This window comes from Ranitomeya variabilis, chromosome 3 (genome assembly GCF_051348905.1).
Source record: "Ranitomeya variabilis isolate aRanVar5 chromosome 3, aRanVar5.hap1, whole genome shotgun sequence".
Classification (NCBI taxonomy): domain Eukaryota; kingdom Metazoa; phylum Chordata; class Amphibia; order Anura; family Dendrobatidae; genus Ranitomeya; species Ranitomeya variabilis.
This window is the reverse complement of record NC_135234.1, coordinates 370,683,510-370,755,598: the sequence shown is the minus strand read 5'-3', so window position 1 is coordinate 370,755,598 and position 72,089 is coordinate 370,683,510.

Genomic DNA, 72,089 nt, shown 5'->3' with positions numbered 1-72,089 from the left:
GCACAGATAAACAAATCGCTGGTCAGTAAGATGTATTATTAGCAAATGTGAGTTTCTGTTCTCAGAAATTTGTAGAATGGTGGCTCAGTGGTTAGCACTGTAGCCTAGAAGCACTGGGAACCTGGGTACAAATCCCATCAAGGACAACATCTGCAAGGATTTTTTATCTTCTTCCCATGTTCGTGTGGGTTTCCTTCAGGTGTTCTAATTTCTAGTTGCCAAAGACATACCGACAGAGAATTTAGATTGTCAGCCCCAATGGAGACAGTGATGATGATGTCTGTAAAATGTTGAGGATAGAGATGAGCGAACCCGAACTGTAAAGTTTGGGGTTCGTACCAGACATCTAGTGTTCGCAGCTGAACTCCGAACACAGACTTCTGCTGAAAGTCCAATTTTCAGTTTGGGAGTCTGGGTGGTCGGGGGGCGTTGGTGGACTTGAGAGAGAGATTTTGCAGCTTCAAAGTTTGGGTCCCCATTGATTTCAATGGAGTTCAGGTTCAGGTTGAAGTTCGGTTACAGTTCTGGTACCTGAACCAAACTTTGGACTAAAGTTTGGTCAGGTACCAGAACCTGAACTTCAATGTGTATGCTTATCCCTAGTTAAGGAATATTAATGGTGCTATATAAGCAGATAAATAAATAAAATCTGAATATCTTTAAACCTGATTAAAAGATCTGTCTTTCTCTAAATATTAGTCATAATGAAAATCCTTTTCTGGCTTTTTTTTTTTTTAATTCAAAAGTAGAGCCCGTACTGCACCCCTCAGGTGGGGTCTGGAGAGGTAGTGTCGGTGGTGACAGTAAAGAGTCCCCAAGTAGCAGAGGCGGTGGTTCCACCGATGGTGGATTTCCCATTGGTACCATCCAACATGAGCATAGATTTGGTCCGTATGGATGATAGAGGATCAGGCGAGGTCTGTTTTGATGGGCCTTTCGGGGCATACTTAAAACAAGAGGTGAGAGAAAAAATATGGAAGGACTAGTATGTTGAAATCTTTTCATTGTTATCATTGGAATAATTTAACCTGGATTGTGTTAAACCTGATGAGAGCAAGAACGAGGAAGAAGAGCAGTGGAGATAGCACTTGATTCCTCAGAGGTTTGCTAATTTGCTTCAGGCATTTGTCATATTAGATAGCGTCATAGGGGAAAAGGCACCCGAGAACTGCTCAACTCTGTTTTGCTACTTGGATGGCATAGAGAAAGTGTACCATACGTATGGTGGTGTTGGATGGCTGCACTATGATGAATAGTTCAGACAGAGGGAGGCAGTCTGTCAGAATTTACGGTGGGATGACAAGGAGATTAGTCTATGAATGCAGCATATGACAGCACCACGAGCAGCCTCACAATCCTTTCCAGGGTCTGCCAGAGGTTCTGCCAATTCAGGGGAATCTTCGGCAAGCACCCGAAGTGTGTTTGCGTTTTAATGAGAGTACAATTGTGGTTCATTATGAACGTTTAAGCACTAATGTTCTGGTTGTGGAGGGAACCACAGCTTCTCAAAATGCTTTAAGAAAGGAATGGGAAAATCTGGGGAGGTTGCAAGTAAAAGGAAAGATGTCCGTGAGAATAGATGGGATGCAGCATTATCGAAATAAATATCCAGACAGAGACTGCTAGTTTTTTAAATGATAATTTTCATTATTATTTGAGATGTCCCCAAGAAATAACCCAACAATTTCCGTATGATCCATCACTTATTGTACCCAGAGGGGTCGTCGGTAAATGATGGGATCAATCTGGAGTTGGTTTCTGTCTCGTATGTGTCCTTCGATAGAGCAATGGAATGAGTCTGGCAGCTTGGGAGAGGGGCCTTGTTGGGCAATATGGACATTGAAGCTGCGTTTCGTTTACTACCGGTTCACCCAGTGAGTATTTATTTTCAAGGCTGTTTGTGGGACCGGAGCTAATATATATACTGTTCTTTACCCATGGGTTGTGCGATTTCATGTGCATATTTTGAGATGTTTAGCTCCTTTTTGGAATGGGTGGTTAAGGAAAAGTTAGGTGTAGATTCAATTTTACATTATTTAGACGATTTTTCATCTATCTGCCCGGCTGGGTCCCCAGTGAGTGCGGTGCTTTGAGCACAATGGAACAGGTAGCAGGGAGGTTTGTGATCCCATTGGTTCCAGAAAAAATAGAAGGCCCAAGAACCACCTTATGTTTTTTGTCTATTGAAATAGATACCATGTTAATGGAATGGTGCCTCCCAGAAGGCAAAGTAGAGGACTTGAAGGCAGTAATAAAAGAGGCGTTGCAAGCAAAAAAGATCTACTTGGATCAAGTATAATCCTTATTGGGTAAGTTTCCATGCAAACATGGACAAGCCACTGGATATTTTAATAATACACATAGGGGGAAACAATATAGGCGTTAGGACATCAAGAGACTTAATCCGTAACATCAAATTCAATTGTTTGCGACTCATGTCCTCACACCCCGGTATGGTGATAGTATGGTCTGATTTTGTCGCCCGGCTTGCATGGAAGCATGGTTGGTCTACTGAGCACTTGAAAAAGGCACATATCAATGTTAAATGGGAAGTAGCTCACTTCCTGGCCAGAAATGAGGCTATTGTATTAAGGCATCAGGAGTTGGAAACTCCATCCAGGGAGCATTTGAGACGGGATAGGGTCCATTTTGCACCGATATTTGAGTGCTGGGTTTAAGGGATGGCCTAGAAAAAGCAATCAAAGTGTGGAGGGACATGCATTCATAAGGTTTCATGCATGCCTGTCATGGCTGGAAGAGGTCTTTAGAAAGCCAATTGGTGGAATAGAAAAGGGGGAGTAGGTGACCCATTTTGATGGGGTCAATATCCTTCCCTTCTCCTTTTTATAAGTGGTGAGATAAATACTCGGTGTCCCCACTGAGCCAAGGTCTCAGGGGAACAATTTTATTGGGGGGTGCCATTCAGCAGTAAGGCCCCGAATGCGGTTGGGGGTCGGAGAGGAGAAGCTGATGGCGCTAAGTTTTATTGGTTCAGCTTCCATAGACCCTTTCCTTATGCTACGTTTAATATGTTAATGTTATTTAATAATGACTGCTGGGATATTTTATCCAAAAACCTTGCAGTGTCTGACTTTATTGATGGATTAGGTCGAACGTGAAAAATAAAAGGGAGGATATGCTAAATGGGAGGTTGGGTTATGGTTGGATCAGGCTGAAGTAAGCCATTCCTTAGTCATGTGTCCAGTTTTTCTAGAAGAAGTGACTGAGAAGAGGGAGAAGGCACCAGAACAATTCAAGACATTCAGTATAGTTTACACCTGAAATGGCATAAATTCTAGCAAAATGTACTCCAGCTCAAAGATGGCATACATTTTAGGCTGTGGTGTATCGCAGTCCATACTGATTTCAATCTTACTGCAGCTGAAATTCCAGTTTTGATGAATTTACTGCAGAATTTTGGCTTTCTTTTGCCTTTTTTCAGAGGATATGAATGATAACACCAAAATTTTTTCTACACTCATGGTTAATGGTTGGGTGAAGCAATTAATTTTCAATCTACTGTGTATTCTCTTTCTAAATCATAATGACAACCCTAAACATCCAAATGACCTTGATCAAAAGTTCACATACCCTGGTGATTTTGGCCTGATAATATGCACAGAAGTTGACAGAAATGGGTTTGAATTGCTACTAAAGGTAACATCTTCACCTGTGACCGGTTTGCTTGTAATCAGTGTGTGTGCATAAAAGCTGAGTGAGTTTCTGGGATCCAGAGAGATTCTTGCATCTTTCATCCAGCCACTGACATTTCTGGATTTTGAGTCTTGGGGAAAGCAAAATAATTGTCAACGGATCTATGGGAAAAGGTAGTTGAACTGTATAAAACAGGAAAGGGATACAAAAAGATATCCTAGGAATTGATAATGCCGGTCAGCATCATTCAAACTGTGATTAACAAATGGAAAATCAGGGGCTCTGTATAAACTAAATCACCGTCAGGTAGACCAACAAAAATGTCATCCACAAATGCCAGAAAAATTGTTTGGGATGTAAAGAAAAACCCAGAAACAACATCAGCTGAAATACAGTACTCTGAAAACTAGTGGTGTGGCTGTTTCAAGATGCACAATAATTTACAGGAACTGGAGTCTTTTTGCCAAGAAGAGTGGGCAGCTTTACCATCTGTGAAAATAAAGAACCTCATCCACAACTACCACAAAAGACTTTAAGCTATCATTAATGTTAGAGGGGGCAATACACGGTAGTAAGAAATGGGGTATGTGAACTTTTGATCAGGGTCATTTGGATGTTTTGGGTTGTCATTCTGAATTAAAAAGAAAAAACACAGTAGTTTGACAAAAAATGGCTTCACCCAACCACTAACCATGAGTGGAGAAAAAGTTTTGGTGTTATCATTCATATTCTCTGAAAAAAGGCCAAGAAAGCAAAAATTCTGCCAGGGTATGTAAACTTTTGAGCACAACTGTACATAACAGAATTGAACACTCCAGGAATTAACACTATGTAATATTGTAGTAGCATCGTACGTACTGAAGAGGCAGTGACTAGTGTTGAGCGATACCTTCCGATATCGGAAAGTATCGGTATCGGAAAGTATCGGCCGATACCGTCAAAATATCGGATCTAATCCGATACCGATACCCGATCCCAATGCAAGTCAATGGGACGAAAATATCGGAATTAAAATAAACCCTTTATAAACTTGTAGGTTAATTCTACATGAAGGAAAACAACTAAGAATAATGTAGGCTGTATTGGGGGACGTGGCGGAGACATTAACCCCTTCCCGACATGTGACAGTATAGTACGTCACATGTCGGGACCCCCGCTTTGATGTGCGCTCCGGCGGTGAGCGCACATCAAAGTCGCGACATGTCAGCTGTTTTTTACAGCTGACATGTGCGCGCAATAGCGGCGGGTGAAATCGCGATCACCCGCCGCTATTAACTAGTTAAATGCCGCTGTCAAACGCAGACAGCGGCATTTAACTACCGCATCCGGCCGTGCGGCCGGATATGAGCGCATCGCCGACCCCCGTCACATGATCGGGGGTCGGCGATGCTTGCACATTGTAACCATAGAGGTCCTGGAGACCTCTATGGTTACTGATCGCCAGTGGCTGTGAGCGCCACCCTGTGGTCGGCGCTCACAGCACACCTGCATTTTAGCTACATAACAGCGATCTGATGATCGCTGTTATGTAGCAGAGCCGATACGGCTGTGCCTGCTTCTAGCCTCCCATGGAGGCTATAGAAGCATGGTAAAAGTTTTAAAAAAAAGTAAAAAAAAATGTGAAAAAAATAAAAAAAATATAAAAGTTTAAATCACCCCCCTTTCGCCCCAATCAAAATAAATCAATAAAAAAAAAAACCCAACCTACACATATTTGGTATCGCCGCGTTCAGAATCGCCCAATCTATCAATAAAAAAAAAGCATTAACCTGATCGCTAAACGGCGTAATGAGAAAAAAAATCGAAACGCCAGATTTACGTTTTTTTGGTCGCCACGACATTGCATTAAAATGCAATAACGGGCGATCAAAAGAACGTATCTGCACCAAAATGCTATCATTAAAAATGCCAGCTCGGCACGCAAAAAATAAGCCCTCACCTGACCCCAGATCACGAAAAATGGAGACGCTACGAGTATCGGAAAATGGCGCAATTTTGTTTTGTTTTGTTTTTTGCAAAGTTTGGAATTTTTTTTCACCACTTAGGTGAAAAATAACCTAGTCATGTTAGGTGTCTATGAACTCTTACTGACCTGGAGAATCATAATGGCAGGTCAGTTTTAGCATTTAGTGAACCTAGCAAAATAGGCAAGCAAAAAACAAGTGTGGGATTGCACTTTTTTTGCAATTTCACTGCACTTGGAATTTTTTTCCTGTTTTCTAGTACATGACATGGTAAAACCAATGATGTCGTTCAAAAGTACAACTCGTCCCGCAAAAAATAAGCCCTTACATGGCCAAATTGACGGAAAAATAAAAAAGTTATGGCTCTGGGAAGGAGGGGAGCGAAAAACGAAAACGGAAAAACGGAAAAAGCTCCGGGGGTGAAGGGGTTAAAGGCACAGAGGTTTAGCCCAATCTAATAGAATAGCAGGATTTTTTTTTTTTTTTTATGACGTTCGGCGTTAGAAAGATTTTGACTATGTTAATTTTTTTTTTTTTTTTGTCAGATATTGATGTTTCACTACTTCCACGCCCTTCACCTTCTTTTTTACTTCTCCCACACTTTCTTCTTCATTATCCTCATCATCAGCTTCTTTGACATCAACTTCTTCACCTTATTCATCTTCTTCTTCATCTTCTACCTATTATTTTTTGGGTTACATTGTTCATATTCTTTTTATTTTACTATTATCTTCATCATATTCTACTTCTTCATCATATTCTTATTTGTGTCAGGCATTCCCGTAGTTGTTATCTATAAAAGTTTGAAGATTACACCTTCCGTTCTGCCTGTCACAAAACAGTTACATTTGTCCGCGTTCAGTTTGGTCTGCAGCATCAGGCTTTATCCAGGGGCACCACGAGGAGGAACGGACTCACCCCCATACACTGCTTAGTCTTCTTCTGCTTATAATTTAGATAATATTTTTTGCTCTGATATTTAGTGTTATGCTTAATGTTCTTCTGCTCTTTGTTCTGCAGCCTCTTGTTCTTCTGCTTCTCGGTCTTCCAGGTCGTCGTCGTCTCCAGGGTTGTCGTCTCCGGGGTCATCGTCATCGGGGTGGTCTTCAGGGTCGTCGTCTCTGGGGTCGTTGTCATCGGGGTGGTCTTCAGGGTCATCGTCTCCAGGGTCGTCGTCATCACGGTGGTTGTCGTCTCTGGTGTCGTCGTCATCTTAGGGGTGGTCTTCCGGGTCATCGTGTTTAGTCTCTTGAACTTGGAAATGTAGCAGAAGGTACAAGAAGGCTGAGAAAATGCCGAGAACCAGCTGATGGAACCGGAACTCGGATGGCTACCCGAAGGTCCAAGAGCCAATGGAACTACCGAGGACCAGCTGACGTTACTGGAACCCGGTTACTAAGCAGGAGGTACCCGTGCCTGAAAGCACTACCAAGGACCACCTGACGTTGGTGGAACTCGGATACCCAGAGGGAGGCACCTAAGCCAAAGGCTCTGCCCGGAACCAGCTGACGGTACTGGAACCAGGATGGGGAGCAGAAGGTACAAGAGCAAAAGACACGGCCGAGAACCAGCTGACGGTGCTGGAACCCGGATGGGTAGCCGAAGGTCCAAGAGCCAATGGAACTACCGAGGACCAGCTGACGTTACTGGAACCCGGTTACTAAGCAGGAGGTACCCGTGCCTGAAAGCACTACCAAGGACCACCTGACGTTGGTGGAACTCGGATACCCAGAGGGAGGCACCTAAGCCAAAGGCTCTGCCCGGAACCAGCTGACGGTACTGGAACCAGGATGGGGAGCAGAAGGTACAAGAGCAAGTGTCTGCGTGGCTTTTGCAGGACACGATGCCGGCTGCACAGCAGGGGAACAGCTGGCGGTGCTGAACCCCACTGACACATTGGCTGGTGTTTTTCTCTGTGCAGCTAGCAGTACCGGGCCCCAACTGGCGGTGTTAGAGCCCGGGGTCAGCAGGAGGAGGAGATGGAGCAGAGTGTAGGCCGAAGCCTGCAATGGCGGCAGCTTTGGGTCTGTTGTGCCTGCGTGGCAGTTGCAGGACACGTTGCCGGCTGCACAGCAGGGGAACAGCTGGCGGTGCTGAACCCCACTGACACATTGGCTGGTGTTTGGCTCTGTGCAGCTAGCAGTACCGGGCCCCAACTGGCGGTGTTGGAGCCCGGGCTCTGCAGGGGGAGCAGAGTGTAGGCCGAAGCCTACTTGAACTAATTTCAAAGGTAACCTTTAACCCCCCCTCAGGGGTTACAAAGTAGAAGAGCCACAGCTTATGCAGCAGTAGTGCTGCACAAGTCAAAGGTTGCTCTTTTAATTTTGCTCCTTGCACACGCTGAATGAAACACGTATAACATTTAGCCCTTTATACAGTCAAACTGTGTTGGAGGCGCGAGTTCCCTTTGTAATGAGACGCAGCACAGATGTCAAGAATCCCACCTTGGTGCTGGGTGCAGCCTCCTGAGCGTTGTTATTTGCTGTACAGGAGTCTGCGCTGTCGTGTTATCCCCTGGCCTAGCGCTGTTAGCGCTGCCCATCTTCTGACATCATTTAATGTCGGCCGGTGCGGTTCACGATGACCATGAATCCCAGCCCCGCAGTGTCTTAACATTGTTAAAACACTGCGGGGCTGGGATTCATGGCCTGGCGCAGCACATATGTTCGCCTCTCACACTCGGGTCCTTACACCCGCTTCAGACTGTGCGGCGTCAGCTGATCCCTTATCGCATGCCACGGCCATGAAGCCGCACAGTCTGAAGAAGGCGGAAGGAGATGAGGGACAGGCGAAGTGATGCACTGCTCATGCCCATCAATCACACCCTCGCAGTCCCAAGAAATAAGACACCGAGGGGCGTTGTGTGGGTCAGGGCGGCCGCAGAGGCGCAGGCAGCCAAACAATGATGCCAGAAGACGGGCAGCGCTACCAAGGGGGTTGCAGCGTGTCATTACAAAGGAAAGTCACACCACCGGGACGGTTAAATGGTCACACAGAGGACACATTTTAGACGTGTTTTCAGTTCCACATGTGCGAGGAGAATACGTTTATGAGCCACCTTGCACACATGCAGCATTACCGCTGTACAAGGTGGCCTTAAAAACGTACAAACACCTGGGGGAGGGGGGACAGGTTCCCTTCAATTTCAGTTCTTGTGTCTGCGTGGCTTTTGCAGGACACGATGCCGGCTGCACAGCAGGGGAACAGCTGGCGGTGCTGAACCCCACTGACACATTGGCTGGTGTTTTTCTCTGTGCAGCTAGCAGTACCGGGCCCCAACTGGCGGTGTTAGAGCCCGGGGTCAGCAGGAGGAGGAGATGGAGCAGAGTGTAGGCCGAAGCCTGCACTGGCGGCAGCTTTGGGTCTGTTGTGCCTGCGTGGCAGTTGCAGGACACGTTGCCGTCTGCACAGCAGGGGAACAGCTGGCGGTGCTGAACCCCACTGACACATTGGCTGGTGTTTGGCTCTGTGCAGCTAGCAGTACCGGGCCCCAACTGGCGGTGTTGGAGCCCGGGCTCTGCAGGGGGAGCAGAGTGTAGGCCGAAGCCTACTTGAACCAATTTCAAAGGTAACCTTTAACCCCCCCTCAGGGGTTACAAAGTAGAAGAGCCACAGCTTATGCAGCAGTAGTGCTGCACAAGTCAAAGGTTGCTCTTTTAATTTTGCTCCTTGCACACGCTGAATGAAACACGTATAACATTTAGCCCTTTATACAGTCAAACTGTGTTGGAGGCGCGAGTTCCCTTTGTAATGAGACGCAGCACAGATGTCAAGAATCCCACCTTGGTGCTGGGTGCAGCCTCCTGAGCGTTGTTATTTGCTGTACAGGAGTCTGCGCTGTCGTGTTATCCCCTGGCCTAGCGCTGTTAGCGCTGCCCATCTTCTGACATCATTTAATGTCGGCCGGTGCGGTTCGCGATGACCATGAATCCCAGCCCCGCAGTGTCTTAACATTGTTAAAACACTGCGGGGCTGGGATTCATGGCCTGGCGCAGCACATATGTTCGCCTCTCACACTCGGGTCCTTACACCCGCTTCAGACTGTGCGGCGTCAGCTGATCCCTTATCGCATGCCACGGCCATGAAGCCGCACAGTCTGAAGAAGGCGGAAGGAGATGAGGGACAGGCGAAGAGATGCACCGTTCATGCCCGTCAATCACACCCTCGCAGTCAAAATAAATAAGACACCGAGGGGCGTTGTGTGGGGCAAGGCGGCCGCAGAGGCGCACCCAGCCAAACAATGATGCCAGAAGACGGGCAGCGTTACCAAGGAGCTTGTTGCGTGTCAATACAAAGGAAAATCACACCTGAGGGACGTTTTAATGGTCACAGAGGACACATTTTAGACGTGTTCAGTTCCACGAGTGCAAGGAGAATACGTTTCTGAGCCACCTTGCACACATGCAGCATTACTGCTGTACAAGGTGGCTGTAAAACATAGAAACACCTGGGGGAGGGGGGACAGGTTCCCTTCAATTTCAGTTCTTGTGTCTGCGTGGCGGTCGCAGGACACGTTGCCGGCTACACAGCAGGGGAACAGCTGGCGGTGCTGAACCCCACTGACACATTGGCTGGTGTTTTTCTCTGTGCAGCTAGCACATCTGGGCCAAAACTGGCGGTGTTAGAGCCCAGGGTCAGCAGGAGGAGCAGGGGGAGCGGAGTGTAGGCCGAAGCCTGCACCGGAGCAAGTTGAAAGGAAACCTTTAACCCCCCCCCCAGGCGTTTGTAGCTGAAAGAGCCATTGTGTACAGCACTAATGCTGGAAAAGGTAAACTTAGCTCTTTTAATTGTGGTCCTTGCACATGCTGAACCTAACACTTATGAAATGTGTCCCCTCACAGCGTTAAACCGTCCGGTAGGTGGAACTTTCCTTTGTCGTGTGACGCAGCACAGCCATCATTTTTACCCCCTTGGCGCCGTGCGCCGCCTCCTCAGCGTTGTTTGAATCTGTCCCGGAGTCTGCGCTGTTAGGTTAGCCCTTGGCCATGCACACATTTTGCGCTGCCCGTCTTCTGACATCATTTGGTGTCAGGCTGGCTGCACCTGTGCGGGTGCGCTGGCCGAGATCCCGCCTCGCAGTGTCATCTAATGTAATCCCACCGCGGGCCTGGGATCTGTGGCCATGCGCAGTGCATATCCTCGCCTCTCACTCCCCTCCCTACGGCTTCTTCAGACTGTGCGGTGTCACGGCCGTGGCATGCTATTAGGGATCAGCTGACACCGCACAGTCTGAAGAAGCCGTAGGGAGGGGAGTGAGAGGCGAGGATATGCACTGCGCATGGCCACGGATCCCAGGCCTGCGGTGGGATTACATTAGACGACACTGCGAGGCGGGATCTCGGCCAGCGCACCCGCACAGGCGCAGCCAGCCTGACACCAAATGATGTCAGAAGACGGGCAGCGCAAAATGTGTGCATGGCCAAGGGCTAACCTAACAGCGCAGGCTCCGGGACAGATTCAAACAACGCTGAGGAGGCGGTGCACGGCGCCAAGGGGGTAAAAATGATGGCTGTGCTGCGTCACACGACAAAGGAAAGTTCCACCTACCGGACGGTTTAACGCTGTGAGGGGACACATTTCATAAGTGTTAGGTTCAGCATGTGCAAGGAGCACCACGAAAAGAGGCACTTTTTCCCTTTGCATCATTACTGCTGCACAAGGTGGCTCCTTCAGTAACAAACGCCTGGGGGGGGGGGACAGGTTCCCTTAAATTTAACTTGTTGTGCCTGCGTGGCGGTCGCAGTACACGTTGCCGTATACACAGCAGGGGAACAGCTGGCGGTGCTGAAACCCACTAACACATTGGCGAGGTGTTTGGCTCTGTGCGTACAGCACTTCTGGAAGGCAACTGGCGGTGTTGGAGCCCAGGGACAGGTGGAGGAGGAGGAGGTAGGAGGAGGTAGGAGGGATTGCCACACACACAGCTGGGGAACAGCTGACGTTACTGAACCCCAATAACAGAGGAGGGACTGTTGACTGTGCGTACAGCACTTCTGGATGGCAACTGGCGGTGTTGGAGCCCAGGGACAGGTGGAGGAGGAGGAGGTAGGAGGAGGTAGGAGGGATTGCCACACACACAGCAGGGGAACAGCTGACGTTACTGAACCCCAATAACAGAGGAGGGACTGTTGACTGTGCGTACAGCACTTCTGGACGGCAACTGGCGGTGTTGGAGCCCAGGGACAGGTGGAGGAGGAGGAGGTAGGAGGAGGTAGGAGGGATTGCCACACACACAGCTGGGGAACAGCTGACGTTACTGAACCCCAATAACAGAGGAGGGACTGTTGACTGTGCGTACAGCACTTCTGGACGGCAACTGGCGGTGTTGGAGTCCAGGGACAGGTGGAGGAGGAGGAGGTAGGAGGAGGTAGGAGGGATTGCCACACACACAGCAGGGGAACAGCTGACGTTACTGAACCCCAATAACAGAGGAGGGACTGTTGACTGTGCGTACAGCACTTCTGGACGGCAACTGGCGGTGTTGGAGCCCAGGGACAGGTGGAGGAGGAGGAGGTAGGAGGAGGTAGGAGGGATTGCCACACACACAGCAGGGGAACAGCTGACGTTACTGAACCCCAATAACAGAGGAGGGACTGTTGACTGTGCGTACAGCACTTCTGGACGGCAACTGGCGGTGTTGGAGCCCAGGGACAGGTGGAGGAGGAGGAGGTAGGAGGAGGTAGGAGGGATTGCCACACACACAGCTGGGGAACAGCTGACGTTACTGAACCCCAATAACAGAGGAGGGACTGTTGACTGTGCGTACAGCACTTCTGGACGGCAACTGGCGGTGTTGGAGCCCAGGGACAGGTGGTTGAGGAGGAGGTAGGAGGAGGTAGGAGGGATTGCCACACACACAGCTGGGGAACAGCTGACGTTACTGAACCCCAATAACAGAGGAGGGACTGTTGACTGTGCGTACAGCACTTCTGGACGGCAACTGGCGGTGTTGGAGCCCAGGGACAGGTGGAGGAGGAGGAGGTAGGAGGAGGTAGGAGGGATTGCCACACACACAGCAGGGGAACAGCTGACGTTACTGAACCCCAATAACAGAGGAGGGACTGTTGACTGTGCGTACAGCACTTCTGGACGGCAACTGGCGGTGTTGGAGCCCAGGGACAGGTGGAGGAGGAGGAGGTAGGAGGAGGTAGGAGGGATTGCCACACACACAGCAGGGGAACAGCTGACGTTACTGAACCCCAATAACAGAGGAGGGACTGTTGACTGTGCGTACATCACTTCTAGACGGCAACTGGCGGTTTTGGAGCCCAGGGACAGGTGGAGGAGGAGGAGGTAGGAGGAGGTAGGAGGGATTGCCACACACACAGCTGGGGAACAGCTGACGTTACTGAACCCCAATAACAGAGGAGGGACTGTTGACCGTGCGTACAGCACTTCTGGACGGCAACTGGCGGTGTTGGAGCCCAGGGACAGGTGGAGGAGGTAGGAGGAGGTAGGAGGAATTGCCACACACACAGCAGGGGAACAGCTGACGTTACTGAACCCAAATAACAGAGGAGGGACTGTTGACTGTGCGTACAGCACTTCTGGACGGCAACTGGCGGTGTTGGAGCCCAGGGACAGGTGGAGGAGGAGGAGGTAGGAGGAGGTAGGAGGGATTGCCACACACACAGCAGGGGAACAGCTGACGTTACTGAATCCCAATAACAGAGGAGGGACTGTTGACTGTGCGTACAGCACTTCTGGACGGCAACTGGCGGTGTTGGAGCCCAGGGACAGGTGGAGGAGGAGGAGGTAGGAGGAGGTAGGAGGGATTGCCACACACACAGCTGGGGAACAGCTGACGTTACTGAACCCCAATAACAGAGGAGGGACTGTTGACTGTGCGTACAGCACTTCTGGACGGCAACTGGCGGTGTTGGAGCCCAGGGACAGGTGGAGGAGGAGGAGGTAGGAGGAGGTAGGAGGGATTGCCACACACACAGCTGGGGAACAGCTGACGTTACTGAACCCCAATAACAGAGGAGGGACTGTTGACTGTGCGTACAGCACTTCTGGACGGCAACTGGCGGTGTTGGAGCCCAGGGACAGGTGGAGGAGGAGGAGGTAGGAGGAGGTAGGAGGGATTGCCACACACACAGCAGGGGAACAGCTGACGTTACTGAACCCCAATAACAGAGGAGGGACTGTTGACTGTGCGTACAGCACTTCTGGATGGCAACTGGCGGTGTTGGAGCCCAGGGACAGGTGGAGGAGGAGGAGGTAGGAGGAGGTAGGAGGGATTGCCACACACACAGCAGGGGAACAGCTGACGTTACTGAACCCCAATAACAGAGGAGGGACTGTTGACTGTGCGTACAGCACTTCTGGACGGCAACTGGCGGTGTTGGAGCCCAGGGACAGGTGGAGGAGGAGGAGGTAGGAGGAGGTAGGAGGGATTGCCACACACACAGCTGGGGAACAGCTGACGTTACTGAACCCCAATAACAGAGGAGGGACTGTTGACTGTGCGTACAGCACTTCTGGACGGCAACTGGTGGTGTTGGAGCCCAGGGACAGGTGGAGGAGGAGGAGGTAGGAGGAGGTAGGAGGGATTGCCACACACACAGCAGGGGAACAGCTGACGTTACTGAACCCCAATAACAGAGGAGGGACTGTTGACTGTGCGTACAGCACTTCTGGACAGCAACTGGCGGTGTTGGAGCCCAGGGACAGGTGGAGGAGGAGGAGGTAGGAGGAGGTAGGAGGGATTGCCACACACACAGCTGGGGAACAGCTGACGTTACTGAACCCCAATAACAGAGGAGGGACTGTTGACTGTGCGTACAGCACTTCTGGACGGCAACTGGCGGTGTTGGAGCCCAGGGACAGGTGGAGGAGGAGGAGGTAGGAGGAGGTAGGAGGGATTGCCACACACACAGCAGGGGAACAGCTGACGTTACTGAACCCCAATAACAGAGGAGTGTTGTGAATTGGATTTTGGGCTCCCCCGGTGGCCACTGGTGGAATTGAACTGGTGTGCATCATCCTCTCTGTTCACCTGTGTCCATCAGGATGTGGGAGTCGCTATTTAGCCTTGCTCCTCTGTCACTTCCATGCCGGTCAACATTGTAATCAGAAGCCTTTCTGTGCATGTTCCTGCTGCTAGACAACTCCCAGCTAAGTTGGACTTAGTCCTTGTTTGTTTTTGCATTTTGTTCCAGTTCACAGCTGTAGTTTCGTTTCTGTGTCTGGAAAGCTCTTGTGATCTGAAATTGCCACTCTGATGTTATGAGTTAATACTAGAGTCTTAAAGTAATTTCAGGATGGTATTTTGATAGGGTTTTCAGCTGACCATGAAAGTGCCCTTTCTGTCTTCCTGCTATCTAGTAAGCGGACCTCAATTTTGCTAAACCTATTTTCATACTACGTTTGTCATTTCATCTAAAATCACCGCCAATATTTGTGGGGGCCTCTGTCTGCCTTTCGGGGAAATTTCTCTAGAGGTGAGCCAGGACTATATTTTCCTCTGCCAGGATTAGTTAGTCCTCCGGCCGGCGCTGGGCGTCTAGGGATAAAACGCAGGCTACGCTACCCGGCTACTGTTAGTTGTGCGGCAGGTTTAGTTCATGGTCAGTTTAGTTTCCATCCTTCCAAGAGCTAGTTCGTATGTTTGCTGGGCTATGTTCTCTTGCCATTGAGAACCATAACAGTTTGACCGGCCTAAAAGGGTTAAATTAATTGACAGAGAAAGGAGAGAAAAGAGAAGTCTGCTGAAGATTTTTTTTTTTTTTTTTTCTCAGTTCTGAGTGTGCTTGTAATTGAATCTCTTGCAAGTCTGCCTATATTGCAGCCTTTCTCTCTCTCTCTCCTTCTAATCCTGGAATGGCTCTGTGTTCACCTGTTTAAAATGGATATTCAGAGTTTAGCTGCAGGTTTGAATAATCTCACCACGAAAGTTCAAAACTTACAAGATTTTGTTGTTCATGTTCCTATATCTGAACCTAGAATTCCTTTGCCTGAATTTTTCTCGGGGAATAGATCTTGCTTTCAAAATTTCAAAAATAATTGCAAGTTGTTTTTGTCCCTGAAATCTCGCTCTGCTGGAGATCCTGCTCAGCAGGTCAGGATTGTGATTTCTTTGCTCCGGGGCGACCCTCAGGATTGGGCTTTTGCATTGGCTCCAGGGGATCCTGCGTTGCTCAATATGGATGCGTTTTTTCTGGCCTTGGGGTTGCTTTATGAGGAACCTCAGTTAGAACTTCAGGCGGAAAAGGCCTTGATGTCCCTATCTCAGGGGCAAGACGAAGCTGAAATATACTGCCAGAAATTCCGTAAATGGGCTGTGCTTACTCAGTGGAATGAGTGCGCCCTGGCGGCGAATTTCAGAGAGGGTCTCTCTGATGCCATTAAGGATGTTATGGTGGGGTTCCCTGTGCCTGCGGGTCTGAATGAGTCCATGACAATGGCTATCCAGATCGATAGGCGCCTGCGGGAGCGCAAACCTGTGCACCATTTGGCGGTGTCTACTGAGAAGACGCCAGAGAATATGCAATGTGATAGAATTCTGTCCAGAAGTGAACGGCAGAATTTTAGACGAAAAAATGGGTTGTGCTTCTATTGCGGTGATTCAACTCATGTTATATCAGCATGCTCTAAGCGTACTAAGAAGCTTGATAAGTCTGTTTCAATTGGCACTTTACAGTCTAAGTTTATTCTATCTGTGACCCTGATTTGTTCTTTATCATCTATTACCACGGATGCCTATGTCGACTCTGGCGCCGCTTTGAGTCTTATGGATTGGTCCTTTGCCAAACGCTGTGGGTATGATTTGGAGCCTCTTGAAACTCCTATACCCCTGAAGGGGATTGACTCCACCCCATTGGCTAGCAATAAACCACAATACTGGACACAAGTAACTATGCGGATTAATCCGGATCACCAGGAGATTATTCGCTTTCTTGTGCTGTATAACCTACATTATGTGTTGGTGCTTGGATTGCCATGGCTGCAATCTCATAACCCAGTCCTTGACTGGAAAGCTATGTCTGTGTTAAGCTGGGGATGTAAGGGGACGCATGGGGACGTACCTGTGGTTTCCATTTTATCATCTATTCCCTCTGAGATTCCTGAATTCTTGACTGAATATCGTGACGTTTTTGAAGAACCTAAGCTTGGTTCATTACCTCCGCACCGGGAGTGCGATTGTGCCATAGATTTGATTCCGGGTAGTAAATACCCTAAGGGTCGTTTATTTAATCTGTCTGTGCCTGAACATGCTGCTATGCGAGAATATATAAAGGAGTCCTTGGAAAAGGGACATATTCGTCCTTCGTCATCTCCCTTAGGAGCCGGTTTTTTCTTTGTGGCTAAGAAAGATGGCTGTTTGAGGCCGTGCATTGATTATCGGCTTTTGAATAAAATCACGGTTAAATATCAATATCCGTTGCCACTGCTGACGGATTTGTTTGCTCGCATAAAGGGGGCCAAGTGGTTCTCTAAGATAGATCTTCGTGGGGCGTATAATTTGGTGCGAATTAAGCAGGGGGATGAGTGGAAAACCACATTTAATACGCCCGAGGGCCACTTTGAGTATTTGGTGATGCCTTTTGGTCTTTCAAATGCCCCTTCAGTCTTTCAGTCCTTTATGCATGACATTTTCCGTGATTATTTGGATAAATTTATGATTGTGTATCTGGATGATATTTTGATTTTTTTCGGATGACTGGGACTCTCATGTCCAGCAGGTCAGGAGGGTTTTTCAGGTTTTGCGGTCTAATTCCTTGTGTGTGAAGGGTTCTAAGTGCGTTTTTGGGGTTCAAAAGATTTCCTTTTTGGGATATATTTTTTCCCCCTCTTCCATCGAGATGGATCCTGTCAAGGTTCAGGCTATTTGTGATTGGACGCAACCCTCTTCTCTTAAGAGTCTTCAGAAATTTTTGGGCTTTGCTAACTTTTATCGTCGATTTATTGCTGGTTTTTCTGATGTTGTTAAACCATTGACTGATTTGACTAAGAAGGGTGCTGATGTTGCTGATTGGTCCCCTGCTGCTGTGGAGGCCTTTCGGGAGCTTAAGCGCCGCTTTTCTTCCGCCCCTGTGTTGCGTCAGCCTGATGTTGCTCTTCCTTATCAGGTTGAGGTCGACGCTTCTGAAATCGGAGCTGGGGCGGTTTTGTCGCAGAGAAGTTCCGATTGCTCCGTGATGAGACCTTGTGCTTTTTTCTCGCGTAAATTTTCGCCCGCCGAGCGGAATTATGATGTTGGGAATCGGGAGCTTTTGGCCATGAAGTGGGCTTTTGAGGAGTGGCGTCATTGGCTTGAGGGGGCTAGACATCAGGTGGTGGTATTGACTGACCACAAAAATCTAATTTATCTTGAGTCCGCCAGACGCCTGAATCCTAGACAGGCGCGCTGGTCGTTGTTTTTCTCTCGGTTTAATTTTGTGGTGTCCTACCTGCCGGGTTCTAAGAATGTTAAGGCGGATGCCCTTTCTAGGAGTTTTGAGCCTGACTCCCCTGGTAATTCTGAACCTACAGGTATCCTTAAGGATGGAGTGATATTGTCTGCCGTTTCTCCAGACCTGCGGCGGGCCTTGCAGGAGTTTCAGGAGGATAGACCTGATCGTTGCCCACCTGGTAGACTGTTTGTTCCTGATGATTGGACCAGTAAAGTCATTTCTGAGGTTCATTCTTCTGCGTTGGCAGGTCATCCTGGAATCTTTGGTACCAGGGATTTGGTGGCAAGGTCCTTCTGGTGGCCTTCCCTGTCTCGAGATGTGCGAGGCTTCGTGCAGTCTTGTGACGTTTGTGCTCGGGCCAAGCCTTGTTGTTCTCGGGCTAGTGGATTGTTGTTGCCCTTGCCTATCCCGAAGAGGCCCTGGACGCACATCTCGATGGATTTTATTTCGGATCTTCCTGTTTCTCAGAAGATGTCTGTCATCTGGGTGGTGTGTGATCGTTTCTCTAAGATGGTCCATTTGGTTCCCCTGCCTAAGTTGCCTTCTTCTTCCGAGTTGGTTCCTCTGTTTTTTCAAAATGTGGTCCGTTTGCATGGTATTCCGGAGAATATCGTTTCTGACAGAGGTACCCAATTCGTGTCTAGATTTTGGCGAGCATTCTGTGCTAGGATGGGCATAGATTTGTCTTTCTCGTCTGCTTTCCATCCTCAGACTAATGGCCAGACCGAGCGGACGAATCAGACCTTGGAGACATATTTGAGGTGTTTTGTGTCTGCAGATCAGGATGATTGGGTTGCTTTTTTGCCTTTAGCGGAGTTTGCCCTCAATAATCGGGCCAGTTCTGCCACCTTGGTGTCTCCCTTTTTCTGTAATTCGGGGTTTCATCCTCGATTTTCTTCTGGTCAGGTGGAATCTTCGGATTGTCCTGGAGTGGATGCTGTGGTGGAGAGGTTGCATCAGATTTGGGGGCAGGTAGTGGACAATTTGAAGTTGTCCCAGGAGAAGACTCAGCTTTTTGCCAACCGCCGGCGTCGGGTTGGTCCTCGACTTTGTGTTGGGGACTTGGTGTGGTTGTCTTCTCGTTTTGTCCCTATGAGGGTTTCTTCTCCCAAGTTTAAGCCTCGGTTCATTGGCCCGTACAAGATATTGGAGATTCTTAACCCTGTGTCCTTCCGTTTGGACCTCCCTGCATCTTTTTCTATTCATAATGTTTTTCATCGGTCATTATTGCGCAGGTATGAGGTACCGGTTGTGCCTTCCGTTGAGCCTCCTGCTCCAGTGTTGGTTGAGGGCGAGTTGGAGTACGTTGTGGAAAAAATCTTGGACTCCCGTGTTTCCAGACGGAAACTCCAGTATCTGGTCAAATGGAAGGGATACGGTCAGGAGGATAATTCTTGGGTGACTGCCTCTGATGTTCATGCCTCCGATTTGGTCCGTGCCTTTCATAGGGCTCATCCTGATCGCCCTGGTGGTTCTGGTGAGGGTTCGGTGCCCCCTCCTTGAGGGGGGGGTACTGTTGTGAATTGGATTTTGGGCTCCCCCGGTGGCCACTGGTGGAATTGAACTGGTGTGCATCATCCTCTCTGTTCACCTGTTTCCATCAGGATGTGGGAGTCGCTATTTAGCCTTGCTCCTCTGTCACTTCCATGCCGGTCAACATTGTAATCAGAAGCCTTTCTGTGCATGTTCCTGCTGCTAGACAACTCCCAGCTAAGTTGGACTTAGTCCTTGTTTGTTTTTGCATTTTGTTCCAGTTCACAGCTGTAGTTTCGTTTCTGTGTCTGGAAAGCTCTTGTGATCTGAAATTGCCACTCTGATGTTATGAGTTAATACTAGAGTCTTAAAGTAATTTCAGGATGGTATTTTGATAGGGTTTTCAGCTGACCATGAAAGTGCCCTTTCTGTCTTCCTGCTATCTAGTAAGCGGACCTCAATTTTGCTAAACCTATTTTCATACTACGTTTGTCATTTCATCTAAAATCACCGCCAATATTTGTGGGGGCCTCTGTCTGCCTTTCGGGGAAATTTCTCTAGAGGTGAGCCAGGACTATATTTTCCTCTGCCAGGATTAGTTAGTCCTCCGGCCGGCGCTGGGCGTCTAGGGATAAAACGCAGGCTACGCTACCCGGCTACTGTTAGTTGTGCGGCAGGTTTAGTTCATGGTCAGTTTAGTTTCCATCCTTCCAAGAGCTAGTTCGTATGTTTGCTGGGCTATGTTCTCTTGCCATTGAGAACCATAACAGAGGAGCGACTGTTGGGACTGTGCGTACAGCACTTCTGGACGGCAACTGGCGGTGTTGGAGCCCAGGGACAGGTGGAAAAGCAGAGGAACACAATGTAGGCCGAAGCCTGAGAAAGTCGAAAGGGAACCTTTAACCCCCCCCCAAAGGCGTTTGTAGCTTAAAGAGCCAGCTTGTGCAGCACAAAAGATGCAAAAGGAAAAGGTGGCTCTTTTCATCATGCTCCTTGCAAACACAGAACTAAACACTTATAAAATGTGTCCCCTGAAACCGTGAAACCGTCCCGGAGGTGGGACTTTCCTTCGTAATATGATGCAGCACAGCCGTCATTCCTACCCCCCCGGCGCCGTGCCCCGGCTCCTCAGCGTTGTTTGATTCCGTCCCGGAGCCTGCGCTGTTATGTTATCCCGTGGCCAGGCACACTTAGCGCTGCCCATCTTCTGACATCATTTGGTGTCAGGCTGTCTGCGCCTGTGCGGCCGCACTGGCCGAGAGCCCGCCTCGCAGTGTCTTCTGATTTAATCCCACTGGGGGCCTGGGATCCATGGCCATGCGCAGTGCATATCCTCGCCTCTCACTCCCCTCCCTACGGCTTCTTAAGACTGTGCGGTGTCACGGCCGTGGCATGCTATTAGGGACCAGCTGACACCGAACAGTCTGAAGAAGCCATAGGGAGATGAGTGAGAGGTGGAGGTTCAGATATGCACTGCGCATGTCCATGGATCCCAGGCCCCCAGTGGGATTAAATCAGAAGACACTGCGAGGCGGGCTCTCGGCCAGCACGGCCGCACAGGCGCAGCCATCCTGACACCAAATGATGCCAGAAGACGGGCAGCGCTAAGTGTGCCTGGTCACGGGCTAACATAACAGCGCAGGCTCCGGGACGGAATCAAACAACGCTGAGGAGCCGGGGCACGGCGCCAAGGGGGTAGGAATGACGGCTGTGCTGCGTCATATTACGAAGGAAAGTCCCACCTCCGGGACGGTTTTACGGTATCAGTGGACACATTTTATAAGTGTTAAGTTCTGCGTGTGCAAGGAGCTAAACAAAAATAGCTACCTTTTCCTTGTGCAGCATTACTGCTGCACAAGGTGGCTCTTTCAGTAACAAACGCCTTGGGGGGGGGGGACAGATTCCCTTACATTTCAGTTGTTGTGTCAGCGTGGCCGTCGCAGGACACATTGCCGGCTACACAGCTGGGGATCAGCTGACGTTACTGAAACCCAATAACACTGGGTCGTATGTTTTGACTGTGCAGACGACACTTCTGAGCCTCAACTGGCGGTGTTGGAGCCCAGGAATTACAGTTCAGGTGGTAGAAAGATGAACACAACAGGAGACCTGGATACTGTAGACAGTCACCTAATTATTTAATCAGGAAGAGGAGTGGCAAATTCCAGCGAGATCCAGGCCTTGTTCATTTTCAGGAAAGTAAGCCGGTCAACGTTATCGGAGGATAGTCGCATGCGACGGTCAGTTAGTACACCACCTGCAGCACTAAAGACACGTTCCAATAATACACTGGCCGCAGGGCAAGACAGCACCTCCAATGCATACTGGCTTAGCTCTGGCCATGTATCCAGCTTTGAGACCCAAAACTTGAAAGGGGAAGAGCCGTCTGGGAGTACAGCAAGAGGGCAAGACATGTAGTCTGTCACCATCTGACGGAACCGTTGCCTCCTGCTGACTGGAGCCGTCTGTGATGGTGTAGACTTTTGTGGCGGGCACAGAAAACTGTGCCACAGTTGGGCCATACTGGTCTTGCCTTGGGCAGAGGCACTGCTTCTGCTCCCTCTTTGTGCAGAGCCTCCACCACTGCCTGGACGCACTGAGCTGCTTTGGAATGCACTAGCAGCACTTCTCTCAGTTGGAATGGAGAAGATGATGGAATTGACCAGTGTGTCTTGGTACTCCCACATTTTTCGCTCCCGGTTCAACGGTGTGATGAGGCTTTCTACGTTGTCCCGGTAGCGAGGATCGAGGAGGGTGAACACCCAATAATCAGACATGTTGAGAATGTGGGCGATGCGGCGGTCATTTCTCAGGCACTGCAGCATGTAATCCACCATGTGCTGCAGACTGCCAACTGCCCAAGAAACGCTGTCCCCTCCTGGAGGCGTGATCTCTGCCCGCTCGTCATCACCCCACCCTCGCTGTACACACTGAGTACTGGACAATTGTGTAACTCCCTCCTCTGGACGGATGTCTTCCTCCTCCATTGACTCCTCCTCATCCTCCTCACAAACTGTCCCCTGCCTACGCATTTGTGAGGAACCACGTGGCGCTGACTGTCCAGAAGATGATGGAAATGGTGAATCCTCATCCTCCACCTCTTCCACAACATCATCCCTTAGCGCTTGCAGTGATTTTTCAAGCAGGCAGATAAGGGGGACAGTCATGCTGACTAGTGCATCATCTGCACTCGCCATCCGCGTGGAATAATCAAAGGGACGCAAAACCTGGCAGACGTCATTCATAGTGGCCCACTCTGTGGTTGTGAAGTCTGTACGGCGCTGACTGCGACTTCTTTGCGCCTGAAGCAGCTGGTACTCCATTACAGCTTGCTGCTGCTCACACAACCGCTCCAACATATGTAACGTGGAATTCCACCTGGTAGGTAGGTCACATATGATGCGATGTTCCGGCAGGCGGTGTCGGCGCTGCAGAGCCGCAATGCGCGCTTTTGCCGTGCTGGAACGCCGCAAGTGAGCACACTCTAGGCGGACCTTGTGCAGCAGTGCATCAAGATCCGGATAGTCCCTCAAAAAGCTCTGCACGACCAAATTGAGCACATGTGCCAGACATGGGATGTGAGTGAGGTTGCCGAGGCCCAGAGCTGCCACCAGATTTCGGCCATTATCACACACTACCATGCCTGGCTGGAGATTCGCTGGCACAAACCACACATCGCTCTCCTGCTTGATGGCATTCCAGAGCTCCTGCGCTGTGTGGCTACGATTCCCCAAAAAAATTAATTTCAACACGGCCTGTTGAAGTTTGGCCACGGCTGTGCTCATGTCGGTCGTAACAGGTACACGTTCATCACGGGTCCATGTGGAGGTGGACTGTGACGGCTCCTGCAGCGATGATTCTGAGGAACTGGTGTAAGAGGAGGAGTCAATGCGTACAGAATGGATTCCTGCAATCCTTGGAGTGGGCAGGACACGTCCTGCGCCACTCGCACGGTCTGTACCCGGCTCAACGACATTAACCCAATGGGCAGTGAGGGAAAGGTATCGCCCCTGTCCATGTTGACTGGTCCACGCATCGGTGGTGAGGTGGACCTTGCTACTGACGGCGTTCAGTAGCGCGTGTTTTATGTGTCCCTCCACATGCTTGTGCAGGGCAGGGACGGCTTGCCTGCTGAAGTAAAAGCGGCTGGGCACATTGTACTGTGGGACTGCCAATGACATCAAGTCACGGAAGCTGTCAGTCTCCACCAGCCTGAATGACAGCATTTCCAGTGACAGAAGTTTGGCAATGCCTGCAGTCAGAGCCTGTGCTCGTGGGTGGTTTGACGAGAAAGGCCGCCTTTTCTCCCATGCCTGTACTACCGATGGCTGTAGACTGGGCTGGGAGTGTGTGGATGACTGGGAAAGTGGTGCTGCGGGTGGAATTACAGCGGGTCTCTGGACAACAGGGCCAGAGGTTCTTCCACGGCGATCCTGGGAGGAAGCCGAACCAGCTGCGTGTGAGCTGGAGGAAGAGGCAACACGAGCTGAAGAGGTGGTAGCTGCCGCTGTTGGTTGGCCTAGCTCTTCAGTGTGTTTTTCTAACTCCGCCGCGTGCCTGGTGCGCACATGTTTCCACATGTTGGAGGTATTGAGGTTGCTGACATTTCGACCTCTTTTGACTTTTTGATGACACACCTTGCATCTGACATAGCAAATGTCATCTGCAACTGTGTCAAAAAAGGACCAGGCACTGCAAGTCTTGGGAGCGCCCTTTTTGGCTTTTGGAAGAGACATGCTCCTAACGGGTGCCAAAGCGGAGGCTGCAGGATCCGCAGTCTTCCCCCTCCCTCTCCCTCTTTGGGCCCTACGGGGAATCTCTTCCTCAGAGCTGCTCCCACCACCTTCCTGTCCCTCACGCCAAGATGGGTCAAGGACCTCATCATCTACACTACCCTCTGCCCCCAACTGCTCCTCCTGGGTAGTCTCAGCAGCAGAGCACGCACCAGTAAGTGGCACCTGAGTGTCATCATCAGCTGATGCGGCCTGCGATGTGGTGACCGTAGCCACTGGCCCACCCGCCTCTTCAGAGGAAGAGAGAAAAAGCTGTTGGGCATCACTGCACCCTGCCTCTTCTTCCATTTCTCCAATGCTGCTTGGCTGGCCCCCTGTTTCCAAGCCAAGAGATTCAGAGAACAGAAGTAGAGACGGCTCCTGCCCTGGGCTCTCTGTCTGCCTGGGCAATTTGGCAGGTGGTGAAGAGACAGATGGCTGCTCTCCAGTGCTCTGTGTCTGAGAGGATGTGGCACTAATTGAAGTTGATGCATTAGCTGCCATCCATCCGACAACGGCTTCAATTTGTTCTTCACGCAGCAGCGGTGTACGGCGCTCTGACACAAAGCTGCGCATGAACGACTGTTGCCTGGTGAAAGTGGGTGCTGATGAGTCACCGGTGCCCGCAGCAGGCACAGAATCCCCACGTCCCCTCCCTGCTCCGCGCCCACGCCCACGTGCCTTACTCACTGCCTTCTTCATCTTGGTTGACTGATAAAGATAAGCAGAAAAGTACTAACGGCTTTGTGTGCTTATTCCTGAACAACTCCTCCTAGCAGGTATAAGAAACACTAATTTTCTAAAGTGTGGACTAGACTTTAATATGAGCTAATGTGGCCTACACAAATGTAAAGTGGTGTAACTGGTGTGTTTGGTGAACTTTATTATTTATTTATTTTTTTGGGGCTGAACTGACAACGGATAGAGCTGCAGTCACACGGAGACCGTGCAGACAGCCGTAAACGGCGCTGCAAGGCCCAAAAACCCTCCTCTACGTTATCCTATCTAGTGTTTTTCCACAAATTAGCTGGAGACGGGTGGAAAGACACTAATAGGAATTTTTTGAAAAAATGTGCAGCAGCCTGCACTACTTAAAACAAAATGAAAATTGATTTGGCGGTATGACGCAGTGAACAACCCTGAGCTGGAGACAACCAGGCTATGGCTGCTCACAGACTACAGGGCGAGCTGCAGTCACACGGAGACCGTGCAGACAGCCGTAAACGGCGCTGCAAGGCCCAAAAACCCTCCTCTACGTTATCCTATCTAGTGTTTTTCCACAAATTAGCTGGAGACGGGTGGAAAGACACTAATAGGATTTTTTTGAATAAATTAGCAGCAGACTACACTACTTGGGAAAAAAAAAAAAAAAGGACAGTATGAGGCAATGAACCACCCTCCCTGAACTGAATACAACCAGCTATGGATGGCCTATGTGGCTGCACTCAGACTAGAGAGTGGGCTGCACTCACACACACACACAGACCTTGCAGATCGCTGTGAAAACAGCGCTACAAGGCAAAAGCAAGGTGAATAGTAGGTGAACACAGCGGTTGCTAAATTAGCCTTTGGAAAGCACAAAGAAGCAAATCGCTATCTCTAAACTGGCCCTCAGTCAGCAAACAGCGTCCTGTCACTAACTGAATTCACAGCAGAGTGATCGCAAAATGGCGCCAGCGACTTTTAAACTGCATCATGACATCATTTCAGCAGCCAATCACAGCCATGCCAGTAGTTTCATGCCCTCCATGCTGAACAGGATGTGCCCACACTTGAAATCATTCTCATTGGCTGAATTTCTGCATTTTGAATCTGGGAACTTCCGATTCCGGTATCCGATACGCGGCAAGTATCGGAATCCCGGTATCGGAATTCCGATACCGCAAGTATCGGCCGATACCCGATACTTGCGGTATCGGAATGCTCAACACTAGCAGTGACCCACAAAGGTCCAACACAAAAGTCTCTTTAATGTGTTTCCTCACAGCATTAAAGTCCAATTTACACAAATGCATATAACTTCAGTGTATATTATAAGTGTTCAGTTCACTCCAGTTCATAGCAATACATATGTGGCGCCCCAGGGTCCTGGTCGTCACAGTAGCATTGCTTTCCTCACGGGGAGAATGGTGTTACGTTTGGAAGCAATGAAGGATATTTTTTATCAGGTAATCACCATACACACAATATGTTCACACTCCAGGCCACGAGGGGGAGCTTTTGATCCTATTCCTAGGTGACTCCCCATATATTTTGTGGTTTGGAGGGAAAGTTAGTCAGAAAGTGCCAGGAAGCAGACTGGAGCAGTCTGAGGCAGGAAGAACGTAAGAGGAGCCGGCAGCCACAAGAAAGGGCTGCAGCTCCTAGATAGAGATACAGAAGGAAAGGACATGATTCAGTGAGAGTGAGGGAGAGTGAGGCACAGGCGAGGACACCAGTGGGAGGACAGCAGCAAGCAGACTATCTCCCTGGCAAAGCGCAGATAACCGGTAGCCGGCACACCGAGGTTGTAAGGGACTCTAAGACTTACAGCAGAGACTAGCAGGACAGCTGAATTGCAAGTTACCTGTCCGCCACACACACCTGAAGACACAGTAACACATAGCGCCCAGGGCGTGATAGAGTCCCTGTAAAAAGGCTCAAGTTACCTGTCATAAAGGTATTGTCCTATCCTATATGGGAGACAGAGAGAAGAACTGTGAGGACATTATCTGAAGCCGTAGGCAGTAAGAGACTACAACACCACTGCGCTAGAGGAAGGCTTTAAACTCCACCTGGTAAAGGGGAGTCTGGATTTGCTTCCAAGCCAGCCGGACCCTGCCTGCCCTGTGATCTAGTACCCTGGACTGTGGCTGCCTGAAGTCTTCAGTAAACCAGGTAAAGAGACTGCAAACCTGTGCCTCGTTGTTTACTGCACCATTCACCATCTTCCATCTACACACTGGGAGCCCTGGGGATATACTTCACCTGTGGGAAGTTATACCATCTAGCTGCCATAACATCACCCCAGAGGACACCTTAAAGCAGTGTCGGTCCCCACTGACCGAATACGATAGGTGGCGTCATGAGTATAAACTTTATTCAATTCCCCTTTTACATGGGCGCCCAGGGCCACGGACCGGGTCGCCACCGTGACTTCCCCCTGTGAACACCGGACCTGGTACCGGGTACCCACGGCCTTGGCGGGTGACTAACATATCATATAGCTTTAAACTGCAGTCCCTAAACAGGCCAGACGTCCCTTGTCCAGTTTCCCTGGGAAACTGCATGACATATCACAGTCTCCAAACACACAGGCTCATATGTTGCAGATACTACACACGCCAGCCCCCTCTGACTAGTTCCCGTGGGTGTCCTGCATCACTGTATCACAGTCTCTTACAGTCTCTTTACTCACATAGCCGTACACAGCCCAGGATATCCTCCGGATAGCAGCCGGGCACCGTATCCACCTGTTGGCAATCGTTACACATGCTAGTCCTCTTTCAGGCACAGGACATCCACCTCTGAGACCAGTACCATAGACGACTTGCATCACTGTATACGCTGCGGGTGCCAGAATATTCAGCTGCCCTGGGTGCTGGCTCCACTGGCCTGTGCCTCCATGCACTTAGCCAGCGCTCTGCAGGCCTCTTCTCTGCACACCAGCACACACCAGACTGACACTGACGTGCACCTCACACATCTGACACACCCATACCTCTAACTGCAGGGCTTTTAACACACACAAACCTGTGGCCTTCAGCCACATCGAAAACCTGGACCAGAAATCTGTGACTCCCATGCACACCTATTGACTTCATCCGTCTGCATGCACAACCTGGGGAGAACACACAGCGACCCCTACCTGTGACATGAGCTACTGCCTCATATTGCAATCACAGCTACACCTGCGACAGCCATGCACACTTATGGACTTCATCCGTCTGCCTGCACAACCTGGGGAGAACACTCAAACATTGCCCCCTAGCTGTAACAGGGGTCACTGCCTCACAACACATTGAAAAAAAGTATTTATATGCTACATATTTTTTTCTAGTTCAGTGGAATGTTGCAAAAACAATGTAAAAAAGCCACCAATACATGTTTAACTCCTATGGATCATATGTAGAAAAGTGACAGATTCAAAAAATGTATTCTCCATAATTTCTCCAAAATTTTAATTACTATTTAAATCTAGAATCTGGTAAATCAATGTTACCATTTCTAGTCTGCACTAAATTTCAGTATTAAAGTATACAAGGACACATCCACTTAGTTTCCCTCTTAAGGAGTCACTTAACCCCTTAACGACCGCCGATACGCCTTTTAACGGCGGCCGCTAAGGGTACTTAATCCACAGCGCCGTTAATTAACGGCGCTGTGGAAAAAGTGAATAGCGCCCCCCAGAGTCGGATTTTCTCTGGGGTCTCGGTTGCCGAGGGTAGCCGAGACCCCAGAGAACATGATTCGGGGGGTTTTTACCGACCCCCGAGTTGCGATCGCCGGTAATTAACCGTTTACCGGCGGTCGCAACAAAAAAAAAAAAAAAACGCGATTTGCCGTTTAATTTCTCTGTCCTCCGATGTGATCGCACATCGGGGGACAGAGAAATGTGGTCCCCGATGGCCCCCAATAGCCCCCCAATACTTACCTACCTCCCCCGGTGCTCCTCGTGTCTCCCCATGGGCGCCGCCATCTTTCTTCCGGGAAAAAATGGCGGGCGCACGCGCAGTGCGCCCGCCGCCCGGCACCCGGATGTTCTTTGGGGTCTCGGCTGCCGGGGGTAGCCGAGACCCCAAAGAACATGATCGGGGTCGGTTTACACCGACCCCTGCTTTGCGATCGCCGGTAATTAACAGTTTACCGGCGACCGCAAAAAAAAAAAAAAAAAAAAAGCGATCAGTTATTTCTCTGTCCTCTGATGTGATCGCACATCAGAGGACAGAGAAATAGGGGGATTCGGGGACCCTATCATACTCACCCGGGGTCCCTGGGTCCTCTTCTGTCTTCTCCTGCCAGCCGGCTTTTTCATCATGGCGGGCGCATGCGCAGTGCGCCCGCCATCTGCTGCCATCTGCCGGCCGGCAGGAGAAGACAAGTTGGGGCTAAAATTAGGGTTAGGGTTAGGGTTAGGGTTAGGGTTATAGTTAGGGTTAGGGTTAGGGTTAGAGTTAGGGTTAGGGTTAGGGTTAGGGTTAGGGTTAGAGTTAGGGTTAGGGTTGGGGCTAAATTTAGGGTTAGGGTTAGGGCTAGGGTTAGGGTTAGGCTACTTTCACACTAGCGTTTTTTGGCTTCCGTCGCAATGCGTCGTTGGAGAAAAAACACATCCTGCAAAAGTGCTTGCAGGATGCGTTTTTTCTCCATTGGCTTGCATTAGCGACGCATTGCGACGGATTGCCACATGTCGCATCCGTCGTGCGACGGATGCGTCGTGCTTCGGCGGACCGTCGACACAAAAAAAACTACATGTAACTTTTTTGTGCGACGTGTCCGCCATTTCCGACCGCGCATGCGTGGCCGGAACTCCGCCCCCGCCTCCCCGCACCTCACAATGGGGCAGCGGATGCGTTGAAAAAACAGCATCCGCTGCACCCGTTGTGCGGCGCTTACAACGCTAGCGTCGGTACGTCGGCCCGACACACTGCGATGGGCCGAGTACGACGCTAGTGTGAAAGTAGCCTTAGGCTTCTTTCACACTTGCGTCGGTACGGGGCGGTCGCAATGCGTCGGCCCGATGTACCGACGCACGTTGTGAAAATTGTGCACAACGTGGGCAGCGGATGCAGTTTTTCAACGCATCCGCTGCCCAGTCTATGTCCTGGGGAGGAGGGGGCAGAGTTACGGCCACGCATCCGCGGAAATGGCGGACGCGACGTACAAAAAAAAGGTTACATTGAACTTTTTTTGTGACGACGGGGGCTAAAGTTATGGTTAGGGTTGGGGCTAAAGTTAGGGTTGGGGCTAAAGTTAGGGTTAGAGTTGGGATTAGGGTTAGGGTTTGGATTAGGGTTGGGATTAGTGTTACATTTGGGATTAGGGTTGGGATTAGGGTTAGGGTTGGGATTAGGGTTAGGGGTGTGTTGGATTTAGGGTTTTGATTAGGGTTATGGTTAGGGTTGAGATTAGGGCTGTTTTGGGGTTAGGGTTGTGATTATCGTTAGGGTTGTGATTAGGATTATGGATCGGGTTGAGATTAGGGTTAGGGCTGTGTTGGGGTGAGGGTTGGAGTTAGAATTGGGGGGTTTCCACTGTTTAGGTACATCAGGGGGTCTCCAAACACGACAGCCAATTTTGCGCTAAAAAAGTCAAATGGTACTCCCTCCCTTCTGAGCTCTGCCGTGCGCCCAAACAGTGGTTTACCCCCACATATGGGGCATCAGCGTACTCGGGATAAATTGGACAACAACTTTTGGGGTCCAATTTCTCCTGTTACCCTTGTGAAAATAAAAACTTGGGGGCTAAAAATCTTTTTTGTTGGAAAAAAAAATATTTTTTTATTTTCACTACTCTGCATTATAAATTTCTGTGAAGCACTTGAGCTTTCAAAGTTCTCACCACATATCTAGATAAGTTCCTTAGGGGGTCTAGTTTCCAAAATTTGGTCACTTGTGGGGGTTTCTACTGTTTAGGTACATTAGGGGTCTGCAAACGCAACATAATGCCCGCAGACAATTCTATCAAAGTCTGCATTCCAAAATGGCGCTCCTTCCCTTCCGAGCTCTGCCGTGCGCCCAAACAGTGGTTTACCCCCACATATGGGGTACCAGCATACTCAGGACAAATTGGACAACAACTTTTGGGGTCCAATTTCTCTTGTTACCCTTGTGAAAATAAAAACTTGGGGGCTAAAAATCTTTTTTGTTGGAAAAAAATATATTTTTTTATTTTCACTACTCTGCATTATAAATTTCTGTGAAGCACTTGAGCTTTCAAAGTTCTCACCACATATCTAGATAAGTTCCTTAGGGGGTCTAGTTTCCAAAATTTGGTCACTTGTGGGGGTTTCTACTGTTTAGGTACATTAGGGGTCTGCAAACGCAACATAACGCCCGCAGACAATTCTATCAAAGTCTGCATTCCAAAATGGCGCTCCTTCCCTTCCGAGCTCTGCCGTGCGCCCAAACAGTGGTTTACCCCCACATATGGGGTACCAGCATACTCAGGACAAATTGGACAACAACTTTTGGGGTCCAATTTCTCCTGTTACCCTTGTGAAAATAAAAACTTGGGGGCTAAAAATCTTTTTTGTTGGAAAAAAAAATATTTTTTTATTTTCACTACTCTGCATTATAAATTTCTGTGAAGCACTTGAGCTTTCAAAGTTCTCACCACATATCTAGATAAGTTCCTTAGGGGGTCTAGTTTCCAAAATTTGGTCACTTGTGGGGGTTTCTACTGTTTAGGTACATTAGGGGTCTGCAAACGCAACATAATGCCCGCAGACAATTCTATCAAAGTCTGCATTCCAAAATGGCGCTCCTTCCCTTCCGAGCTCTGCCGTGCGCCCAAACAGTGGTTTACCCCCACATATGGGGTACCAGCATACTCAGGACAAATTGGACAACAACTTTTGGGGTCCAATTTCTCTTGTTACCCTTGTGAAAATAAAAATTTTGGGGCTAAAAAAATCTTTTTTGTGGGAAAAAAAATATTTTTTATTTTCACTACTCTGCATTATAAACTTCTGTGAAGCACTTGGGCATTCAAAGTTCTCACCACATATCTAGATAAGTTCCTTGGGGGGTCTATTTTCCAAAATGGGGTCACTTGTTGGGGGTTTCTACTGTTTAGGTACATTAGGGGTCTGCAAAGGCAACATAATGCCCTCAGACAATTCTATCAAAGTCTGCATTCCAAAATGGCACTCCTTCCCTTCCGAGCTCTGCCGTGCGCCCAAACAGTGGTTTACCCCCACATATGGGGTACCAGCATACTCAGGACAAATTGGACAACAACTTTTGGGGTCCAATTTCTCTTGTTACCCTTGTGAAAATAAAAACTTGGGGGCTAAAAAATCTTTATTGTTAAAAAATATATATTTTTTATTTTCACGACTCTGCATTATAAACTTCTGTGATGCACTTGGGCATTCAAAGTTCTCACTACACATCTAGATAAGTTCCATGGGGGGTCTAGTTTCCAAAATGGGGTCACTTTTGGGGGGTTTCTGCTGTTTAGGCACATCAGGGGCTCTCCAAACGCGACATGGCGTCCGATCTCAATTCCAGTCAATTTTGCATTGAAAAGTCAAATGGCGCTCCTTTGCTTCCGAGCTCAGCCATGCGCCCAAACAGTGGTTTACCCCCACATATGGGGTGTCGGTGTACTCAAGACAAATTGTACAACAGCTTCTGGGGTCCATTTTCTCCTGTTACCCTTGGTAAAATAAAAATTTGGAGGCAAAAAGATCATTTTTGTAGAAAAAATGCGATTTTTTTTATTTTCACGGCTCTACGTTATAAACTTCTGTGAAGCACCTGGGGGTTTAAAGTGCTCACCACACATCTAGATAAGTTCCTTAAGGGGTCTAGTTTCCAAAATGGTGTCATATGTGGGGGGTCTCTACTGTTTAGGCACATCAGCGGCTCTCCAAACGTGACATGGCGTCCGATCTCAATTCCAGCCAATTCTACATTGAAAAAGTAAAACGACACTCCTTCTCTTCCAAGCTCTGCGGTGCGCCCAAACAGTGGTTTACCCCCATATATGGGGTATCGACGTACTCAGGAGAAATGCACAACAACTTTTGTGGCCTAATTTCTCCTGTTACCCTTGTGAAAATAAAAATTTGGGGGCAAAAAGATCATTTTTGTAGAAAAAATGAGATTTTTTATTTTCACGGCTCTACGTTATAAACTTCTGTGAAGCACTTGGGGGTTCAAAGTGCTCACCACACATCTAGATAAGTTCCTTAAGGGGTCTAGTTTCCAAAATGGTATCACTTGTGGGGGGTTTCCACTGTTTAGGCACATCAGGGACTCTCCAAACGCGACATGGCATCCGATCTCAATTCCAGCCAATTCTGCATTGAAAAAGTCAAACGGTGCTCCTTCACTTCCAAGCTCTGCGGTGCGCCCAAACAGTGGTTTACCTCCACATATGGGGTATCGACGTACTCAGGAGAAATTGCACAACAACTTTTGTGGTCTAATTTCTCCTGTTACCCTTGTGAAAATAAGAATTTGTGGGCGAAAAAATCATTTTTGTGAAAACAAATGCGATTTTTTATTTTCACGGCTCTACGTTATAAACTTCTGTGAAGCACTTGGGGGTTCAAAGTGCTCACCACACATCTAGATAAGTTCCTTGGGGGGTCTAGTTTCCAAAATGGTGTCACTTGTGGGGGGTTTCCACTGTTTAGGCACATTAGGGGCTCTCCAAACGCGACATGGCGTCCGATCTCAATTCCAGCCAATTCTGCATTGAAACAGTCAAACGGTGCTCCTTCACTTCCAAGCTCTGCGGTGCGCCCAAACAGTGGTTTACCTCCACATATGGGGTATCGGTGTACTCAGGAAAAATTGCACAACAAAATTTGTGGTTAAATTTCTGTTTTTACACTTGTGAAAATTAAAAAAAATGGTTCTGAAGTAAAATGTTTGCAAAAAAAGTAAAATGTTCATTTTTTTCTTCCACATTGTTTTAGTTCCTGTGAAGTACGTAAAGGGTTAATAAACTTCTTGAATGTGGTTTTGAGCAGCTTGAGGGGTGCAGTTTTTAGAATGGTGTCACACTTGGTTATTTTCTATCATATAGACCCCTCAAAATCACTTCAAAGGTGATGTGGTCCCTAAAAAAAACATGGTGTTGTAAAAATGAGAAATTGCTGGTCAACTTTTAACCCTTATAACTCCCTAACAAAAAAAAAAATTGTTTCCAAAATTGTGCTGATGTAAAGTAGACATGTGAGAAATGTTATTTATTAACTATTTTTTGTGACATATCTCTCTGATTTAAGGCCAAAAAAATACAAAGTTTGAAAATTGCAAAATTTTAAAAATTTTCGCCATATTTCCATTTTTTTCATAAATAATCGCAAGTAATATCGAAGAAATGTTACCACTAACTTGAAGTACAACATGTCACGAAAAAACAATCTCAGAATCAGCGGGATCCGATAAAGCGTTCCAGAGTTATAACCTCATAAAGTGACACTGGTCAGAATTGTAAAAATTGACTCGGTCATTAAGTACCAAATTGGCTCTGTCACTAAGGGGTTAAAAAATGACCCCAACCCCTGCATGGATATGGAATCCTCCAAGACATATTTACTGCTTGTTTCTGTGTAAACTGACCTTAGGCTGAAATCCAATCATGCTTGAACTTTTTACTGTTCTAATCTGATGCTTGCTGAAGAACAGTATGTAGCATTTGCTCAATCTGATGCACAATCTTCAGAGATAATCTTATAGGAGAGGAGTTAACCATGCCTTGTGATGGTTTCCATAACTTTGGCTAAGAGTACACCAGTATAACTAGGGATGAGCGAACTGGAAAATTCGGGATCCGTACCAGACACCGTACCGAACAACGATCATGGACTTTTTTTCTGTACGTCTCAGTTTCCTGCTTGGGTTCACCAGTCTAATAAAGCTAAAGGCTATAGCACAGTCAGTCAACATGCTTTTAGACTGTGGGCACTTCGGGACCCTTCACAGCCATGCCAAGTATTGTCATGGCTGTTATTGGCCAACACAACAGTTGACCCTCACCATTCTGCTCTTATTACTGTAGGGATAGGATCCAGCTGGAGTAAGAGAAAAATTCTGACTGCACACTCTGCAAAAGAAACGCTGTGTGTACTTTTCCACCCATATCTGTGGTAGCACTGTGCAGGGCCGGCGTCAGCACCCGGCGTACCCGGGCAAGTGTCAGGGCCCTGAGCAGGCGGAGGACACTGGCTCACTATGGAGGCCCAGTGTCTGTGCCGGCACCTGCTAGTAGGCCCCCCTGCCTGTTCTGGGCCCCAGCACTTGCGATACTTACCTCTCCCATCTACATCGCTGCTGCGTCTTCCGCATCTCCTGACTTTGACGTTCAGGTCACAGGGCATGATGACGTCACATCAGTGCCCTCTCTACCCGAGCAGTCACAGTGCATAGAGCCGGGAGACAGCGACGCTGAGGAGTTCAGAGCACAGCAGTGGCCAGCGATAAGAGGTGAGTATTTCATTTTTTATTTTATTGATGTTTATAGCACCATGTATGGGTCCATCATATATGGAACATTATATAGGGGGCCCATTATGCACTGGAGCATCATATATGGGGCTGATTATATATGGAGCATTATATGAAGCTCATCATGGAGCATCATATGAGGGCCATTATATATGGAGCATTATATGGGGACTATTCTGTATGGAGCATTTTATAGGGCCCATTCAGTATGGAGCAATATAAGGGGCCCATCAGATACTGTATTGAGCATTATATGGGACTCATACTGTATGGAGCAATATATGGGGCTCATTATACTCTATGGGGCCCATCCCATTCTATGCAGTATGGAACATTATATGGGACCCATTATGAATGGAACAATATAAGGGGCTCATTATTCTTTATGGAGCATTATGTTGCCCATTATACAGTATGGAGCATTACATGGGGCCCATAATACTGTATGGAGCAATATATGGGGTTCATTATTCTGTACGGGGCCATACATGGGGCTCAATGTTCTGTATGGAGCACTATGTGGTGCCCATAATACTGTATGGATTAATATATGGGGATAATTATTCTGTATGGAGCACTATGTGGTGCCCATAATACTGGATGGAGCAATATATGGGGCTCATTAGTCTGTATGGAGCTCTATGTGTTACCCATAATATTGTATGGTGGACTATATTGTCTGGTTTCTGAGCTGCTGTAGAATTTACAATAGAAATCACTCATGTAATGTAAAAAGTAAGCAAAATCTTTGTCATTGTACTATATCTATATTTCTGTGCAGTATCTGTGCATCATGAATTGTGATATGTGTTAAATGGGCCCATTGAGACTCTTTCGCCCAGGGCCCACGAGAATCTAGAGCTGGCCCTGGCACTGTGCTAGTACTGTGCTAAAAGCCCCTGTGCGTTCTCTGTACCCCCCCTGTGGAAGTACTGTTCCTTTAAGCTGCTGTGTGTACTCTCCACTCCACGTCTATGAGAATACTGTTCTTTAAATCTCTGTGTGTACTCTGCACCCACACACCTGTGGGAGAACTGTTCCTTTGAGCCACTATGTGTACTCTGCATCCCTTTGTCTGTGGGAGTACTGTTCATTTAAGTCGCTTTGTGTTTTTCAGTAGTCTAAGAAATTAATAATTGGCATCAGCCATCTCATTGCCATTAGTACGCCCAACAACTATTTTCTGGACTAGTGTGTGTTTTTTAGTAGTATGAGAAATAAATAAAAAGAATCAGATGTGGTCCCATGCTGTTATGTCTGAATACTCTTTCCCTCCCCCTTGTTCAGGAGCTGTAGTATGATCAGTGGGGAGACAGCTGCAGTTGTTGCAGCCCCCAGCTGTGAGTTTTGCCTGGCTGGGTACAAAGAATACAGTGGAATCCATGCCATTTAAAAAAATATATATTTATTTACAGTGTGGATGCCGGCTGATTAATACCCCCATCAGCCACTGCCTGCTCTCGCTGTTATTAGCGGCAGAATGCGTCAACTGATGGGAGCAATAGCTGACTCCAGAGGTAAACTTTAGATCTCTTATCACAGCTGTGCACTCACGTCTTTTGACACCATGGGAACCGTGGTTGTCTGACCAGCGGTGATGATTTCACTGCAGATCAGAATCGCTGTTTGCTGCACTGTCATGCATATAACAGCATGGTAAACACTGAATATTCGGCCCCCCATTCAAGAGAATGGGGTCCGGGTACTGTTCTGGTACCTAAATCCGAACTTTTTGTAACTGTTTGGCTGAACCCGCTGGGCCCGAACATCCAGGTGTCCACCCATCTCTACTGGCTATTAATATCAGTTCACAGTTGTCTTTTTAGCCATTACTAGTTTCAAATTATGGGGAAGCCCTACATCATTTTTTTCTGGGGCCTCCCCTAGAAAATAACCAGTAAAGCCTAACTAAACAGCTGTGAGCTGATATTAATAGCCAGGGATCCTTTAGGAATATTGTCCTGCTTCCCAGAATATTAACATCAACCCTGAGGCGTCGGCTTTCCCTCTGATGCTTATAAAAATTACTAGGAACCCCTTGCTATTTTTTAATTTTTTTAATTTCTTAACAAGTACAGTAAAATACACACCCAAAGTAACATTAATTCACAGCCTCTAGGTGTTCAAGCAGCTGGAAACTCCAGTAACCTTAGAATGTCCCTCAAAGTTTTACATGAGGTTCCCTGGCCTTCCAGCTGCTGTAAGACCCGATGGCTGTGAACTCTGGTAACCTGAAAAGTTACATGAGTTCGAGTCACGATGTCTCATGATACTCCAGTACTGGACTGTTGAATGCTGGAATGCCGAGTGCCCCTCTTGCCGGCATCCATCAGTCTGGCACTGGCAGTTGCAAAACAAGAGAAACAGTTGCTATAATGTGACATTACTGTTCTTGTTAATAAATGTTAAAAAAAAATTGAAAAAAAAAAAACACGTGGAGGTCCCTCGTAATGTTTCATGGGAGTAGTACTCTCTCATCAACCGATGCATGTGACCAGAGGAAACAATTTTTCCGCCGGTCACAGCTTCTGGCTCATGCTGTCATCTGACAGCGTGGGAACTGCAGTTCTATGACTTGCAGTAATGATTTTACCATCGATCAGAGCCCTGTTTGCCACACTGTCTTTCAGGTGACCACGTGGCAAACAACTGATGTTTGAGCCCCCCATTCATCTGAATGGGAGTCCAAGTTCAGATACCGTTCTGATACCCAATCCAAATCTTTTTTAGATGTTCGGCCGAAAACTGAACATCCACACGTTCGCCCATCACTAAATATAATAACATGTCCGAAAATTCTGTAACACTTGTCTTACAAGAGAACAGGCACAAGAACATCCTTGTCACCCCTCTACACATGCATACTGCACTACATTTAGTTCAGATAATTTGACTTTATCAGTCTACTGGAACAGGGATAGAGCTGCTCTCCTGCATACTTGTTGTGGCTGACTATTCCATATTGCATAATAGCTGAATTCAACAGCCAGTGGCTGGAGCTTTTGCAACTTTTACACCTCCCTCCTACAGGTACAGATGTAGTTAGGGTCCGGCTGGCTTGGGGGCAATTGGGAAATCCCTCTGCCAGGTGAGATCCGTAAGCCTTTCCAACTAGCACTGTCCTATGAGGTCCCTGCTGCTTGAAGCTGTTTAGCAAAGTCCTCTTTTCCCCCTGTCTTAAGACAGGTACCTGCACAACGGGCAGCTTGAGCTGTTTTACAGGGACTCTATCGTGCCCCGGGCTCTTCAGGTGCTGCTACGTCTCAGGTGTGGTATGGGCCAATCACATAAAGTTCTTAGTCCTCCGGTTCTGCCAAGTGTCCTACAGTTCCACTAAGGCCTCGGGCTCCCGATACCCGGCTGCTGCGCTCTGGCTCTGAGGATGTCCTACCACTGTTCCCCTGCTGAGCCCTGTTCCACTCCCGTGCTCCTTTCCTCACTGCTCCACTGCATGCAACAACCCTTCAGGTTCTCCTCTTCCCAGAGGCTACAGCTCCCACGTGGCTGCTGGCCTCCCTGTCAGTTCCAGACATCCTTCCTTTATCTCTCCCTCCTGGAGACCAACTGTCTCTGTCCACTGTCTCTCCCAGACTGTCTAACTCCTCCTCAAGACCAAGACATATATCCATATTTGAGGGAAGCTCCCCTGAATCCGGGTCCTGAGCTCCCCCTCCTGGCCTGGATTCAGAATGTGTTGCATGTGTGTGCTTATAGAGAATCCCCTTTGCCTCCACGCATGATATCGCCCTCCCCGAAAGAAAGGCAACATCACTGTGACAACCGGTTACCTGGGGTGTTACAGATCCAACTTCAATGGAAATGCCTCAAGACAAGGAAATGATGATCAGTAGTGTGTGTGGCCTCCACGTGCCTGTATGACCTCCCTACAACACCTGGGCATGCTCCTGATGAGGCGGCAGATGGTCTCCTGAGGGCTCTCCTCCCAGACCAAGACTAAAGCATCCGCCAACTCCTGGACAGTCTGTGGTGCAACATGACATTGGTTAATGGGGTGAGCCATGATGTCCCAGATGTGTTCAATCGGATTCATCTGGGGGATGGGCAGGCCAGTCCATAGCTTCATTGCCTTCATCATGTAGGAACTGCTGACACACTCCAGCTACATGAGGTATGGCATTGTCCTGCATTAGGAGGAACCCTAGGCCAACCGCACCAGCATATGGTCTGAGGATCTCATCTTGGTACCTAATGGCATTCAGTCTACCTCTGGCAAGCACATGGAGGGTTGTGCGGCCCTCCAAAGAAATGCCACCCTACACCATTACTGACCCACTGCCAAACCGGTCATGCTGAAGGAAGTTGCAGGCAGCAGATCGCTCTCCATGACGTCTCCATACTCTGTCATGTCTGTCACATGTGCTCAGTGTGAACCTGCTTTCATATAAAGAGATGAATAAACGGCACTAGGGCAGTTTGCACTGTTGTGTAGCAGATTCACTTGATAACCGGCGTGCAGCCTTGCAAAATTTATGGGTAGTTGGTGCTCAGCATTACAGAAAAAATGGATTCAATAAAAAAGTAGAAGAAAATGCGGCACTCACCCTTTTGCATTGGAAGCATTTATTTATTGCACTGTGTAGGTTTCAACAAACAAAGCCCATGGGGACGGCAGGTATACAGAGGGATGCGGGGAGAGGAAGGTGGACATTGGCCATTTCGCGTGGTGTGCACTTCAACGGGTCCAGGCTGTGCAGCCCTCCAAAGAAATGCCACCCTACACCATTACTGACCCACTGCCAAATCGGTCATGCTGAATGAAGTTGCAGGCAGCAGATCACTCTCCATGGTGTCTCCAGACTCTGTCATGTCTGTCACATGCGCTCACTGTGAACCTGCTTTCATCTATGAAGAGCACAGGGCGCCAGTGGCAAATGTGCTAATTCTGGTGTTCTGTGGCAAATGCCATGCCTCCTGTTGGGCTGTGAGCACAACCCCCATCTGTGGATGTAGGGCACTCAGACCATCCTCATGGAGTGAGTTTCTAACCATTTGTACAGTCATATGCACATTTGTGGCCTGCTGGAGGTCATTGTGCAGGGCTCTGGCAGTGCTCCTCCTGTTCCTCCTTGCACAAGGGCAGAGGTAGCAGTCCTGCTGCTGGGTTGTTGCCCTCTTACGGCCCCCTCCACATCTCCTGGTGTACTGGTCTGTCTCCTGGTAGCGCCTCCAGCCTTTGGACACTATGCTGACAGACACAGCAAACCTCCTTGCCACAGCTCGCATTGATGTGCCATCCTGGATGAGCTGCACTATACCTGAGTCACTTGTGTGGGTTGTAGAGTCCGTCTCATGCTGCTACGCATGTGAAAGCATAACCAACATTCAAAAGTAACCAAAACATCAGCCAGAAAGCATTGGTACTGAGATGTGGTCTGTGGTCCCCACCTGCAGAACAACTCCTTTATTGAGTGTGTCTTGCACATTTGCACAACAGCATGTGAAATTGATTGTCAAACAGTGTTGCTTGCTAAGTGGACAGTTTCATTTCTCAGAAGTTTGATTTACTTAGAGTTATATTCTGTTGCTTAAGTGTTCCCTTTATTTTTTTGAGCAGCGTATATTTATGTTCTTAGTCATATGATAAATGTTATAATTCCCAGTACAATAAAAATATGGCATCTGCTGCGTGCAACTCAACTCAGTTTGACAAAGAAGTTTTAGTTGTCATAGCAACTTGGACAACTTTCCCCATGGACACACATTTGAACTTCATATGGATTATAAGACCCTGTTAAACTTAATTTTAAAGTGCAAACTAGCTTCAACAGCTAAGTCATCGCATATGTTACACTTGTGGAGCATGCTGGGTTGTAAAAAGGCCATTTTACTTCATTTCTTTTCAGCTTTGCAATAATTTTATCTCAATTCTAAAATAGAAGCATCCTGAACTCTCACTAATAGCTGGTAACATGACTGCAAACTTAGCAAAGCCCTAACTAGTGATGAGCAAGAGTGCTTGCTACTGCTCGATATTCGATCAGGCATCTGGGTGTTCAGGTACGCACGTTACATGATTGAGTACCCCAAGTGCTCAAGCGCCATGCTCAAGTCTCCACCCAGCATTTTTTCTCTTAGGGTATGTTCCCACGATTAGTGTTTGTTCAGGCTTTCACGCAGCTGAATTTCCTCATGAATCCCACACCTCCGCTCACTAGCGGTTTTCCTTGTGTTTTTGCTGCAGGCGTTTTTGTTTCTCTTTGGTATGTTATTAGATGTGCAAACCTATAAATTGATAGATTTGGGTAGATAGATAAAATAGATACGGGGTAGATATATAGCTAGAAAGATTTCTGTGAGCTATATCTATATAAACCCTTACCCAGATTGCCACTGCTCCAGGGCAATTATAAAGAGCTAGGCAGTGGCAGAATTGGTGCCTCTAATGTGATGTGCCAATTCTGGGGTGGCTTCTGGCTTGTATTTTTAGGCAAGGAAGGGCCAAATAGCACAATTAAAAATAGGGGGATCTCACATCATTTTTGAAAAAAATATTCATTTATCAGGTTAGACTAGGCTACAATGCATGTCCTTTTTTTTTAAACTGCGAATTTGCCGCATCTAATGCAAGTCTCTGGTGAAATTCTGCACAGAAGACTGAGCGTTCCCACAAGAGAAATTGGCATACTGCGACTTTGGAAACCCGCACTGCAGTTGATGTTATGCCGCTTAAAAAGAAACACAGTGGGATGGGATTTTTATTAATCCTATGATTTCTATTAGGCTGGGGTCACACTTGCAAGTGCAATTTGAGAAACTCGCACGAGTCTCTCACACCAATACCCGGCACATAGAAATACATGCAGCTGAACGATCCGGTCCCGAGCGCCGGCGGCAGTGCCAGGTATTGATGCGAGAGACTCGTGCAAGTTTCTTGCATTGCACTCGCAAGTGTGACCCCGGCCTTAATCCCATCCTCTGTGCTTGTACTGTACAATGCAGGGTTTTGGATGCAGGGAAAATACACTGCGCCACACCACTAGCATTACTTGTCGTGGGCATGCAGCCTTACACATATGTCACACACCACAGACCCAGATAAGGTAGAAAAATGCTAAAATTACATTTACTGGAGACTACCTATGGGTGTACTTTTATTTTCTCCTCTGCTGTAGTCATAGGTGACAGGGAAATATGATGAGAGATGGCCTGGCAATCAAGGGGTGGAGGAGGAGTTTTTTTTCTCTTTTTAATTTTGCCTTATGTACAAGTCAATATACAGGAAAAAAATGTTTCCTAACATTTTTCTTACACCTATAATGATAAGAAATCAACGACTAGCACCAAAATCAAATCCAACAAAGCAATAAATAGAAAATGCCAAATACACTTTATTGAATAAAAATGTATACAATCACAAACATGATAAATACTGTATGTGTTTGTAAAATTTCACCAGTGAAACACCACAGGGAAAGACCAACAGTGGGTGACCTGGATGCAATGTATTTATATACTAGCTGTACTACACGGCTTTGCCCGGGTTAATAACTGCTGTTAGCAAAATAGAATGTGTTAGCAAAAATGTATTCTGCACACAAAAACCACAAAACAAATAGATAGAAATGTAATTATTAAAAGGCAAACACTAAGCTAATAGAAGCATTTCACAACATATATTTCAACACCAGAGATATTCCACACAGACTTAAATAAATTGGACAAGTAATGTGAAGTAATATTCTACTACTTATTTGAGAGCCTTCTGATTATTATTATTATTATTATTATTCATTTTTATAGCGCCATTTATTCCATGGCGCTTTACATGTGAAATACGGGGCAAATATAGACAAATACATTAGACATGACCAAAAAAAACAAGGCACACGGGTACATAAGGAGGGAGGACCCTGCCCGCGAGGGCTCACAATCTGCAGGGGATGGGTGATGATACACTAGGAGAGGGCAGAGCTGGTTGTGCGGCGGTTCAGTAGGTTCAGGATCACTGCAGGCTGTAGGCTTGTTGGAAGAGGTGAGTCTTCAGGTTCTTTTTGAAAGTTTCTATGGTAGGCGAGAGTCTGATGTGCTGGGGTAGAGAGTTCCAGAGTATGGGGGAAGCACGGGAGAAGTCTTGGATGCGGTTGTGGGAAGAAGAGATGAGAGGGGAGTAGAGAAGGAGGTCTTGAGAGGATCGGAGGTTGCGTGTTTGATAAACTGATAAACGACATTCTTAGTTTTTCCTTCAGGTGCAAAGACGAACAGATTTTTGGCTGTTCCAACTCTTGAACAGGCCACATAAAGTTGACCAAGAGAAAAGCATGGAGATTGTAAATCGATTCCAACTACTTTCAAGGACTGTCCTTGAGCCTTGTTGATGGACATAGCAAATGCCAGTTGAACAGGAAACTGGAGGCGTTTAAAATCAAAAGGCAAATCAGATGGAATGAGAAGAATTGTTGGAATGAAAACATCTTCTCCTGTGGCATATCCTGTCAAAATGGTTGCCTCAATTACATATGGAAACAGGTTCTTAATCAAGAGTCTTGTTCCATTACACAGCTTTGGTGGATCCAAATTTCTCAATAGCAGAATAGGTGCTCCAGGTTTTAGAAAGAGGTTGTGAGGAGGAAGTCCTTGTGGCTCCAAGAAATTGAGGAATTCAGTTGGATATGGCTCTTGAGGAAGCAGCTGCTGTTCTCATGTGTGTCAGCCTTGTTTGTCGGGATTCACATTTTTCATTGGCCCATAATGCAGCTTTTCTTTTCGCATCAGCTGACATTCGTGCCATGGAATTCCTTTTCTTATGAGGCATTATTGTGGTAAAAATAGTCTGAAACTGGCAGTTTCTATATCCTCTCACATAGAGGTAATGTGACTGACATCAGCCTTTCCACCATCACATCCTAACTGACATGCTATTACCTCACACAAGCTTTGTTATACTGAGAATGTCCTTTGTTTACCAAACAACGGCCAAAAATAGATAGCTCTATCACATCATATACAATATACACTCACCGGCCACTTTATTAGGTACACCATGCTAGTAACGGGTTGGACCCCCTTTTGCCTTCAGAACTGCCTCAATTCTTCGTGGCATAGATTCAACAAAGTGCTGGAAGCATTCCTCAGAGATTTTGGTCCATATTGACATGATGGCATCACACAGTTGACGCAGATTTGTCGGCTGCACATCCCAAAGATGCTCCATACAAGGAAGGATGGATCCATGCTTTCATGTTGTTTATGCCAAATTCTGACCCTACCATCCGAATGTCGCAGCAGAAATCGAGACTCATCAGACCAAGCAACGTTTTTCCAATCTTCTACTGTCCAATTTCGATGAGCTTGTACAAATTGTAGCCTCAGTTTCCTGTTCTTAGCTGAAAGGAGTGGTACCCGGTGTGGTCTTCTGCTGCTGTAGCCCATCTGCCTCAAAGTTCGACGCACTGTGCGTTCAGAGATGCTCTTAGGCCTACCTTGGTTGTAACGGGTGGCGATTTGAGTCACTGTTGCCTTTCTATCAGCTCGAACCAGTCTGCCCATTCTCCTCTGACCTCTGGCATCAACAAGGCATTTCCGCCCACAGAACTGCCGCTCACTGGATTTTTTTTCTTTTTCGGACCATTCTCTGTAAACCCTAGAGATGGTTGTGCGTGAAAATCCCAGTAGATCAGCAGTTTCTGAAATACTCAGACCAGCCCTTCTGGCACCAACAACCATGCCACGTTCAAAGGCACTCAAATCACCTTTCTTCCCCATACTGATGCTCGGTTTGAACTGCAGGAGATTGTCTTGACCATGTCTACATGCCTAAATGCACTGAGTTGCCGCCATGTGATTGGCTGATTAGAAATTAAGTGTTAACAAGAAGTTGGACAGGTGTACCTAATAAAGTGGCCGGTGAGTGTATTTCCCAAAGCAAAAAAGTGAATCACAGAGCAGAATACAATTAAATGTATTACTTTTATTAAGATTTAGTACAAACAGTAGCCATTAAAATACATAACAAAGAAAATAACAAGGATAGTGACACCTAAGTGCCATGCCCAGCAGAAATATAATGCAATACTAGTGTAAGGGGGTATACGCAAAATTTAGTACATTAGTACATGCAAGGGTTAATACTGTGGCTTACATAAATATGCAAGTGCACAAACGCTATAAGGAACTGGTCACCGTATATTACGTCAATCAATGCGATCAAAATGTATAAAGCCATCAAAAAGTACAACCATACCCAACACCCACAGTGGATGTATCAGCAAGTGCTGCATGGTAATGAAGGTAAATGCCCCGACGTGCATTTTGCTATCAATGCTTCCTCGGGGGCCCACTTTTTTCCCATTATGTAGATAGGGGCAAAATTGTTTCGTGAATTGGAACACGCGGGATTAGAATTTCGCCTCACAACATAGCCTATAACGCTCTCGGGGTCCAGACGTGTGACTGTGCAAAATTTTGTGGCTGTAGCTGTGACGGTTCAGATGCCAATCCTGGACATACACACATACACACATACATACATACACACAGACACACATTCAGCTTTACATATTAGATGTATATTTTAACTCAACATATGGCTGTCACATTGTTGTGATCTACTAGTTAGGGTATGTCACATGTAACTGACAGTATAACACTAGCACTAGGGTAATGATAAACAATAAACAAATATAGCACAAAAAGAGAATTCAGAGATCCTCCAAAAATCAAAAAAATACTAGTAAAAAGGCAGAGATGCTTACCTACCTAGGCCTCCAAACAAATGCAGGATGCAATGGATCCATGTAGTTAAGATGGAGGCAACACAGGTGCAGAAATACCAATGAGACAACCACTCAAAACCTTCCAATCCCAATGGAGGGGGTGGCTGCTTGGTATATTACTGCACATAAAAGACTTGTATGCGACGCTGTTCACACAATGGAAATGCACAGCATTCAGGTTAACATCCTATTACTAACGCCCTTCTATTAGATCAGGCAGGCTGCCCAGCCCTATCCAAATGCATCCCATGTGAACAGACACCACAGTTTACCCATTTGGTATTTATTCAGTGTAAGTGTATTTCCTTGTCCCGTATTTGTTCTTCATCTTCTGGATCGTTCTAGCTGTGTCTTCTTTCTTTGATCCAAGAAGTATCATTTCTCCCTGCGGAGATCGACATGCTAAGCATGCCGAGATGGGGAGACTTAAAGCCTCAATGCTCCTCTGAGAAATATGCTAATTATGCAAATTGTCTCTCTGCAAATTATTTCTAGCCCCCAAATTTTTATTTTCACAAGGGTAACAGGAGAAATTGGACCTCAACAGTTGTTGTCCAATTTGTCCTGAGTACGTTGATACTTCATATGTGGGGGTAAACCACTGTTTGGGCGCATGGCAGAGCTTGGAAGGGAAGGAGCACAGTTTGACTTTTTCAACGCAGAATTGGCTGGAATTGAGATCGGACGCCATGTCGCATTTGGAGAGCCCCTGATGTGCCTAAACAGTGGAAACCCCCCAATTCTAACTCCAACCCTAACCACAACACACCCCTAACCATAATCCCAACCCTAACCATAACCCTAACCACATCCATAACCATGACACACCCCTAACCCTAACCCAAACCCAAACCCTAACTTTAGCCCCAACCCTAACCCTAACTTCAGCCCCAACCCTACCACTAACCCTAATGGGAAAATGGAAGTAAATAAATTTTTTTCTATTTTATTATTTTTCCCTAACTAAGGGGGTGATAAAGGGGGGTTTGATTTTCTTTTTATAGCGGGTTTTTAAGGCGGGTCTTTATGTTTGGCAGCTGTCACCCGCTAAAAGACGCTTTTTATTGCAAAAAATAATTTTTGCATCACCACATTTTGAGAGATATAATTTTTCCATGTTTTGGCCCACAGAGTCATGTGAGATCTTGTTTTTTTGCGGGATGAGTTGACGTTTTTATTGATACCATTTTCGGGCACATAACATTTTTTGATTGCTTTTTATTATGATTTTTGTGAGGCAGAATGAACAAAAACCAGCAATTCATGAAATTCTTTTGGGTGGGACGTTTATACCGCTCCGCGTGTGATAAAATTGATAAAGCAGTTTTAGTCTTCAGGTTAGTACGATTACAGCTAGGGTTGAGCGACTTTTACTTTTTCAGGATCGAGTCGGGTTTCGCGAAACCCGACTTTGTCAAAAGTCAGGTCAGGTGAAATCGGCCGATCATTGCGAAAAGTCGGGGGCCGACTGAAACACGAAACCCAATGCAAGTCAAAGTCAATAAAAGTCGGCAGTGAGTGGAGGACAGGAAAACACCTACAGAGCCCATTTTAATGTCAAAAACATCAATCATTGTTACTTAAGCTTGTCAATCTTAATTAATCTTATAATAATAGTTAGGTTTTGAAAATTGGGGGTCATTTGGTTAAAGTTGGGGGGGGGAGGACTGGCTCAATTTTTTCTTGGGCCCAGGAAATGTGGAATACGTCACGGCGGTGGAGCAGGGAGAGGTAAGTATTTCAACTTTGCAAGTGCTGTGATCCAGAGCAAGCACGGGGGCCCACTCGTTTGCATTGGCACTGGCACAGGGCCTCTCAAAGTACGGCGTTGTGTTTGACGGCGGGGATGCCTCCCACCGGCAGTGACACTTTTGCGTACTATGACGGGCCCTGTGACAGTGACGTCGCCAACGAGTATGCCCCTCCACCTGATGAAGGAACCTGCACTTTCATATGCACCTTCCTCTTTGTCCCCGTGTAAGGTGGTATAGTATGCGGGAAGGGGGACCTGACTTTCAGCAGGGTCAGATTCTGGCTGTGTAGAGTGCAAGGGAAATGTAGTGGTCTGGGTCAATGTACCAGCAGACCCATCAAGCAGTGGCTGTGTAATAGGCAGGATGAGGAGGAAACACAGATATAGGCCCAAAATAAAAAAGGAGGATAAAAGCAGAAAAAAATTGGTAACAGGAGTAAACAGGCAGCATTGCTTTGTTCAGTGGAGGACAACAACAAGCAGCAGCAGACACTGTTAGTAGGGCCCAACCAAACTAGTAGGGCAAATACAGTTTCAAATTCTAAATACACGCCGAAAGCCTGTAGATTGAAACTCAGCTTTGTTTCTTTGAGGAAACCAAGAGGCAGCAGCAGACGTCACTAGGCCCAAACCAAGAACCAGGCCAAATGCAGTTTCATATTGTTGATAGAGGCCGAAAGCCTGTAGATTGAAACTCAGCTTTGTTTCTTTGAGGAAACCAAGAGGCAGCAGCAGACGTCACTAGGCCCAAACCAAGAACCAGGCCAAATGCAGTTTCATATTGTTGATAGAGGCCGAAAGCCTGTAGATTGAAACTCAGCTTTGTTTCTTTGAGGAAACCAAGAGGCAGCAGCAGACGTCACTAGGCCCAAACCAAAAACCAGGCTAAATGCAGTTTTATATTGTTGATAGAGGCCGAAAGCCTGTAGATTGAAACTCAGCTTTGTTTCTTTGAGGAAACCAAGAGGCAGCAGCAGACGTCACTAGGCCCAAACCAAGAACCAGGCCAAATGCAGTTTCATATTGTTGATAGAGGCCGAAAGCCTGTATATTCAAACTCAGCTTTGTTTAGTAGAGGTAGAGTGGGCGCAACCACCTGTCCAGGCAAACGGCACTTGCACGGGTGCTTGCGCCAAATGGTGACCACGGTCCTGTGGGGGGAGTCAGCCCATTTAGGGAGGTATAAAAATGGCCTATGGTGGACATTCAGCAGCTGCAAATGGAGGAATTGGCAAAGTCAGTAAGAGGAGGGCAAAAGCGAGTCATTTATCACCCAAGCTACGTGTCAGCAGGGGAAGGTGGGGCAAAAGAATTGGCAATCCATGATTGGTTCATTTTAATGAAGGTTAGATCATCTACATTTTGGGTAGCCAGACGTGTCCTTTTTTCAGTCAGTATTGAACCAGCAGCACTGAAGACTCTTTCTGAAAGCACACTGGCAGCAGGGCAAGCGAGCTCCTGTAATGCATATTCTGCCAATTCGGGCCAGGTGTCTAGTTTAGATGCCCAGTAATCAAAGGGGAATGACCTGTAAGGGAGAACATCGATAAGGGATGAAAAATAGTTTGTAACCATACTGGACAAATGCTGTCTCCTGTTACTTTGAATAGATGCAGCAGTCCCTGTTGTGTCAGCGGTCATTGAAAAATCACTCCACAACCTTGTCAGAAAACCCCTCTGTCCAACGCCACTTCGGATTTCGGCACCTCTAGCACCTCTGTCATGTTGCCCCCTACGGCAAGTGTGAGGACCATCACCGCCTCTGTGTGCTGGGAATGCCTGAACCAAACGGTCTACAAGAGTTGCTTGTTTGGTAGCCAATATTTGCTCAAGGTTCTCATGTGGCATGATGTTTTGCATTTTCCCTTTATAGCGTGGATCCAGGAGGCAGGCCAACCAGTAATCGTCATCGGTCATCATTTTGACAATGCGGGGGTCCCTTTTTAGAATATGCAAGGCCATGAGGGCCAATGTTCCTGGTGTCAATTCACTGGTCCTGCTGGGTTGAGGAGCACTTTCTTGGAAATCCACATCACAAGTGTCCCGCAAGAAACCTGTACCTGACCTTGCAACGCCACCAGTTTCAAGTGGCCCCTGAGAAGCATCCTCCTCCCATACATAGTCATCCCCATCATTCTCTTCCTCATCCTCTTCGACCGCCACCTCGTCCTGGACAGTTCCCTGACCAGACAATGGATGACTGTCATCAAGGATTCCCTCCTCCTCGGCTGCAGAAGCCAGCTCCTTGATGTGCGTCAAACTTTGCATCAGCAGACGCATAAGTGAGATGCTCATGCTTATGATGGCGTCGTCTGCACTTGCCAGCCATGTGCATTCCTCGAAACACTGAAGGACTTGACAGAGGTCTTGTTGCTTGGACCACTGCACACCAGACAACTCCATGTCGGCCATCCAACTGCCTGCCCGTGTATGCGTATCCTCCCACAAATACATGACAGCATGCCTCTGTTCACACAGCCTCTGAACCATGTGCAGTGTGGAGTTCCACCTTGTTGCAACATCGATAATTAAGGCGGTGCTGTGGAAGAATGAGCGATCGCTGATGGTTCAGCATACGGCTGGAGTGTACGGGCGACCGTCGGATGTGCGAGCAAAGTCTTCGCACCTTCAGGAGCAGAGCTGGTAACTCCGGATAATTTTTAACAAAGCACTGCACCACCAGGTTCAAAGTGTGAGCCAGGCAAGGTATGTGTTTGAGTTGTGAAAGGGCTATGGCAGCCATAAAATTCCTTCCATTATCACTGACTACCTTGCCTGCCTCAAGATGTACACTGCCCAGCTTGACTGAGTTTCTTGCTGCAAGAACTCGGCCAGAACTTCCGCGGTGTGTCTGTTGTCGCCCAAACACTTCATTTCAAACACGGCCTGCTGATGCTTCCCACTAGCTGTTCCGAAATGGGACACCTCATGTGCAACACTGGCAGCTGCAGATGGAGTGGTCGAGCGACAGCGCTCTGTGGATGAGCTTTCGCTTCTGGAGGAGGAGGAGGAGGTGGGGTGGCGAACGTCTACAGCCAACTGTTTCCTAGATCGTGGGCTAGGCAGAACTGTCCCACTATTGCTGTCCCCTGTGGACCCTGCATCCACGACATTAACCCAGTGCGCCGTGATGGACACGTAACGTCCCTGGCCATGCCTACTGGTCCATGCGTTGTGAGGTGCACCTTCCCACTGACAGACTGCCTCAGTGCATGGACAATGCGGTCTTTGACATGCTGGTGGAGGGCTGGGATGGCTTTTCTCGCAAAGAAGTGGCGACTGGGTAGGTCATAGCGTGGTACTGCGTAGGCCATCAGGGCTTTGAAAGCTTCGCTTTCAACCAACCGGTAGGGCATCATCTCTAATGAGATAAGTCTGGCAATGTGGGCGTTCAAACCCTGTGTACGCGGATGACAGGATGAGTACTTTCGTTTTCTAACAAGAGTCTCTTCTAGGGTGAGCTGGACTGGAGAGCTGCCTATGGTGGAACTAGCAGTGGTGGTGGTTGTGGACATGGCAGATTGAGAGTGAGTTGGTGATGTTGGCCTACATACAGTGCTTCCTACCAATAACCTTCTGACTCCCTGACTGCTTTGGCCTAGCGACGATCCCTCCACATTTGCTGCTGGTGTCCTAACCGGTGGGCTTACAGTGAGGGAAGCAATGTTGCGGTGCTGACTAACTTCATTCAGACCTGGTGCACCAACTGTACGGGACGTTAGGTAGTTAGTCCAGGCTTGCAAGTGCATGCTGTTTAAATGTCTACGCATGCACGTTGTATTTAAATTGTTAAGAATCTTCCCTCTGCTAAAGGTCTTTGAGCATTTTTTACAGATCACTTTTGACTGATCATTAGTGTTGAGCATTCCGATACCGCAAGTATCGGGTATCGGCCGATATTTGCTGTATCGGAATTCCGATACCGAGATCCGATACTTTTGTGGTATCGGGTATCGGTATCGAAACAACATTAATGTGTAAAATAAAGAATTAAAATAAAAAATATTGCTATACTCACCTCTCCGACGCAGCCTGGACCTCACCGAGGGAACCGGCAGCATTCTTTGCTTAAAATTCGCGCTTTTCCTTCCTTCCGTGACGTCACGGCTTGTGATTGGTCGCGTGCCGCCCATGTGGCCGCGACGCGACCAATCACAGCAAGCCGTGACGTAATTTTCAGGTCCTTCTAGGCATTCAGTATTTTAAAATTACGTTCCGGCTTTGTGATTGGTCGCATCGCGGTCACATTTTAAAATGCGCGCGTGTCCTGCCTCCCGTGACGTCACGGCTTGTGATTGGTCGCGTCGCCCATGTGACCACGACGCGACCAATCACAAAGCCGGAACGTAATTTTAAAATACTGAATGCCTAGAAGGACCTGAAAATTACGTCACGGCTTGCTGTGATTGGTCGCGTCGCGGCCACATGGGCGGCACGCGACCAATCACAAGCCGTGACGTCACGGAAGGAAGGAAAAGCGCGCATTTTAAGCAAAGAACGCTGCCGGGTCCCTCGGTTGAGGTCCAGGCTGCGTCGGAGAGGTGAGTATAGCAATATTTTTTATTTTAATTCTTTATTTTACACATTAATATGGTTCCCAGGGCCTGAAGGAGAGTTTCCTCTCCTTCAGACCCTGGGAACCATCAGGGATACCGTCCGATATTTGAGTCCCATTGACTTGTATTGGTATCGGGTATCGGTATCGGATTAGATCCGATACTTTGCCGGTATCGGCCGATACTTTCCGATACCGATACTTTCAAGTATCGGACGGTATCGCTCAACACTACTGATCATTGGGATCTTGGTCAAAAAAATGCCACACTGCACTCTTCCTACTATGGAATTCCTTTTCAGGCATTGCACGCTGTGCAACTTTCACAGGATGGCCACGCTGTCCTAAAACTGGTTTTGTCAAACGTTTTTGCCTGATACGGGCCTGCCAGATGACAGCTGTTGCGATGTAGATTGGTGCTGCTGTGGATAACCCTCCTCCGCTTCTGAGCTACTGGCAGCACCACCCTCTTCCCCCAATGGCTGCCAATCTGGGTCAACAACTGGGTCATCTATCACCTCCTCCTCCTCAATGTCATGTGCACCTTCCTCAGTGTCACCGTGTAAGGTGCTATAGCGTTCGGGACAGGGCACCATAGTCTCATCAGGGTCAGATTCTGGCTCAGCAAACTGCGAGGGCAATGTAGTGATCTGACTCAATGGAACAGCATCATAATCTAGCTGTGGCTGTGCATCAGTGCACTCCATGTCCGATTCTTCTAGTAATGGGCAGGGTACAATTTCCCTTTCTAACCCAGGCACGGTATGTGTAAAGAGCTCCATGGAGTAACCTGTTGTGTCGCCTGACGCATCCTTCACTTTTGGTTTGGGAGAAGGACACAAGGAAACGTCTTGTTCCTGACCGGGAGCATCCACTGACGACTGGCTGCTGTGACATTTTGAAATTTGGGAAGAGGAGGCCAAAGAGCTAGAGGCTGAGTCAGCAAGGAAAGCCAAAACTTTTTCCTGCTGCTCCGGCTTTAAAAGCTGTTTTCCTACTCCCAGGTAAGGGAGCCTTCGAGGCCTTGTGTAGCCAGACGATGACGCAGGCTCAACACCTCCAGCCTTAGGTGCTACTGTGCTTTTGCCACTACCACCAGATACAGCACCACCATCAGTACCAGGTGACAACCCCCGCCCACGGCCTCTTCCACCAGACTTCCTCATTTTTGGGGGGGAGACACAGAATCACAACTCTGGCCCTGTGGTATAACAGTAAACTATGAACGTGGCAGAAAGTGGCTGCCTGATATATACGACACACTAGCAGTACAGCAGAATATACACTGTGTGCAAATTTTAATCTCCCTTTTTTTGGGGGGGAGACACAGAACCACAACTCTGGCCCAGTGGTATAACAGTAAACTATGAATGTGGCAAAAAGTGGCTGCCTGATATATATATATAGCGCCCCCACTGCCGCAAGGCCGAGGGGTACCCGGTGCCGGGCCTCTGAGTCTCTGCTCTGGGGTTGTCACGGTGGCTAGGCCCGGTCCGTGACCCTGCTGAGGGGCGTACAGTAAATAATAGATGTGGATGATGGTGGTGTAGTTGTGACATGCCGGTCGCAGTAAATAACGAGGACACCAGGTTGCAGTCTCCTTACCTCTTTACTGAAGATCTCTGGGTCCTCAATCCGGAATACGGTTAACCAGGCTGCGCAAGTCCGGCCGGTCCAATGGCACCTCCAGAGTTCTCTTTGCAGGTGGAAATCTGTGCCTTCCTGCTAGCGCTATATGTTGTGGTCCTTCCCTGCTGTGCTTACGGAAAGTCCCCACAACTGTTGTGTCTGTTTCTTAAGTTCCCTCACAACTCGATTAGATGATGTCCTGCTAATCTACCGTCCCTCCCTGATGTTACGGTTAGGACGGCACCCGTATGACGGGTAGGCTCGGAGCTCTTCCGGGACCCTAGAGTCGCCCCTCTCCACAAGTTGCCCCCTATGTCTTCGTAGGTGATTTAGGTGAGACAGCCCGCCTATGACTGACTGTCCTGCCGTTGGTTTGAAGTATTGCTTGAAGCTAGATTTATAAATACTTCCTCGGCGTTCCGGCCGCCGGTTATGCGCCTCAGTAGAATGCTGCCTCGGTCTCACAGCACGACTCCTACTGGTATTCTCCTTGTTGCTTTGATCTTGTTTCTCACTCAGCACAATCTATCTCGCTTCTAATCCTTCCTTGGGCACCGCCGCTATGCTGAGCAGGCACGGTCCCGTGACGTTCTCTCAAGTTGCCAGGCCTCTGTCAGGATCCCACCCCTGACAGGGACCCTACCGAATCTTCCCCCACAACACCCTCTGCCACAAGGTGTTGCCTGGTTCCAACCCAGTCAGCTTTCTCTCTAACTTCCTGCCTGACCCCCAGTTTTACCAGTATGTGAGGAGTGGCCTAATGAATAGAACCCTTAGCTCCCCCTGGAGGCCCGGCTGTGAAATGTCTTGGTGTCTGTGATACCTGGTCAGATGAACTCCTTCAGTGCCATCAGACATACCATAGCTCCCCTTAGTGGCGGAGCCACAGTACTGCAACGACCAGGGCTCTGGGGCGCTGCATATACAACACACTAGCAGTACAGCAGAATATACACTGTGTGCAAATTTTAATCTCCCTTTTTTTGGGGGGGAGACACAGTACCACAACTCTGGCCCAGTGGTATAACAGTAAACTATGAATGTGGCAAAAAGTGGCTGCCTGATATATACGACACATTAGCAGTACAGCAGAATATACACTGTGTGCGAATTTTATTCTCCCTTTTTTTGGGGGGGAGACACAGAACCACAACACTGGCCCAGTGGTATAACAGTAAACTATGAATGTGGCAGAAAGTGGCTGCCTGATATATACGACACACTAGCAGTACAGCAGAATATACACTGTGTGCAAATTTTAATCTCCCTTTTTTTTTTGGGGGGGGGGAGACACAGAACCACAACTCTGGCCCAGTGGTATAACAGTAAACTATGAATGTGGCAGAAAGTGGCTGCCTGATATATACGACACACTAGCAGTACAGCAGAATATACACTGTGTGCGAATTTTAATCTCCCTTTTTTTCGGGGGGAGACACAGAACCACAACTCTGGCCCAGTGGTATAACAGTAAACTATGAATGTGGCAGAAAGTGGCTGCCTGATATATACGACACACTAGCAGTACAGCAGAATATACACTGTGTGCGAATTTTAATCTCCCTTTTTTGGGGGGGGAGTCACAGAACCACAACTCTGGCCCAGTGGTATAACTGTAAACTATGAACGTGGCAGAAAGTGGCTGCCTGATATATACGACACACTAGCAGTACAGCAGAATATACACTGTGTGCAAATTTTGTTCTCCCTTTTTTGGGGGGGGAGACACAGAACCACAACTCTGGCCCAGTGGTATAACACAACACTATGAACGTGCCAGAAAGTGGCTGGAATTATTATTTAAAAATAAAAAATAAAAAAAAAATAACAAGCTCCCTACAATGAGCTCAGGACAAGTATGGCAGCAATAAAAAGGACTGCTGAACACAAAAATGTGGACAAATAAACAAGATAGGTATCTGTGCAGAAAGGAGCAACAGGAATTTTGCTTTTAAAAAAGCAGTTGGTTTGCACAGCACCGTGCACACAGCTATGCAGCTGCTGCACTAAAATACGACCTCCACTGTCCCTGCACAAAAAGGTGGTGTGGGACAGTGAAAATCGCTCCAGCACAAGCGGTTTGGGGGTTTATATTTCCTCCCTAACTCTGTCCCTGCTTCTGACTAACTGCAGCAACACCTCTCCCTATGCTCAGATCGGCAGAAGTAAGATGGCGGTCGGCATGCATGCCCCTTTATAGCCCCTGTGACGCCGCAGACAGCAAGCCAATCACTGCCATGCCCTTCTCTAAGATGGTGGGGACCGAGACCTATGTCATCACGCTGCCCACACTCTGCGTCCTCCTTCATTGGATGAAAAACGGCGGTGACAGCGTCATATGAAACGCGACTTTGGCGCTCTGATCGTGTACCGCATGGCCGATCCCACACTAGGATCGGTTCGGGTTTCATGAAACCCGACTTTGCCTAAAAGTCGCCGATTTATGAAAATGACCGATCCGTTTCGCTCAACCCTAATTACAGCGATACCTCATTTATATAATTTTTTTATGTTTTGGATCATTGGACGTACTATTCCGTCCATGGGAATTTAATCCCAGGTCACATGGATGGAATAGTGCATCCAATGCCAGAAAGGGACCTTTGGTCTTTCTCTGTGGTGTTTCACTTGTGAAATTTTACAAACACATACCGTAAATACTCACGTATAAGCCGATCCAAGTATAAGCTGACAAAAATTTTGCCACAAAAAACTGGGAAAACTTAATGACTGGAGTAAAAGCCTAGGGTGGGAAATGCAGCAGCTACTTATAAATTTCAAAAATAAAAATAGATACCAATAAAATTAAAATTAATTGAGACATCAGTAGGTTAAGTGTTTTTGAATAGCCATATTGAATCAGGAGCCCCATAAGATGCTCCATATAAAATATGCCCCATATAATGCTCCATAAAGTTCATGATGGGCCCCATAAGATGCTGCAATAACACAAAAAGAGAACTTGAAAATCCTCCAAAAATACAAAAATACAGCAAAAAGGCAGAGATCCTTACCTGCCCAGGCCTCCAAACAAATGCACTATCCGGGTGCAGTGGACCCATATAGTTAAGATTGCAGTAACACTGGTGCAAGAATACCGATGAGGCAACCTCTCACAGCCTACCAATTCATGGAGGGGGCTGTTACTTGGTATATTGATGAACAATAAAGACTTGCATGTGGCGCTGTTCACACTATGGCAATGCACAGCATCCAGGATAACAGCCTAGTAGTTACACCCTTCTATTAGATCAGGCAGGCTGCCCAGTGCTATCAAAATGCATCCCATGTGAACACACACCACAGTTTACAAGAACGGCAGCCTCCGTTCCTAAGAATGCAGAGTGAAGGACCTTCGATGACGTCACGGCTTGTGATTGGTCGCGTGACCGCTCATGTGACCGCTCACGCGACCAATCACAAGCCGCGACGACATCGCAGGTCCTACACTCACTGCATTCTTAGGAACGGAGGCTGCCGGTTACACCGCTAAGGTCCAGGGTCCACCGGAGGGGTGAGTATATCCATATTTTTTATTTTTATTCTTTATTTTTTACATGAATATGGATCCCAGGGCCTGAAGGAGAGTCTCCTCTCCTCCAAACCCTGGGAACCATACACTGGGAACTTCCGATTCTGATTTCCAATATCACAAAAATATCGGAACTCGGTATCTGCCGATACCCGATACTTGCGGTATCGGAATGCTCAACAATAGTCATATACCTAATGAAAAACAGAAGACTTAGTTGGGTAGAAAGGCAAAATGAGCAAAAAGTACACAGTGCTATATAATATGATGATTGCAATGTATTAAGGATGATAAAAATTTAGATTTTGCTTCTTTAATATTAGCTGAATTGCAGTACTAGAGAAGGGCCTTTACACAGTGTGCAAAGGTTATGGTGTTCCTGATATTTCCACCCAAGGCAGTTTTGATCAGATTTTAATTTAAAATATATAGTACATCTTTTTTATTTTTATATCTAATAAAACCAACATTATTTTAATTTTATTGCATTATGTAAGCATGGCTAATTATTCTTTAACTGTCTGTAGGAAACAAAAAGTCTTATTTGTTTTTAGTATCAAAATCTTTATATTGCATTGCTCTCCTTAACAAAGTACCTGTTAATCAATAGATCTCCAAATAAAAATAGGTTCCACAATTGGATGTGTTAAAAATGTTCCTTTGCTGAGGTAATCTTATAAATGTGCACTTGCTATCAAGAGCATACATAGAAATCATGGGACCCAATAGCAGAAGTTTTCATTGGACCCCCTCTATCTGCACCAAAAAAAGTCTGTGAGGTCACAGAAGAGCATATGTCACAATTTTGTAGTCCTTGCAAAGTAAATTTCCTCCTAATTTTTCTCCTACTGAAGCCCTAGATTCCCTTTCATTGCACTCAAAGTATGATGCTAACGAAAGTGCCCCTCAAACAAAGTATGATACCTCCACAGTCAATTCCTCTACAGTACCCTCCACACGCATAGTATGATGACCCTACTGTACCCCACCTAAACTCCCCTGGCAAAGTATGATGACCCCAACATAGCATCATATCCTAACTGTGACCACCACACAGTCCTCCATGCAGTATAATGGGCCTACATACAGTATAATGGCGCCAGACCTCACCACACTGTCTAATGGTCACCACTAGCCCTCTAAGCAGTATAATTGCTTCCACACTGCTCTTCACACAGTATGATGGACCCCACGCAAACCTTCACCCTGTATAATTGCTTGCAAACAGTATAATGGCCCCCAAAAAGCCTTCCATAAAGAATAAAGCCTCCCTTATAGCCCTCCAAATATCATAATGGCCCCACACATAGCCGTTCAAATACTATAATGGGCCCTATGTAGCCCTCTATATAGCATAATGGGCCCCATAGTCCTCTATATAGTATACGACACCCATAATCCTCCATATAGTAATAATGCACACCATAGTCCTCCATACAGTAAAATACTCTCCATATAATCCTCCATATAGCATACTGCACCTCAACGTCCTCCTTATACTCGAGAAAACACCAAAAAAACAGGCAAAGATGCTTATCTCTCTATGTCTCAAATCAAATGTACTATCATGGTGCAGCGGGCCCGAGTAAAGATGGCAACTACACAGGTGCAATAATACCAAATGAGACAGCCAGCCTACAATCAGGGATTGGCCGTTTGGCACACCAGTGCAAACAGATAATCTGCATGCGGCAGTGTTCACACAGAGAATGCAAAGCATCTGAATCACAGCCTATTAATAGAATAGTGGAGTTTTTTCCTCTTTTTTTCTCTTTTTGTGGTTTTCCTGTTAGAGTAGGACTGGCAAGTGTGAGGACCCTTGACGTGAGTTGCCAGCTTACGTATTGTGGCCATAATATTAACTAATACCTTACATATTTTGATATGTTCTTGTGTATTTTATTTACTTTTACTTTTTGAGGTGTAGTTTGGCCCAGATGGCTTTGTAAGTTGTGGCCTCTGCTCGCACAGGACGCAGTACAGTTAGCACAGGGCAGCCCCCCACAGAGTGACTATTCCCCTTGAGAAAGCGGCCAGTGTGGACGCAAAACGTGCATCTGGGTTCCTGCCATCTGACTCTGGGTCCGTGCATACTCTTGGTAAGCTCTGCCCTCATTCATTGACTATTTATTTCATTCTGTAGCGGTCCAGTCCTGTCCACCTTATGTTTACATTTATTTTGTGGCCGTGCTTGCCATTTTATATCCTCACAGCTTATCCCTACTATGGGAATATTGTATTGCAGTCAATAACTGCATTAAGTTTGTATGTTTTGTCTATATTTGTGTAGTTTCTTCCATGAACTTAAGTTTACTATGTTATTAAATTATATATCATAGGAGATGCTTTATGATCAGTGGGGTCCAGGTCCCCAGACTCTCACCAATTGGTCAAAACACCTCACTGAAGGATGCAGCTCCAACATGAGCTACAACATATTAGTGTGCAGCTTAATGATAAGTCTTTTTGTCCATACACCATTGCTCTATGAGAGTGGAGTAGACTTACTATTGAACCCATACTTTGTGTACACTTCAAAGAGGTGTTTTGACTGATTAATAAGAATCTCAGGAATTGGTCCCCACTAGTGTTGAGCGATACCGTCCGATACTTGAAAGTATTGGTATCGGAAAGTATCGGCCGATACCGGCAAAGTATCGGATCTAATCCGATACCGATACCCGATACCAATACAAGTCAATGGGACTCATGTATCGGACGGTATTCCTGATGGTTCCCAGGGTCTGAAGGAGAGGAAACTCTCCTTCAGGCCCTGGGAACCATATTAATGTGTAAAATAAAGAATTAAAATAAAAAATATTGCTATACTCACCTCTCCGACGCAGCCTGCACCTTACCGAGGGAACCGGCAGCGTTGTTTGCTTAAAATTCGCGCTTTAACCTCCTTACGTGAAGTCCCGGCTTGTGATTGGTTGCGCGCCGCCCATGTGGCCGCGACGCGACCAATCACAGCAAGCCGTGACGTAATTTCAGGTCCTTCAGGATTTTAAAATTACGTTCCGGCTTTGTGATTGGTCGCGTCGCGGTCACATGGGCGACGCGACCAATCACAAGCCATGACGTCACGGGAGGCTGGACACGCGCGCATTTTAAAATGGTTAAATGGTTAAAGCGCGAATTTTAAGCAAACAACGCTGCCGGTTCCCTCGGTAAGGTGCAGGCTGCGTCGGAGAGGTGAGTATAGCAATATTTTTTATTTTAATTCTTTATTTTACACATTAATGTTGTTTCGATACCGATACCCGATACCACAAAAGTATCGGATCTCGGTATCGGAATTCCGATACAGCAAATATCGGCCGATACCCGATACTTGCGGTATCGGAATGCTCAACACTAGTCCCCACTTTTCAGCACAAAGCATCCCCAATGTTACATAACAATTTTTTTCAATGATAGTTTCCTTTTAAGTAGAACAAGTGTACTTGATTATATTCATATCTATTGCTGTACTTGCAAGATTTTTTTTCTACTTTGAACTAAAGACATCATCTGACAGAGTATCAAAAAATCTTTTTTTCAAAGCTTGGCATTACCTGCCATCTATGGATATGTGGAACCAAGTGGAAATGTAAGAAAGTCTTAGTTATTCACCGGTTAAAAGTATTTTTTGGAGTCCATGATAGCACCACCTGAGAGAGAGGGGATCTGACATTCAGGAACAGGAAACCTACAGATACATAAGGGCGGTACCTCTCCCACGCATCAGTTGGTTTACAGAGCACAAGAGTACCACCAAGGTTAATGACATGATTTATGTACAATATTACTACTATTTACCACAATCCTACAGATAAACTAAGAGCATTCATATACTTGGGAGTTTGCCCCTCCCCTTTCCCTGTTAGTGCCATGGGCACAGGGCATAAACAGATTTGGTATACTAGTGTATGTATCTGAAAGGTCGTTTTTTGTCGAAGATAACTATTTACCAGGTGTGGATTAGAAGAGGAAGAGGTGCACACCCAAAACAAAAGAAAGGGAGGGAATCTACGGGTGCTGTCATGGACTCCGAAAAATACCGTTAACCAGTGAATAACTAAGACTTTATTTGATCGTACCACCTGAGAGAATTACAGAGAATAATAAATAATTAGGGAGGGACTACAGCCTGCAGCACCCTTGCACCAAAGGAGAGGTCTGAGGAAGCACCCAGATCTAGTCTTTAATGAGAGGACCAGGTAGCAGCCTTACATATTTGGTCAATCGAAACCTCCGATCTCTCCGCCCACGAGGCTGCCATGGCTCTAGTGGAATGCGCCCTCAGTTCTCCAGGTGCCGATCTTCCCTTTGAGATGCATGCCAGTGAAATAGTCTTCCTGATCCACCTAGCTAGCAAGCTTTTTGATTCCCTAAGGCCCTTCCTAGTGCCGTGATAAGAGACAAAAAAAGGCGTTATCTTTTTTCTAGGGATCAGTAACTGCTAGGTATTCTAGGAGACATCTCCTAACGTCTAGGGTGTGTAGTTTCTTTTCTTTTTTCATTACTAGGATAAGGGAGGAAGGATGGAAGAACTATTTCCTGCGTCCTATGAAATCTGGAAACTACCTTAGGTAGGTATGCTGGATCAGGTGAAAGTATTACCCTATCATCCCTAAATTGCATATAAGGAGGAAGCCTGGATAACGCTTGGATGTCACTTACTCTACGAGCTGACATTAGCGCTGCCAGAAAAGCTACCTTGAGGGACAGGTTTTTTATGGAGGTCGATGAAATCGGTTCAAATGGAGCCTCTGTCATGGCCGTGAGGACTAAGTTTAAATCCCTGAGTTCTGAAGGAACCTATTCCAGATTCTAACGTAAATTTTGGTTGGGATTATTTTTCTGCTTTTTAAGCAGGGTATTAATCAAGCCTGGGGAGAAACCTCTATCTTTTAGCAGTGACCGTTCAAAATCCATGCCGTCAGATGAAGGCCATCCACCTGAGGATGGTAGACTGGGCCCTGGGACATGAGACCTGGGATGTCTGGTAGGACCCGTGGGTTGGACAGCGACATGCACCTGAGGCATGAGAACCATGCCCTCCTGGGCCAAAACGGGGTGATTTCTATAATCTTGGCCTTGTCCTTCCTTTTTTCTTCATCACCAGAGGTAGTAGAGACAGGGGAGGGAAGGCATATGCTAGCCTGAAGTTCCACTTTATCAGAAAAGCATCTACTGCCAATGGATCTTCTCTGGGTTTCAGTGAACAAAATCGCCTCACTTTTTTGTTCTCCATGGTGGCGAAGAGATCCACCCCTGGTTGACCCCACTTTTCCACAATCAGTTCGAAGACGGAGGTTTTTAGGGACCATTCCCCTTGTCTTAGAAGAATGCGGCTTAAGTAATCTGCTGTAGTGTTTTCTCTTTCTTTTATATGTAGAGCGGTTAAAGACAGAAAATGCTGCTCTGCCAGTTGGAACAAATGATCTGCTACATTCATTAGGGGTCTGGAACGAGTCCCGCCTTGGTGATTGGTATACGCCACGGTAACCTGATTGTCGGAGAACACCCGTACATGATGACCCTGTAGATACACAAGGAGTCTCTTAGCCGCCTGTTCCACTGTTGTTAATTCTTTCAGGGTAGAAGACATTTCTACCTGATGATGTTCCCATAGTCCCTGGACTAAAACTTCACCCATATGAGCCCCCCAACCGGAAGGGCTTGCATCCGTGGTGACTATACGTTATACTCCCAGGGAACCCCTCTGGATAGATTGCTTCTCTCTAGCCACCAGTTGAGGGATTTTATAGTGTTTTGGGATAAAGTTAGCTGGCCTTCTAGGTAACCCCCCAAGTTTTTTGACGTAACAAAACCTCGTCCTGTAGTTTCCTTGTATGGAACTGGGCCCACTGGACCGCATGAATACAGGATGAGAGAGAGCCTAAAAGAGACATGGCTTTCCTGAGGGACATGGTGGGGTTATTGGAGGCGTTCAGGACCTGATAGTGCAGGCGAACTAATTTCTCGGGAGGCAGACGGCATTCCTGTTTCTGGGAATCTAATATTAGGCCTAATTGCTGAACTCTCATGGGCTGCAGCCGGGATTTTTTGATGTTTAGCAGCCACCCTAACTGCTCCAGTGCAGACTTAACTTTTTGTAATTGCTCCAAACAATGATCCGCTGTTTTGCCTATAATGAGGAAGTCATCGAGGTAGGGGATCACTAGAATGTCAGACTCATGAAGATGGGCCATAACCTTGGCTATAACTTTAGTGAATACCTTGAGGGTGATTGCAATACCAAAGGGAAGAGCACCATACTGAAAATGTTGGACCGACCCCTCTAAATTGACCGTTACCCTAAGGAATTGCTGGTGAGCTGCATAAATTGGTATATGGTAGTAGGTGTCTTTTAGATCTAACATCACCATAAAGCAATTTTTAAACAACCATTTTATTGTGGAATTGATTGTTTCCATTTTGATTGGCTGTATGATCAAAAATTCATTGAGAGCTTTAAGATTTATTATAGTTCTAAAGGAACCATCTGGCTTACGGGCTAGGAACAGAGGGGAGTAGAAGCCTCTACCCCTTTCTTCCTCGGGTATTTCCATCAGAACTTTTTTGCTGTGCAGGTCACAAATTTCGGCTTCCAGGGCAGCTTATTCTGTTGGTGAAGATCTGAGTGGGGTAATCCTGAACCTGTTTTGGGGGATACAGGAAAATTCTAACCGTTTGTATCATGCTCGTACCGCCACAGAGAGACCGAGTACATGACCGTAAACTGTGCTCTGACTCCCCAGTCCATAACTGCCGGGCTACAGTGGGCTTGAACCTTGTTGCAGTCCAATCTCTGGATTAAGAACCCTGCGTAGGGTTACAGAGACAAACTGTCGCTGTCATGACCCCACCGGATCCTCGCCTACCTCCGAACTCCACCTGAACAAGCCCTCGCCGACTGCTGTCGGCACCACCATTCCGCATCGTTGGACCCATCCCCTGGAAGACGACTGACTGGATGAGATATCCTTTAAAAACTTGGTCCCACTTGATCACCGTTATTGCTTTATTCTCATTATTCCCCAGTTGTTTTCCCCCATTACTGTTATAACCCTGTAACATTGCTTAACTCCCTGCGTGGAGTAATTTCCTGTTCAAGTAAATACATTAACCCTTGATCTGACTTCCGCCTGTCACTGCATCCCGCAACCTGCTCACACATGGGAAAAGAAAATGTAGTTATGATTAAGTTTAATTCAAAGAGGCAATATATAGGCTACATTTTGTTGGGATGTAATTAGCGGCATGGTATGCACTATTTTAAGTCTCCTCTAAGCTTCTTCATTATGTGAATGTAGAGATGAGCGAATAAATAAGAGTGGAATTGAATGGAATTCTACTAATTTATTTAATGCAGATTCACAAAAACGTTGGCCACTTGTCACCATTTTTTTGCACCGTAAAAGGGAAATAAAAAGGTTAAAAAATTAAAAATATACTTATACTCACTTTATTGCTTACATCTCCAGCCTGTCTGCTCCTCACCATCACCCGTCTGGTTCTTGTTACATCTTCTTGTCTCCACCGCTCGCTCTGAAATTCATGTGCCTCTCACACGGAGCTGGACTTCCAGCTCTAATGAGGCCTAGATGGTTCTTGCACATACATGTACAAGGTGCTGGTGCATGTCGTGACATCGGTGCATGCTTGCGCAAAACCCTCATTGGCCTCATCAGAGTAGTAAGTCCCGACTCAGTCTAAGAGACCCAGGAATTTCAGCGCAAGCAGCGAAGATCAGAAGATGTGACTAGGACTAGACAGGTGAAGGTGAGGAGTGAAGGGTCAAAAAGGTCTATTTTTTACACATTATGTTTATTATGCTCTGGTGTCTTAAAAGGTCCCAGATCATAATAATGACATTAAATTGGCGGAAAATAACTTCTCAACAAATCAAATTTCCTTGATCCATGATAACAGGAAAATTCGAATTTTTGCCTGATCTGCTCATCTCTATGTGACTGCAATTTTGACTGCAAAGCAACATTAATTAATTATGGTTATCTTCTTCATTAATGATCAGGAGAAATATTTGAAGAACAGGTTAATGTCTGAATCATGTGAATTATCAAAGCGTGATTGCAAGTATTATGTACTGTAGTTAGTCTTGGCCTGTATTCCTAAACACTAGTGAAGTCAACATAAGGAACACAAATATAACTAAATTCTGTTGCCTGATTTTGGAATTAATCAATGACTTTCAAGTAGCAAAGAATCGTTAACTTTTGTACTGTGAACTGAAGAGAAAAGTTAAAGTGAACATGAATACAAAGACAGGTAGCTGGCAGCCAAGAAGAGAACACTGAGAAGATAGAAGAAGTCGAAAAAAAAAACTGCAGAAACTGCTGGCAAATATTGAACATGGCCTGGGCAGCAGAGCAAAGGCTTGCCAGGCATTAGTGTGGAAAGAACACAGAGAGGTTTGCACTACTACAACATGTTCTCACTGAGAAAAAAAAAACTTGCTTTCATTTAACAGTTGCAAGACCTGGGGTTTGGACAAACACTAAAAAAAGAAACACTGGAAGGAAAAGCTGGCTGCATTTTATCCACTAGCAGTAACCTATATTTTATTCTAGTGCTCCCTAGTTTGTTTTTTTCACGTTCATCCTCATTGAGCCTACTTTGAAAACATCTTGATAGGTACAAAACTATTGATTTCTAAAATGATGCAAAATATAGCGCTAGCAAGTGGTTGTCAAGAATTTGTAAGAATTGATATAATTCAGGTAATGCCATAAAATCTGAAAATATTTTACCAAATAGTAAAGACCTGGTAAATTTCTGACAGCAGCGTTGTTGCTCTGGTGCTCCAGTCAATCTCTCAGTCCTGTAATAATGATGTGCCGACCACTTGTAGGTGATCAAGGAAGTAAGCAAAGACTGGAGGTAACCACTAAAACCACAACTATGAATTAGTGGGAGATTTACCAGATGAATATTAAGTAAAAAAAAAACACTCCTGTACAACCCCTTTTAACCCCGTTATCCCCACAAGCCTTTTTTCACCTTCATGACCAGGCCAAATTTTACAATTCTTACAAGTGTCATTTTATGTGGCCATAATTCTGGAATGCTTCAACGGATCCCAGTGATTCTGACAATGTTTTCTCATGACTAGTGTTGAGCATTTGGATACCGCAAGTATCGGGTATCGGACGATACTTGCGGGTATCAGAATTCCGATACCGAGATCCGATACTTTTGTGGTATCGGGTATCGGTATCGAAACAACATTAATGTAAAAATGTGTAAAAGAGAGAATTAAAATAAAAAATATTGCTATACTTACCTCTCCGACGCAGCCTGGACCTCACCGAGGGAACCGGCAGCGTTGTTTGCTTAAAATTAGCGCGTTTACTTCCTTACGTGAAGTCCCGGCTTGTGATTGGTCGCGTGCCGCCCATGTGGCCGCGACGCGACCAATCACAGCAAGCCGTGACGTAATTTCAGGTCCTTCAGGATTTTAAAATTACGTTCTGGCTTGTGATTGGTCGCGTCGCGGTCACATGGGCGACGCGACCAATCACAAGCCGTGACGTCACGGGAGGCTGGACACGAGCATATTTTAAAATGCGCGCGTGTCCTGCCTCCCGTGACGTCCCGGCTTGTGATTGGTCGCGTCACCCATGTGGCCGCGACGCGACCAATCACGGCAAGCCGTGACGTAATTTCAGGTCCTTCAGGATTTTAAAATTACGTTCTGGTTTATGATTGGTCGCGTCGCGGTCACATGGGCGACGCGACCAATCACAAGCCGTGACGTCACGGGAGGCTGGACACGCGCGCATTTTAAAATGCGCGCGTGTCCAGCCTCCCGTGACGTCAAGGCTTGTGATTGGTCGCGTCGCCCATGTGACCGCGACGCGACCAATCACAAGCCAGAACGTAATTTTAAAATCCTGAAGGACCTGAAATTACGTCACGGCTTGCCGTGATTGGTCGCGTCGCGGCCACATAGGCGGCACGCAACCAATCACAAGCCGGGACTTCACGTAAGGAAGTAAACGCGCAAATTTTAAGCAAACAACGCTGCCGGGACCTCAGCGAGGGAACCGGCAGCGTTGTTTGTTTAAAATTCGCGCTTTTACTTGGTTACGTGAGGTCCCGGCTTGTGATTGGTCAGGGCGGCCATGTTGCCGGGACGCGGACCAATCACAGCAAGCCGTGACGAAATTACGTCACGGCTTGCTGTGATTGGTCCGAGTCCCGGCAACATGGCCGCCATTAACCAATCACAAGCCGTGACGTCACGGGAGGCTGGACATGCGCGTATTTTGAAAAGCGCGCGTGTCCAGCCTCCAGTGACGTCCCGGCTTATGATTGGTCACGGCGCCATGTTGCCGGGACGCGGACCAATCACAGCAAGCCGTGACGAAATTACGTCACGGCTTGCTGTGATTGGTCCGCGTCCCGGCAACATGGCCGCCATTAACCAATCACAAGCCGTGACGTCACAGGAGGCTGGACACGCGCGCTTTTCAAAATACGCGCATGTCCAGCCTCCCGTGACGTCCCGGCTTGTGATTGGTTAATGGCGGCCATGTTGCCGGGACGTCACTGGAGGCTGGACACGCGCGCTTTTCAAAATACGCGCATGTCCAGCCTCCCGTGACGTCCCGGCTTGTGATTGGTTAATGGCGGCCATGTTGCCGGGACGTCACTGGAGGCTGGACACGCGCGCTTTTCAAAATACGCGCATGTCCAGCCTCCCGTGACGTCCCGGCTTGTGATTGATTAATGGCGGCCATGTTGCCGGGACGTCACTGGAGGCTGGACACGCGCGCTTTTCAAAATACGCGCATGTCCAGCCTCCCGTGACGTCACGGCTTGTGATTGGTTAATGGCGGCCATGTTGCCGGGACGCGGACCAATCACAGCAAGCCGTGACGTAATTTCGTCACGGCTTGCTGTGATTGGTCCGCGTCCCGGCAACATGGCCGCCCTGACCAATCACAAGCCGGGACTTCACGTAACCAAGTAAAAGCGCGAAATTTAAACAAAGAACGCTGCCGGTTCCCTCGCTGAGGTCCCGGCTGCGTCGGACAGGTGAGTATAGCGATATTTTTTATTTTAATTCTCTTTTTTACACATTATTACATTAATGTTGTTGCGATACCCGATACCCGATATCACAAAAATATCGGATCTCGGTATCGGAAATTCCGATACAGCAAGTATTGGCCGATACCCGATACTTGCAGTATCGGAATGCTCAACACTACTCAACACTACTCATGACATATTGTGCTTCCTGATAGTGGTAGAATTTGTTCGATACGACTTTTATATGGCGTTTATTTGTGAAAATATTGTAAACCTGGTGAACATTTTTCAAAATTTCCAACACTTGAACACACAGGTGAGTCACAGAATTACAATGTTAAACATTTTTAAATGAAAAAAATCTATTTTTGTCACAAAAATGTTTTAGCTCCAATTTTTTTCATTTTCACAAGGATAGCATGATAAAATGGACCCCAAACTTTGTTGTGCAATTTCTCTTGAGTACAGTTAGAGGCCATATGTGGTTAAAAACTACTTTTGAGGCACAGTGCAAAGCTCAGAAGTGTAGAAGCCCCATATTGAATTTAATGTTTTGCTGCTATGACTTGAGGGAGCCATGTCACATTGGTAGAGCCCCTGAGGTACAAATTACACCCCTAATGAATTCATCTAGGGGGTGCAGTGACCTTGCTGACACAACATTTGCTTCACAGCGTTTTATACTATAGTGCAGTAAAGAGAAACTAATTACATTTCAATTACATTTAATTACAAGTTTTTAATTTTTCTAATGGCACATAGGAAAAAATGGACCTCAGTTTGTGCATTTTCACCTGTGGTTTCAGAACACCAGAACCCCTCATAAGTGACCCCATTTTACAAACTACACCTCTCAATGAATTCATCCCTGGGGTGCAGTGGTTATACATTGTAGTGCCCAATATGCTGTAGTGCCCAGTATATTATAACCAGCTCATGGTTCTGGAGACACACACCCATAAATTAAGGGGGGGTCTCATCACTACAGAAATACCAAACATGTTGTAACAACTCTGCCGGCATCACTGCATGGCCTCCCATCCCTCACACACCATCCTACCCACTGCTCCGGGTCATGTTGTGGTCTCTATCTGCTGCCGGCTCCATGCTCTGTGTCTCTTGCTTCTGCCTGCTCTCTGCATGCTTCCTGGCTGTGTGCATAGGGGAGCGGTGCAAGAACTCTCTGGTTCTTATGGAATCAAGGTGCACCTGTCTAATGTGTCCCTGACCAATTACCAAGAGGCTTCTATTATTTAGGGCAGCTCCACCCTGTGAAACTGGCCTGTGCAATGTGTTAACTCAGTTAGTGTTTTGCTTCTGAGCTGCCAGGCCTTGCTCTGTGTTTTGCCTTCTCTGGAGGCTTTTCTCTTTGCCTTGCCATGAGCTTGTTTGTCTGCCCTCCAGGAGGCTGTATATCCTGGTCTCAGTGTCTTTGTTCTAGCCTTGCTTTGTACTTGTCTGTCCGACCTCCAGGAGGAAGAATACCCTGGTCCCTGTGTCTTTGTTCTTGTACCTTGTCTTGTCTGTAGCTTCTTTCCCTGCTGTGTCTTTCCTTGTGCCCTCTCTGCTTGCTTATGCTCTGCACTGTTGCGGCTCTGCCTGCTCTGTACCCTTATGACTTTGCCTGTGCTTTGCTCTCTTGCAGCTTTACCTCTGCTCCACACGCCTGCGGTTCTGCTCTGCTCCGCTCCTGCTGCTGCAGAAATCTCTTGCTGCTGCTCCTCTCTGCATTCCTTGCGGTTCTCCTCTGCTTAACTTCTGTTGCTGCACTATCTCTTGCTGCTCTACCGCTCTTATCCGCAGCCTTGCGGTTCTCTTCCTGTGTGAACAGGTCCCAACCTGTTCCTTCATACTTCATTCCTTCCTGCTTGTATCCGTACCTGCACCTCCTGTGTGAACAGGTCCCAACCTGTTCCTTCATACTTCTTTCTTTCCTTCCTGCTTGTTTCTGTACCTGCATCTCCTGTGTGAACAGGTCCCAACCTGTTCCTTCATACTTCATTCTTTCCTGCTTGTATCCGTACCTGCACCTGCCCTGTGTCTCAGCCGTGCCTGCCTGCCCTGTGTCTCAGCCGTGCCTACCTGTCCTGTGTCTCAGCCATGCCTGCCTGCCCTGTGTCTCAGCCATGCCTGCCTGCCCTGTGTGTCAGCCGTACCTGCTTGCTTACTTGTCCGAGTTTCAGCCGTGCTCATCTGCCAGTCCTGTCTGTTGCCCGCACCTGTCCTAGTGTTCCTGTGTCCCAAGTGGGATCAGCAGCCACAGCCAGACACCACCCTGGAGTAGCATCTGGCAGCTGCCTGCCGCACAAGTCTGACCTCACCATCAGAGGCTCCAGTGAAAACCAAGACAGCTGTCTAAGTCTCACCCCTTCCAGGGTAGTCTGGTTTGTGGCACAGTTGGTCCACAAACCCCCTGGCTTACGCCCACCAGTGAGTGTGACACATGTGGACGCTAAAAGTGGTTTATGCACACTGGGGCTCATAAGTAAGAGGGGCATTTGGATTTAGGAGTGCACAAATTGCTGAATTTCTTTTGGGGGGTAAGGGACCATTTTGCTTTTCCAGAGCCTTTGTACTTCCAGTAACATGGAAGCCCCCTATATTTCTATTAACAGATGATGGACCTGAGTGAGGACTTGCTTCTTTTATAATTTGATTTGAAGCTTTTGTTGGGAACATTTTACATAACATTTTGGATTGCATTTATCTGGCGCTTTACGCTGACCACTTACTTTGAGGTTTCACTCTAAGTCTAAGAGTGACACATGATTCAGATTAAACCCCGGAGGGATCCATTTACTATGATGAGGCAGCAGAGTTACTCTGGACTCCATCTGGCCTCTGTTCAGCGTTGTGCTTCTTTTTAGAAATGCACAAAACCGTGGTTGACCATGCTTTTATGCAATTCTAAAAAGACGGACACTGCCGGATCACAGGTCATATGGCATCCACAGTGCCTCCATCTGCCTCAGTGTTAGGAATCTTCTGCCAGAGGTTCCATCTGACTCACGTATTTCAGAGATTTACATGGAAACCCCAGTGTAAGCAGCGTAGAACGCAGTATAAATGTGAGCCCAGCCTTACTTCTTTGGGAGAAAGCATTAAAAAAATCAACAGCATTTGAACAGTTGTTTATTTTTTTTTATGCCGTTCCTCAAGCGGTATAAGTGACTTGGCAACTTTATTCTTCTGGTCGGTGTGATTACAACGATGCCAGATTTATTTCGGGTTTTTATGTATGGCTGCTGTCATACACTAAAAAAAGCATTTTAACAAGTTTTTGGATCATCATATTTTGAGAGCTATCATTTTCTTATATTTCTGCAGGCAGAGTCATGTGAGGGCTTGTTTTTTGCGTGGCGAGTTGACATTATTATTGGTACCATTTTTGGTCACATAACATGTTTTGATCACT